This window comes from Candoia aspera, chromosome 3 (assembly GCF_035149785.1).
Source record: "Candoia aspera isolate rCanAsp1 chromosome 3, rCanAsp1.hap2, whole genome shotgun sequence".
NCBI classification, from domain to species: domain Eukaryota; kingdom Metazoa; phylum Chordata; class Lepidosauria; order Squamata; family Boidae; genus Candoia; species Candoia aspera.
This window is the reverse complement of record NC_086155.1, coordinates 13,999,312-14,071,400: the sequence shown is the minus strand read 5'-3', so window position 1 is coordinate 14,071,400 and position 72,089 is coordinate 13,999,312. Positions and strand designations below refer to the sequence as shown.

The following is a 72,089-nucleotide window of genomic DNA, read 5'->3' as shown; positions in this document are numbered from 1 at the left end:
ATTTTCAACTGCACTGTCTTCAGCAAAATGAGGTTCTTCTCTCCTTCTGAAGATGATGGGGGCTGATTATCAACTTCTTCCAGCACTTTCCTGAACAAGATGGAATGGACCTCTTGGACCTCTTCCAGATAGCTACAGCTCCCCACTTGCTCAAAGGATATGTTGTCCTTTTCTTTGACTTTGTTCCGGACACGTTCCTCAATTTTGATTTTAGTGAAATGCGCTTCAGGTTCTGTGTCCTCCCAGCTGTCCATTGTAGTGTTCAAAGTACTGAAAAAAGAGGACTGGAATAACCACAAAGCAAAGTCTTAGGCGGAGGTAATACTTTCCTAGAGGTACAGCACCACCCTTCCTGCCCGATAGTTTTAGTTTCTTTTTAAGAATGAAAATATGAAATAAATGGGAAGCTGATGTGGTACAAAGCAAGCTTCAGCCTCTAACATCCTCCTTATTTGCAAGAATGGCTTTGGATCCCATACACATCCAAAAGACATTCTTAGGAAACAAACGTAGGTGGCTCTAACTCAATGCTTTGTTCCCAAATCTACCCTGAGAAGAAGGGAAAAACAAACTAAAATAGTCAGCAGCACCGTAAGAGGTAGAGCAGTGTTTCTCCACCTTGGCGACTTTAAGATGTGTGGACTTTAACTCCCAGAATTCCCCAGCCAGCATTGTTGGCTGGGGAATTCTGGGAGTTGAAGTCCACACATCTTAAAGTCACCAAGGTGGAGAAACACTGGGTTAGAGAGTAGGGAACCATTTACTACCTAACCTTCAGGTAAATGAGCCGACAGCAATATTCATTATCATAGCCATGTTATTTATTTTTTATCTATCAAATTTGTCACTCCATCTCGTTCCACCAGGAGGACTCCAGGCGGTTTACAACAAAATAATCAATAAAACAATAGATATATAATTACAATATATAAAAATACACTATATATAATACAAGTAACTAATAAATATATTAAATAAATAAATGTTATGAACCAAGCCATCCCTACCACTACCATGATGTATCTACCAGATCTGAACTGCAAATCTCCAATCGTTAGATGGAAACAAAGAGTTATAATTTTCTTTATACCTTTGCTTCTGTCTAGTGATTCTCCACATCTGCCCCCAACATCTGGTAAACCTAATTTGGAGGGACTAGTAAGAGAGATTCTAGTAGCCAACAGGGCCCTGCCATTTTTCAGCTCTTCCTAGAACAATTCTTTGCTCTAATCCAATGGTTCCCAAGGACTTTTGATAAATCCGTCATCTAAGTTCTAACCCTGGGTCCTGGACCACATTTCTTTTTTCTTTTTAATCCTTTTGAGCTTTCAAAAGTAAACGCTAAATGATAAAATCATACCTTCCTGCTTTTTGTCCTGCTTTGGCAATACTCCAAACTAAATAAAGTTCTTGGCTGCAAATGTGCACTTTCTATTTTAACCTCAGGGGCAAAGACTTTAAAAGACGTAACTCATGTACAATAACATTAAAAATCTTCCGTATCCACAGAAGCAGTGATTGGGGAACGTAAGAGATAACCATCCTTTATTTTTCCCCTTCCTACAAAAACGTGAAAGCATAACATCACTTGTTCTTATGTGTGTACAAGACTCACACATCAAGGATAAATATTAAGATTTTGGTCATTTTCTAAGAGGCCCAATCCCTGATTTTTTTTCTGTCTAGCACTACTTATGTTTTAATTCTGTCTCATATTTTACAAATGTCAAATTAGATTCTCAATATCCAATTAATATTGAGAATCTTACATGCTGGCAACATATATCCCATATTTCAACTCTGGATTATTCCTAAAACAATGCAAGTACTTGTGATCCTTTCTCTTTCTAATCCGCAACCTTTTATTTCTTTTTTCAATTGTGCTCTTTTAATTGCTTTGGCAATTCACCAAAAGGTGAACAGAGCAGATTCTGTGCATATAAAATTGTGTGTGTGTGAGAGAGAGATATTAAGATTTTACAATTCCATAAATGACTAACATAACCTGCTTGGGTATTTATGTACTTAATGTTTTATAGCACCACAAACTCCCATCTCATTAGATTATGCTAATTCCTTTACTAATCTGATTTCTTAAAAAAGAGAGCTCCCTTTAGTAAGACCACAACCATTTTACTTTTGTAAAATACTTTCACATACTTTAATTTCTCTGTTTTATTTACACCCAGTTTCCCAGTTATTTTGAATGCTCAATCTTCCAAATCCCAGCCCCATCACTAATTTTTCTCGGTAAACGCCTTAACACTTTTCTTCAGAAGCAATGCTTTCCACCTTGCAGCCTATTTTTTTTAAAAAAACCTTTTTGCACTGTCCCATGTTATAATTGCATGCCCGTGCTTGTGTTTCACTCCCCATATTATTTCTACATCCTGCTTTCCGATTAATTCCTAATCCGTGACAAAAAAAAAAAGTGTACCCTTTGAATCCAGGCTGAAGCAAAAGGTTTCGCCGGGTCTTAAAAATGCCTTCAAGGTTCCTTAAAATTCACTTCTAATGAAATCGGCCGAACTTTCGGAACAAATGGCCCGCACGTTTATACAGCCGTGGGAAATTCCTATTTAACTCGGTTCCTGTATTACCACGCGTGGCGTTCAGAGGTTCTGCGCACGCAATCCCAGTTCACGCTCTTCTCCTAGGCATATTTACTCGGAAGAAAAACCCATCGGTTGCGCCTCTTAATCCTCCTGCATGCTTACTTTGGAAAAATACTGAGATTTACTTCCAAGTACTCTAAGCAGGCACAGGAAAGCTCACCCCCGGGGAGCCCTTCTGCCTGAATCCTTTTTTCCCGTTTTCCCCTAAAATTTCCAATTTCCCTCTCTCCCTCCAAGGCCACAAATTGTCTTCACATAGCCCTGGTCCACTTCCCCCATTCTTGTTCTGATCACCTCCCACCCCCAGTCTGAAGACCCTCTTTGGATGCCCGCAGGCCCCCCTCCGTCCTCACCCACGAAAGAGACCCTGAATTCCTGGCCGCCTTTCAGCAGGGCGAGCGGTCTCACTGGAGAGACCGGAAACTTCTCCCGACCCTCCTAACGTTGCAATGGTTGCAACGAGACTCGAGGCTGTCGGGACGCAGTCCTGTCTCCTGCACGCTTCCTGGAGAGTAGGCCCCTCGAATCCCGGGCGGGCTTTTCTCGAAGTAAAATAATAGCCCAAGCGCTGCTGAAAGATAAAGAGATTTAGGTGCGTGCATCCACGTCGCTTTAAACGTGAAGGAACTTGCTGCAGTGTAAATGGGAATCCGGCTTCAATCTTGTGCACGCCTGCTTGGAAGTTTCATTCATCTCTGCAGGATAAAAATTCACAGGCTGGAACTGTAAATGTTCAGCTTACCCGCAAGTAAGCAGTTACCATTGTCCAGCTAAAATCCTAAACAAATATCAATCATGGGTTCATTCAGAATTTTATTACAAAGCACCGTCTAAACTAGTGGGATAATGTCCAGAAAAAGCATACAGCCTATACATTTTGAGCCTACAGGGGAGGTAAAGGATTTTGATACAAAGGGCTGGTGAGGATCTCCAAGTTGTGTCTTTATTCATCATTGGGACTTCATTCAAAGGTGCACAGAATTGCCTCTTGCAGCAGCGTGCTATTCGGGAGGGATTCAGGGATGATTTTTCTCTGCATAGACAGCTCAGTGCAGACCCAGCAGCCTGGATCACTCTGTGCTGATTTTCAGGGCAAGTCACCACACAGGCCTGAACCTTGTGGCAATACTTTGGACCTGGATGCCTCAAAAGATAGATTGAAAATTGCACATCTTTACTGTCATTAGCTAGTGGGTGCTACCTTGGCAATAGCCAGATCTTTTTATAATGCCCTTCATGCTTCGTAAAGACGGCTGCTTAAACCTTGCCCTCAATGGTGACAGCAGGTAGGCAGAATAATATCTCCATCCAGGATCATCTCAATGTGTGCTCAGGGACAGAAGTCAAGGCTGTGGCACACCCTGGATTCTGTGAGAATTTGAGGCAGTTGCTGTGAAAGACTAAGGAAGGGGGGGGGGAAATCACTAGAGCAGAGCCAGTTTTCAGTAACAATAACTTTGCCCCTTGAATCAGCGGTTCTGGGAATTTTTTTAACTAACAGGTCCTGCAGTTGGAAAAAGTTTGAACACCTCTGCTCTGGGGCACATCTGACATCTCGATCTTACTTAGACACTTGTCAGAAAGCTGTCCTACCTGCTTCAACCAGCGGTTATAGATCCTTTACTGTGAGACCAATTTACTGAAATATCCAGGAATACTGCAAAATTCTTAGCCATAGGAGGAGCTGTCGGGCATGTCCTACAAAAGTGAGCGCAGTTTTCACCACGACTAAGCAATCTAATACCTTGTACTATTCCGCCTCTGGATTGCATCCAGTAGCATCTGCTTGCCAGTGCAATGGATTTCTTCTCTCCCAGCATTGCCATTTGTTCCTCACTGCCCCTGTTCTGGCCTGGAAGATCCAAGGGATCTTCTGGAGAACGTTTGGGCCAGGTATGTAGAAGGCTTCTGGGAGAAGGAGGTCAAGCTGCAACAGAAGCAGAAGACTGATCACCCCACATTGCATGTTGCTTTATCTGATGTGCTGAGACTGCAAATCCTAGTATCTGAGGTGTAGTGCAACACTTTGCAAGGAGGCACCAGGTTGGGGAAGTCTGATTCATTGGACTGGTACTAGCTCTCCAGCTTTCAAAAGGGCATTTGGGAGCTGTACTCTCAAGATAATTGGAGAGTTCTGCAGGGAGCCTGGTGTAGGTTTGTTACAGCCTGATGAATTTTGGCTTTTGTAATGAATGAAATGGGACAAATGTAATTCTGAATTGCTGTTAAAATTTTGTTAGAGCCCTTTAACCCAGCATTACTGTTTCCAGGCAAGCCTGATCCAGACTCTAGGCTGCAAGTTGACTAATCTTAAAGAATATTTGCTGGTACAGTCCTGCTCCACTGCATTAACTATATCCTATTAGGGCAATGTTTTTCAAACTTGGCAACTTTAAGACGTGTGGACTTCAACTCCCAGAATTCCCCAGGCTGGGGAATTCTGGGAGTTGAAGTCCACACGTCTTAAAGTTGCCAAGTTTGAAAAACATTGTATTAACGTACTGTATTACTTGATATTCTAGGGGTGACGGACTCGTCCCTGGGGGAGCTGGGGGTGTTGATGACCGACAGGAAGTTCTGGCGTGGGCTGGTCCATGAAGTCACGAAGAGTTGGAAGCGACTAAACGAATAAACAACAACTGTATTACTATACCCACTGAACAATTGTGGTTAAGCCCATTCTCGTTCTGTTTTACTTCTGCAGCATTCTTAGCTTCTGAGCTTATCTGTTATTTGTGAAAGCACATACAGTAGTTATTTTCCGTTAGTCCGTGTTCTGAAGACAGCAATTACAAATCTGCCGCCATTTTTTTAAACCTTTGCCTTTATTTCTAAGTAGTTTCACTCTGAAGTTGCTTCTGTCCTACTTGTTGAAGCTCCCATTGTCATTTTAAATCTTTCCCGTAAAGCCTTCTTTTTCCTTCTGTTCTTTGATGCTGATGGGCACAACCTGCTAAACTAATCGGAGAACAACTTAACAATATTGGAAGTCTTGTTATTAAAAAAATTTTTTTTTTTGAAAAATCCCCTTTATAAACCCAAGAACGTTTATAGTACCTGAAAATGCTAAAAATAAAATAATAAATAATAATAAATAATAACCGCCCAGAGTTCCTCCAATGGGAGGAGATGGGCCAGGATAAATTTAATAAATAAATAGATATAAATATAAATAAATAAATAAATAGATAGATAAAAATGCTAGATATCTGCCATAGAAATGGGCAGGGTGGGCAAACTGCATTGCCCTTAGTCTTTTTAACAGACCAGGCCACCTAGCAATTGTGTTCAGAAAATTGACCAAAATAAATTATTTAATTTCTTGATCTTTTCAGGTAGATCCCAACCAGAAACTGTTCTTTCTCGCTTTGCATTTTTCCTTGGATACAGTCATATAAGATAACCCTCACCAATCTATACTTCACGGACCATATCGTCTGCGTGACACTTCGTCTTACGTTCTTCTCCTTGAATTTTAATCCTGGTTATTTGTTTATCTTTTCAGCTCTTGTTTGCTAGGAGTCCCAAAGCAATTATAAATGGTAAAGGAGAAAGTGGGCAGACACCCTTGCCTCGTATCTTTACAGATTGAAAAACATGCAGAGAGTGTTCCATTCACTGTAATCTTTGTTGTTTACTGTTGATATATAGTCTCTGTCCAGGTTTTAAATTCTTCTCCAGGATTCATTTTATTTGGAACCTCTAAAAAAAAAAGCATTCCAAGTTGTCAAAAGTTTTTTTCTGCATCTAAAAATATTACTGCTGCCTTCCTTTTCTTAGTGTTGATCTATTCTGGTTCATTTATTATAAATCTATTGTCTAGCAACGTCCTTTTTGGGATATAGCATGTCTGATCTGTGTTGATCAATTTGGGGATGCACTTCCTTATACATTCAGTCAATATAGTAATAAATATCTTGTAATCAACATTCAGTAGAGAAATTGGTCTGTATGACTGAGCTTTATTTGGGTCATTCCCTACTTTGTATATTAAGGTGATATATTTATTTTATTTATTTATTATATCACATTTCATATATGCTTCTTCCCATGTCTCAGGCATTGTTTTTGTTGCTTGAATTTCATTCACCATCTTTACTAGCAGTTCCACCAATTTGTCCTTTAACTTTTTGTAATATTGGGCCATCAGCCTATCTGGGCCTGTCGTCTTCCTAATTTTATTTTTTAATGGCTTCTTTGGTCTCTTGAATCATATTCCAGATGCCTCCAGGTTTTGTTCAGGAGGAAATGGGTGGTAGAAGGGGGTTTGGTCCTCTTGTTTCACTGTTCCGGTATTTCATCCTTGCACTAAACAGGCAACATAGTATTAAAGCACTTGGTACTGCTGTCTGAGCCGTCCAGTGCTGTTGTGTACTCCTGGTAGACAACTGGCATAGTGCTACTGTCTCCAGCTCTTCAGGGAAACAACAGAAGAATAATGGCAGATGAGGCTGACCAGAAGCTAGAGAGGTGGGGTATGCCTGCATCAGCCTGAAAGAACCAATAAGTGTTGCTTTAATTTCCCCATTACCGGTCACTTGACTATTGGTCAACTCCAATAGGAGAGCCAGTTTGGTCTAGTGGTTAAGGTTCTGGGCTAGAAACCAGAAGTCTGTGAGTTCTAGTCCCGCCTTAGGCCTGAAAGCCGGCTGGGTGACCTTGGGCCAGTCACTTTCTCTCAGCCCAAGAGCCAATCAGGTGTGGTATGAGAGTTCCAGTCCCGCCTTAGGCCTGAAAGCCGGCTGGGGCCAGTCTCTATCTCTCAGCTCAGCTTGGTGCAATGTAGGCTAGCCTTCTCGTGGTGCACTCCAGGCAACGTGACTTGTCACGGCTAAATAGTCTACACATCTGGCTGCTGGACCTCACAAGGATTTCCCAGCAAGAAAAAGCAGCATTAACTGCTATGCCATATGATTTTAAAAAAAAAACCTCCAGTAGTAACAGGTGATGAAGTGTAACCAATTTTGTACACCTTGTGGCTACTGTGAAATGCTGTTGGTTTAAGAGGGAAGACATTAATACTGTACAGGCAAAATCATCAGGACATGGCAGAAAAAATATTGTTACCAGAGACATGTTTGTACCATGGTTCAATGCAAATGGTGAAGCCACCCCACCCCCCACCCTTTGTCTTTGTCTTCCTTCCCCCCCTCCCCCTTTAACTTACCATTTCTTGGAACAATGAGGCCACAAATAATAACAGAAGCCAATCTGCTAGTACTAAGACATTACCAATATCCCCCACTTCCAGGTGTCATAAAGAGGTCTTCAGCAAGTTTATTTTCTGCTCCAGGGATTCTTTTCCTCCTCCCTGCCAGGATGAAAGTTCACCTGCCTTTCTTTCCTTCCACTATTGAGTTGCAGCAAATCAGCTGCTCAACTGAAGCACTCAAAACCTCTACTTTGAAAAGCCTGAGTGGTGCCCATCAAAGCAGGAACCCTGAAAACCTTCTTTTTCAGGTGCTTACTTAAATGTTCATATTTGGAAAAAGGATTCATGCTCATTTAAATGATTTGTTGTGTCCAAGAAACTGCGTCATCCAGGAAGTCATGTCAGTTCCTTAATAGTGCTGAAGATGTTGCATTTAGTAAATTGGCTCCACTGTTCCTTGGGGGATTACTGTGTAATGTGGCTTATGTATAAGTAAGGTTCTGTTGGGATATCAGCCTACTATACCCTCAGATTTGGGTAACTTAGAGAGATGTTTTTTCTTTGAGTTGTGCTGACGTGCCAGAAAGCACACTTGGTAATTATTGCTTATCAAGACAATAGAACTTCAGAAATATCCAATATTCACATTTGTAGTCACAGCAGAACTGCAAGCCTGGAATGTAGTTGAAGGATTGCAGTGCTTCACCCCTGCTCTAAACAATCTCCACTGTAACCACAACCTCACCACTTCAAGTGTCTTCTCCAATAATCGAATTGTCCTTCTTGGACAATCAGAAGGCAGCAAAAGGTTTGGAGATACCATGAACAGAGCGAAGGCACACAAATGAGACAGATGACTATTAGAAAAATTGCATACACACATGCACACACACTACTGCACACACACTACCAAGGAAGTAAGTCAAGTGTACAAATACTCTTCTGAATTCAGAGGTTGATAGCTATCGAATGTCAGAAGGTATTGTATTTTTCCATGTGAAAAGCAAAGACTTTCTCAATCCATTAGGAAATTCACTGTGGTGATCAATTCAGTTGTAAACCAGAAGAAACATTTCAGCAACTAGAAGATTATTTCCCTTGCCCTCTAGCTGTCACAAGCCCATCTTTAGTTGTTAAAAATTTAAGGTTTCTCCAAACCTTTTGCTGCCTTCTAACCTTCATCAGATTTTCTCAAGCATAGACGTGGTAACTCTACTCAAACATGATTTAACATAAGGCAAACATTAAAAAAATATAGATATATACTGTGAGATCACAGTTTGTTCTAACTATCCAGGAAAGAGAGCTTTGAGTAAAGCTGGAAAATGCAGTGATATCAGTTTACTCTGGTGAGTCAGTGAATGAGAAAAAAAAATCCCATAAAAATAAAATGGCTCATTCCATGATGCCTTTACTTTTGATGATGCCTGAAGGCAGATGAGACCACTGAACTTCTTTTCAGGCCGACCTAAAGCAACCTCACTTTTTTTTTCAACAGACATAAATATATGTAGCTTGATTTGAAGTGAAACTACTTTTTTTTTTCATCCCACTTTGACCACAGCTTTGGATAAACCTGTGGTAGGTACAGATATTTTGGGGGTGGTGGGCATATTTGAAATGTTGCAAGAATGTTGTGGGAACTCTTCAAAACTGGCTGTCATGGGGAAGCTTCCTGTTTCATAAAACTGCTGTCGTTGTAGGTATAACAGATCAGTCATGTACCAACAAGCAATTCTATGACATTGCTTCCTGCCACTCTCTCAAGCCTTTCAAGGATGCTGCCTTCCACACCAGCTCACCATTGCTTTTTCTGGACAGTTCAACACACTTCCAAAGAAAGTGCAATGTTGCAGTTACCCACCACGTTTACTTTCTAAATTGCTTATATTCTCTTAAAATGATGCCGGCGACTGGTGCTTTGCTTGGCAGTCTGCCAGCTTCCCATTTTGTAAAATTAAAATTAAATTTAAATTAAGTCAGGGGACAGAATTGCCTCCACTGTGCAGTAATCATCAGCAAAGCTTCTGGACTTCCCGTAGAAGTCAGCATATAGTTAGTAACAGGCTGGTATAAGGATTCATCGTACTTCATGTTTAGTATCCTCACTCTAGCCTAGACAGTGTAATGGTCCAGAACCAGTGTGGTTTAGATATTGCTTCGGAAAATCAAGAATCCCCTGCTTCTACAAGGCCACTAGAATCTATGAAGGTTAGGGAAATCTCCAGCAAAGAAAGATTGTGGAATTCTTTATTTCTTTAAGATAGGATCTGTTTATAGAAATGCTTGCTTTAGAAATGGAGAATTGCAAGCTTTCTTGAGATTTTTCTCCCTCTCAAGTAGAGTTTTGTAGAACCAACCTTCCTTCCTTCCTTCCTTCCTTCCTTCCTTCCTTCCTTCCTTCCTTCCTTTTTGGTGTGTGTGTATGTGTATGTGTGTGTGTGTGTGTGTGTGTGTGTGTATGTGTATGTATGTATGTATGTGTGTGTGTGTGTGTGTGTGTGTGTGTGTGTGTGTATATATATATATATATATATATATATATATATATATATATATATCTTTTCCTCCACTCAGAACGTTAACACACTTACAGTATCTGTAAGTGTAAAGCAGTGTTTCTCAACCTTGGCAACTTTTAAGTTGTGTGGACTTCAACTGGCTGGGGAATTCTGGGAGTTGAAGTCCAGACATCTTAAATTTGCCAAGGTTGAGAAACACTGGCCTAAAGGAAGGGAAAAGAGCTCTCTGAAATGTTTTAAGTACTCCAGCACGTAATACAAACATGCCTTTTATTTTGCATTCTGTGCTTGTGTTTATTATATATGTAAGTCCAAAGTGTGAGAAACTGGTGCTCTAGTTAAGTTTTCTTTGTTTTGACCTCTTTTCAGTGCAAATAACCCTGTTAGAGCAACCTGCAATTTCTTTTATCCTTCCCTGCTTTATAGGGCTTACATTTTATCAAATATGTTTGGCCTTGGTGTCATCAAAGACAGGCAACATTGCTTCACTGTTTTCATCCTTAACTTTTGAAAATATAATAAAAGTCTCTAGAAGGAAGACAAGAACACACTTTTGAGATATGTAAATCATTGATTTTTGGTTAAAAACTGTCTAAGAGTTTTAAACTGCCCAGTGATATGCATGAGGCCATAACTGTTTGTATTCTTTTTTATTTTCAACTATCTAATGGATTTATCCAACCTAGTAATATAGCAATTTAAATTCCAGGAAAAGAAGGCTTTGTATGTAGGCCAATGCTACAGTGCATGCTTTGCATGCAGAGAGGCCAACATCAGCAAATAGGGCTGAAAAAGATCCAGCAAACTCCAGAAAGATCCTGCTAATTGTTGCCAAAAGCAATGAGCCAGGTGGACCAATGGACTAACTCAAAGAAGACAGTGTCTTAAGCTTCTGAGAAACAAATCTATTTTTCGTACAAACTGGGGTAGGTCAACCCTAGTTTCAGTTCCTCCAGCAAGCGTTATTAATCAAACATTTAATGATTTAACTCTTTCATAATCTTGCCAGAGTAGTTCTATTGATTTTAATTGACATCACCCAAAACATTATTTAGAGTGAATGTTAGCATACTGTACCACACAGCCATCTTATCTTTATTTGCTATATTACTAAAATATTTTGCAGAAAATTGAGCTGATTCCACAGTAAGAAAGGCTGGATTTTGCAACCTCTTTTAATTATGAAAAGCAATGATTTCATGCTTTATAGTAAATCAGGCCATTGATTTCTTTAATTCATTTTTGGCTACTTAATTACTTAATTAATCAATCAATCCAATTTATCACCGCCCATCTCCCAAAACTGCTACTTTGGCTGGTAGCAGTTCTCCACAATCTCAGGCTTGATGTAACAGCCATCCAACCATTTTGGGGCCAAAAAGCAGTAATGAGGACAGGTTTCTTTATCCTTCAGTGATGGCTGAGTGATGCTTTGAAGGTGCTATAAGTCACTTGGGGAAATGGCCACCATCTTTTCAGCACCAATGAAATGATAGCAATGTCTCCTGATTTCTGAAATATTCTCCCAACTTAAACTACCATTGTATAGGACATAATACCTTTTGTTTGCTATGTGGGTCATTGAAGACCTATTTAGAACATCACTGCATTTCAACCAGTAACCAGCCAAATGCCTTTGGAGACCATGAATGTGGTTTGCCCTTATTGTCTGCCCCTGCCATTGAGTACTCATATGGAATTGACTATATGGGGATTCTTGGTTATTGACAGAATTAGTTGCTCAATTATTTAGTTACTGAGTTATTGACAGAGCATAAAAGAGCCTGGGGAGATCAGATTAAAGCTGCTTTAGTCCAGTCTCTGTCATTCTCCAGCAACTGATGTACTCAGAGCTATGTTGCCTCTGATCCTAGAGGTCATCATTTCTAGCAGTTTCTGATAACCAGTTTTCATGAATTAATCCTGTATCTTCTAAAGCCATCTTAGTGGCAATCACTGCATTTCTTTTTGGAAGTTCTTTTGTTTAGCTTTGCACCATATTGGTCAAATTCTGTAGTTAACTTTAGACTTTGAATTGTCCACAAGTTCAAATTCCTTGGACGAATTCTAATATATAAGAAGAAAAGAGGAAAAATGTATGAGCATTATGCATAATTAGATCCATTTCTGTCACTTCTCTCTTCACTTGCTCTCTACTTTAAATAGCCTCAAACACAGTCATCTTTCCATACAGGTAAGCTAATCCAGTCCCCTCATCATTTAGATTAATTTTTTCTTGCTCCACAATTGCATTTAATTCTTTTTAAGAATAATCAAAATCCAGCTTCTACCACCAAGGCTTGAGACACTCAGTTATGCAATTCCACTGAGGCAGTGACTCAGTTACCTTTCCATTCATTCTGCACTTGCTGAACTTCTATACTTTGGCCCACCTTTGGGGAAAATTGCAGCAGTAAAACATTTTCAACAGAGTTAAGATGGAATGACATTTGTACATTTATCATTGGCTTTGCTAACATAATGAAATCTATGTTTGGTACAAATTTCAGTACAATTTGTACTGTATTACATTTTCTTCCCCTGTAAAAGAGGTTTCTCTTGGGTATCATATTGCTTTTTCAATCCTAACCCCTCATGTATGGAGCTTCTCTTTTTTCCCTTTATTCTCAAGATGCTTTGATCAGGGGCATTGGGGAGGGACAATTTAAAAAACCAGAATGTGCATTACATAAAAGGAAAGACAGGGCTTTGATCACACAGCCATGGCCACCATCTTGCAGATTTTGACCCCTTACTGTGGATGCCATGCTGCCACACACAAAATATGGGACACATGACATATCTGGTTGGTGAGTAATGAGAAAAATGTTGCCCAGATTATGTGCTTCAGTTGAGCACATCTGATTGCTTCCTGAGTTCCTTTCATCCACCCACACCCTTTTTTGACACCAACCTTTCTCCAGGCTTCCATCAAGGTAGAGGGAAGGACGCCGAGTTTCACTCTGTCATTTGGGAAAGACACAGGTTTGTTTATGCTTATTTGCCAGTTTTCCAAGAGCGGCGATTGCCCACTTTCAGTTCCCCTGTTCCACAGGATCTAGGTAGTTACACAGTCCTCTTCTCTGAGGTTGTTTTTTCTTCTCCTGGTGTCTTTCTGTAGGTAGGGGTGTTCCCAGGGAATGATCAAAACTCCACCCATGCCATACATATAAAAAACAGATGAAGCTTCAGTTACACCATGGTGGCTGCCATCTTGACTTTTTGACCACACCCCATGGGTTTCTATTTGATGTGCTTTTAAACTTAGGATATTAAGGCATCCCTGACAGAGGGATCTCCAGTCCCTGCTTGAATAACCCCAACAAAGGGAAGTTAGCTCCCCACCTTTCAGGTCATTGGTCCCACTGTCAAACTGCTAGGAGATTTTTCCTGTCGTTTGACTGGAATCTGCCTTGCTGTAACTTAGAACCATATTCCTGATCCTCTATTCTAGGACAGTAGAGAATAGGTCTTGATCTTCTTCCCTGTGATCTCCTTCCCTATTCCTCCTTTCCATCTTGTCTCAGAGACCACCTGGTATATTTCCTTCAGGGTAATGTCTATCACCCATGCTGAAGAAGGATGCAGCTAAGAGTCCACTTGACTTTTGCATGCGGAATGGGAGAGGGTAGCAGCTTGATCTATGCCTCAGGTAGAAAAATATTTGGGGCCAGTTTTGCAGAAAATGAACAGTTATACCTATTCTTTGAAGAAAAAGGAAAGAAGGAAATACTCGACTCTACTGAGATCTGGACTGGAAGATGAGAGAGCAACTTGGTTCTCTGAAGGCCAAGCAAGACTGGAAGAAATATCCAAAGCAATGCACCTCTAACCCTCCCTCCAAGCCAAATTAAAATGTTCCCATCCGTACAGAATATGGGAACCATGAGATGTGAACAGAATGCAAACGTTGCCTTGGCTGCTCTTGAATTGCTATTAAGTCCGGCTCCTTTCTTCCACGCTGAGGGAGAATCCAAAGGCTAGAAAACACACCCAGGACAAGCCTCCAATTCACAGCCAACAGGCAGTTACTATGACAACAAAACCTGCTTGTCTAAAGATTACACACAAGTGCCCTCAGTCTCAGCAGCTGCAACCATCTGCCGTGTGTGCTCAGCCTTTCACTTCTACTGAGAAATGACGACAGGTCCCCCCCCCCACCCGAATCAAGACTAGAACTGGGCCAAAGGTTGGTCAAGCCAAGGCATTTTGTAAACTGGACTGGAAAAAAAAAAACCAACACTGGAAAGGCGAGAGGTCTGAAGAGCATCTACTTCAAGCACTCATTAATGGTGCCAGTTAAATAATAAACCTTTTGTGACTACTGTTTGTTAGGTGTTTCAGGGGATATCCATCCTTGGCAAGATATCAGAAGACATGTTTTTCCTGGGGTGATTTAAGAGACAACCCTCCTTTACCTTGACTGGTGGGACGGGCTGTCAGAAACGCAGAGTATTTAAGGAAGGAAAACCAGAAGTCCTGGGAAGAATTTTGCATTCTGAATAAGCAGCACCAGCCTCCCTGAAAGGACCAACTAAATCTTCTCCAAAGCTAAAAATAAAAACTGCTCTGGTAAAGTAAGTATTTACATGTATAACACTTGCATGCATTTTATTTTGATAAAAAATTGATTCAGTTCTTTGTGAGACTTATATTGCTTAGTCTGAAAAAAATTGCTTCTTTTTGAGAAAAGTTGTAACTCAGTGGTAGAACACATTCATGCCATGCGAAAAGTCCTGATGTGTCTCTTCTTGGCTTCTCTTCCTGGTGTTTTCAGTTTGGGATACTGCTAGTAGAGGTAAGGATCACTAACATGGTTTTCTCCAGATTTGTTGGATTCCAGTACCCATCAGTTCTAACTTGGCCAATGGCCAAGGACTGGAGAAGATCTCTTCCAAACATCTGGAGGGTAACAAGTTGTCCACCTCTTGGTGTAGATAGTACATCCAATTGTTTGACTCAATTCAGTTGAAGGCAATGCAACAGGTCCCCGGTTTAAGAACGAGTTCTGTTTCTAAGTCTGTCCTTAAGTCAAATTTGCATGTAAGTCGGAACAGTTATTCAGCATCAGTCAGATGTTTGTCTTAATTCATAGTATATATTTTACCTTTCTATGCATATAAAACACTTAAGAAACACTTCCAAATATACTAAAACATCTTAAACTTAATAATACACAAAATAGTATTGTGCATTTACCCCAAAACATTGTACTTAACTTGAATTTTTAATATAATAGTCTTTATGGCAGTCTGTTCTTAACTAGGATTCATCGGTAAACCAGGATGTTCTTAAACTGGGGGCCTGCTGTGTACATTCTTATCACTGTAAATGTTTTTTTGCTAACAATTGTACATTTTAATGTAATAGAGACAGCACACTACCTTTTCTCCCTCTCCAAAATGCAATTCATATCACAGGCTACATATTCTCCTCTTCATCACTTGCAAAGAGCAGGCAATGCCACCCCAAGTGCAAACACGAATGAATGCCACTCCAAAAGTGGTCCAAGGGGATCTGAAGAGCCTGGCACCTGATGTGAGAAACTTCATTGAAAGCAGTGCCAAGCTGTGCCAGCCAAAGGCCATCCACATCTGTGACGGCTCAGAGGATGAGAACAAAAAGATCTTGGAGCTCATGGTGGAACAAGGCATGATCAAGAAGCTTAAAAAATACGAAAATTGGTAAGGGACAAGTATTGTATGCCACTGCAAAGCCAAATACATGATCCACTGAACAATGGCTCTTCCCTTAGGGCTTTCCCCAACTTGTACTTAGCCATGGTACAAACATGGGCTGGAAATATCATTTCTCTCCTGTGCGTTTCCCCCTTTATTCCAACATTGTCCAAGAGCATTCTGAAAGTTGGAGGGACCTGTTGGAGGGACATCTAGAGACTTTAGTGACCAGGAACAGAGGCCATAGAGGTAAGGTAAGGATCAGCTGTGGGGCGGCAAATTTCATGCCAGAATAGGTCAAGGAGGGGTGGAGACGAGTTCAGCTCAGCAATAGGGAGCGATCCATAAGTAGCTGGTTTGTTAATGCCATCGATTTAATGTTCCTCCTGGATAGTTCAATGTAGGGAAGAATAAAAGCTGAGGTTCCCTTTCTTTCTTCTATGTTATTCCAATATGGAACTGCCACTCTTTAATGGATGTGCCATATTTTTAGTGGCTCTATAGCTATCAGAATATCAATAGATAAAGATTTTCCCATTATTGAATGTCTTTGCTGGGGAAAACATCAGATAGCAATATCTTTCAAATCATGATTTTTCTTCTAAAAGCACCACCTTTCTCTGCCGCTTTGCAGCCATTCCAATTTTTAATGTTTGAGACCTATCCTCTTTGTGTGGGAAAGATGAAATAAAATCAAACAATACATTAAACCTTTGTACACAGAGCAAATGTGTACAAACATTAACATTATTTAAACCACGGCGGTTTGGAAGCGTATTTCTGTTCTGGTGAAACAGCCATATGTTCTTTAAGGAAAACAAACCTCTAGAAATTGGTATGTAGAGGTGCTGACTGGTTCTCCCCTTCTCCAAAGCTCTAGGGAGAAATTTTGTAAGTTTATTATTTTTTCAACTGCTTAAAAAGAATAATTACACAAGCAACACATTAGGAACACAAAATAAAATCGACATCTTAGTGAAGCCATTAGTGGCCTGCTAGAAGCACCTAATGGAGCAGAGTTTAACACAGCAGAGGAGCTGTGCCCAGAAAAAGAATATTATCTTAAATAGCTTCAATGAGCATGTCAGAGAAACACAGGTTATTGATCTTACACATTCAGCCCTCCCAAGCATAAAGAATCAAACACTTAGACAAAGTAGGTTTAAGATAAAAGGATTCTTACTGACTTTATTCTTGGTTCTGTTACATCCATCTCTGGTGGAAAAATGATGTTCCTTGTTTCTTCTGTTCTTTACCTATACTTAGTGATCTCTTAGCCCTATAGCTGCTAAGAGCTGCATGGAAGAAAGGGCTAGGCACATGGCTTTAGTCCCAAGATGGAGACAGAGGAGAGCATCATGCTTGCTGCCTCTTCAGTCGGTGGAAGACGGAGGGAGAGAGAGAGAGAGAGGAAGTGGGTGTGGCAACAGTTTCCTCTAAGAAGCCTGAAGAGTTGCATCTTGGGAACAAACTCAATTTTCATGCTAATTGAGGCATGCTGATTTGCTAACACTTCCAACAAAACCTCTAGAAATCGGTATATAGAGTGCTGACTGGCTCTCCCCTACTCCAAAGCTCTAGGGAGAAATTTTATAAGTTTATTATTTTTTCAACTGCTTAAAAGAATAATTACACAAGCAACACATTAAGAACACAAAATACAACTGACAACTTAGCTGGAACATACAGGAATAAACAAGCAAGACAGTTATCTCATATTCAGTTTCCTGGTTCACTGAAACTGATTTTCCAGTAGTTGATGCCACAGACCTCTCATGCCACAGATCAAATTCCATTGCAATTTATGCTATTTGGATAATTATGTCAATGTGCGATTAGCACAAATTATGCAATCACACATAATGTAAATTGACACAAGTGGCATAGTTTGCCTCTTCGGCTATACTGCAATGATGGACTTTTTGATTTACCAGACTTTGGGAATAATGGACCCTTCTTCCCTACAATTAGATGTTTAAATGAGGTTTCATTGTCTGTCTCATTTATACAGGATGTCCCAAAAGTCTTAGTGCAGATCTAAAAAAAATCTACTGAAGCTTGGCCACACTGTTCTTAGAGTATATGCAATCCTAAAATGCTTCTTAAAGTGTTGTTTTATTTATTTAGGAGTCAAGGTTGAGAGTGTAATATAAGAGGGAGACATGTTAATGTTTTCCTTCCTATCATAAGCAAGTAGCAGGTCCTGAAAATCAGGACAAATGTGGAAAGGAAAAAAAAATATCTCCACTCTCAGGGAAATGCAGCCCCAGTTCTCATTACTTCTCTTTATTGGCTATAAGAGGAGGCAGCAGCTTCAAGTGACTTATGGGTAGCATCTTGCATAGAGTGGCTACCTATGTACCATTGGAGATTCTAGACCCCTTGTTCTTTGAAGTTTAGTAAGCTAAAATGCAGTTTGGTCTAGTGCTTAAGGCACCGGGCTAGAAACCAGGAGACTGAGAGTTCTAGTCCCGCCTTAGGCAAGAAAGTCGGCTGGGTGACCTTGGGCCAGTCCCTCTCTCTCAGCCCAAGAGCCAATCAGGTGTGGTATGAGAGTTCTAGTCCTGCCTCAGGCCTGAAAGCTGATTGGGTGACCTTGGGCTAGTCCCTCTCTCAGCCCAAGAGCCAATCAGGTGTGGTATGAGAGTTCTAGTCCCGCCTCAGGCCTGAAAGTTGGTTGGGTGACCTTGGGCCAGTCCCTCTCTCAGCCCAACTCGCCTCACAGGGTTGCTGTTGTGGGGGAAATAGGAGGAGGAAGGAGTAATAGGTATGTTCACCGCCTTGAGTTATTTATAAAAATAATAAAGGTGGGATAGAAAAGGAATGGATGGATGGATGGATGGATGAATGAATGAACAAATGTCCTAAGGATGTTGCTGAAAAATAAGTGACTTAGGTCTGTTCTTAGGATGAAGAGAACCTCACAGGGACATGGCAGAGAAAAAATATTGGGGAAAGGCTAAGAAACAGACAGAGACCGTGGGTATGGACAGTCTTAGTCAGTGCTCCGCATGAGCTGAGTATATATGGTGAAAACTTGATTTTTCTCCTTTCATTAGAATCTTCTGTAATGTGTTAAGGCTAATTTGGAAAGGGTTCTGGAGCAACATCTGGAGCTCTTCTCTCTCGTGTTGCACTGCTGAAAAATGATGCAAAGGTTTATCTTTTGACAACTGTCCACAAGGCATGCAATATCTTCCATATTTACATGTATTGGAATTTTCTGATCAGTTAAATTTCTTGTAGGAAGATAACAGGTTTTTGCCAAGAAGATTTGGTAGATATTTCCTAAATGACCATGACTATTTAGGAAATATCTGGATATGGTTTTGAGTGTTTGGCATAGAAGAATATGGAGAGGTGGTAATCCAAAGCTCTCCATTGTAGACTTTTTGGTACATCTGAAGTTGTGTATGTGTATGTATGCACATGTGTAAAGAAAAACAGCTTTGGGATAGTTCTGGAAAAGAAAGAGAGAGAGGGAGAAAGAGAATACTGAAGCACAGATGACTAGGGGGGGTGAGGGGTTTAAAACAAGTCAAGATGGCAATCACAACTGCACAATTCAAGCCTCAACCCTTTTTTAAATACTTGCACGTACAGCGTGCATAAAAACCAGATGGGACTTCATGCAGTCATGTTTGCCATCTTGCCTTTTTTGACCCTCTGTAGGTTCTCCTGGACTGAAGGTATCATGGGATCTCTTCTCTAATATTCCAGTGAGGGAGTCTGAAAATTCCATTCCAGAAGCTCTGTTTTTAATGTTTGGAAATAAATATAAAGAAGCATTTCCAGTATTTTCCATTCCAGTTAGAAATGGGGAATGTACAGCAGTATTTTAGATCATGAGGTGGATATTGCATATTTTATCTCCTTCCCCCCTTCCCCGCCCCCACCCCCGGATAGTTTTTAAAAGTTAGCTGAGAACTTAGCAGGAGCTGGGCTCCATTTCTTAAATGTCTCTGTCAAGAATAAACTCATTTTCATCAGCAAAACATCATCAGGAGTAAATGGTTTGACTGCACTGAAATAAATAATATTCCTTTCACGATCCAACATCGTATTTTGCTAGACTGTCTTGAGATAAGGAGAAATCGAATTGGATTTCTGTCATTTTTATTGCTCACATGACAGGTGTGAATGTTCTGCTTCTCATCTCCACAGCTGGTTAGCTTGCACAGATCCAAGGGACGTGGCAAGAATTGAAAGCAAAACTGTAATTGTGACTCCAGAGCAGCGAGACACCATCCCGATCCCCCAGAGCGGAGTGAGCCGGCTGGGACGCTGGATGTCAGAGGGAGACTTCGAGAAAGCCTTCAGTGTCAGATTCCCTGGGAGCATGGAAGGTAGAGACCCAAGAAAGAATTTCACAGTTAGAATTAAAATACAGCTGTTTCCTCCCCATGGTGTGATAGGAGAACATTCATTCAAGGAAGTTCACATTTATTTCATTTGTTCCATGGCTAAGCTGTCCTGTACGTTTTTGACACACAACAAGAAAGAGTGAATTCTATTAATAATGGAGTGAGTGTGAACACCACAGCCAGTGATGCCTTTATTATAATTATTTTTACCTCTGAGGGGAAAAAAAGCTGTAGAGTGATGGTTTATCTCCAGCTGTGTTTAGGTGGGCCTATAATGCACCCGTTGTTTAATGCCAGCTCTCTTCAGGTTTCCTAGACTACCCAGAAGTCACATCTGGATTTGGGCTGACAGCAGTATGTAACCCATGAACCATTCTTTTGGATTACAGTGACCTATTTCTTAAAATGTATTTCATGAAGGGTTAGGATGGCCCTGATCTGCCACAAAAAAGTTGCACTGTGGAGTGCTGTTGTTCATCTACCCTATTTCCCTCCCTGATAGCCGCCCCCCCCATTTTTTTCAAACATCCCCCTTCAGGGATGTTCCAAAACTTCTGCAAAACTTGAAGTTTCCCCAATATTATTGATACATCCTCTCTGATGATCAAGTTGTCTTATCTACACTTTGAACCTCCTCAGTGAGGCTATGATCTCCATAAAGCTAGAATGGGCTTGCAGACTAACTTGTCTCCTAAACTTAAACCTAAGGGTATACAGCTGGAATTTGACATAAATTCACAGTAAAACATGAGCTCAAAGAGGAATAATCAATAAATCCAACTCACATTAAGTGGCAGAATGTTTGCTTAATTCTTCTGAATTTGGAATCAGGCCCTTAGATGCTGATTTTGCCAGCTGTACTTGGTATTAAAATGATTTGTACCCAAGTTCTGTGAACAAAACAAAACCTTCACCCACCCAATAAAATACAATAATGTTTTGGGGGAGGGAGAAACAGTATAGAATGGGGGAGTAGTCTTCTTCAACCTGGTGCCCCCAGATGTGTTGCACCTGAACTCCCATGCTGGCTCAGAATGATGAGAATTGAGTCCATCTGCAGGCTGTCTGGATGGGGAGGGCTGGTACAGAGATTCACAATGTTGTTTTTAAATCCCTCCTCTGACTGTCTTTTGCAGGGCGCACCATGTATGTCATCCCGTTCAGCATGGGACCCATTGGTTCTCCTTTATCCAAGTTTGGGATTGAGCTGACTGATTCTCCTTATGTGGTGGCCAGCATGAGAATTATGACCCGTATGGGAACATCTGTTCTAGAGGCTGTGGGCAATGGGGAATTTGTAAAATGCCTGCATTCAGTTGGGTGCCCTTTACCATTAAAAAGTAAGCCTCTCTTTCCCAAAAGATATTGTCTTTGTTAATTTATTTACCAAGCAGAATATTCAGAGCACTGTAGTTTATGGAGTTGCCAAGTATCTCTTTGAAGAAGAGATGCTAAGTTGGGACTGGCTTGTCATTAAAGGCAACAAACCAGAAAGTATTCATTAAAGAAAGAACCAACAAAGCAATCCTGGGTATTAGGGGTCCTTCCAAATGGCTTAGTTCTAGGTTGGGTGAGAAAATTAAGTGCAGTCTGGTCCGCTGTTTCCCATCACATCCCTTTCTCAAAGCACACATGAAGACTTAGCTTTTTTCAAAGGACGTGGTCTACTAACACCCACTATAGTACTGCTAGCTAAGCACATAGCTTTGTGCTGTATTACAACTCAGCTTTAATTTACCAGACAGAAGAGAAAGAGATATATCCGTGCTGTCTAGTTTAGAAAGGGTGCATGGTAAAAATAAAAAGAACAATGTATGTATGTATGTGTGTATGTATGTATTTATGTAACTTTTACCTAGGTGATCAGTCCAAAGTAACAAGCTCTATTTTGCATTTTGTAGAGCCTCTAGTAAATAACTGGCCATGCAACCCAGATTTTACTTTGATCGCTCACATCCCTGATCACAGAGAGATCATTTCTTTTGGAAGTGGCTATGGAGGAAACTCCCTTCTAGGAAAGAAGTGCTTTGCTCTCAGAATTGCCAGCAGGATCGCCAAGGAAGAGGGCTGGCTTGCAGAACATATGCTGGTGAGAAAAGTTTAATGACTAGATTGTTTTCAATCCCAGTCAAGTCACTAAGATATAAGTCCAGTGCCAGAGTGACTATAGTCCCATGAATGGAAGTTCCTGACTGTTTAGTTTCTCCTAAAACTCATCTCTGGGCATGTGTATGAGTATAAAAGAAATGGAGAGGGATTTTCACTGAATTCTGTAAGGATGTTTTGATAGATAGACATCCACTGGGAACAAAACATCTCAGGAGTTTGGATCAGCAAGTCTTTCTGACTTCAGTAGCGGAATACAGAAAGTTGTCATGGAGGATGGGGGTCCAACTAGAATGTTGATAACCAAGGGCTACAAGCTCAGTTCAGTTCTGCTACTCAGAATAAATAGCCGCTCTCAGAATGTTACATTCCCTGAGTGTGTTCTACATCCTTAGCTCAGGATGTCCAGTTTTAGAATTCTAATAAAAAAACCATGTAAAGCCTACAAGTCTGAAAATTATGCAGAGATGCTGTGCTCACAGTAAAACCATCCTGATGACCTATAGTATCTTCCAGAGTCATCCAACTCTCATGCCAAAATAATGCGGATAGGCTTTGTTGCAATGGCTGAGTGATGCTTTGAAGAAGCTGTAAGTTACTAGCTGGGAAATGATCCAAATCAAGACATGGGTTGTATGAGGAGCAAACTACTTAAATGTGGAAAATTCATGTATAGCAACTAGAAGAATGGATTAGGTGCTGTGAGATAAAATCTCGTCATTCTGTGTCCCTCATATTCTACATGAGATAGCTGTTATGAAGATAAAGCAGTAGTCTCTGAATGCTTTGGGTGGGATTAAAAATTCATTTTTAAAAAGATGTATTTATTTGTGAGCCACCCAGAGTCATTGAGAGTCGGGTGGCATACAAGCTTGTTCGTTTGTTTATAACATTTATGTACTGCTTCCCATCCCAAGGTGGGGTTTTCTCAAATAGAGAAGGAGATAGGCACTCTGCAGAAAATGTATGTATCTCTATACAATTTTAGTACAGTGTAAACTATAATCTTACATTGCCTGAACTATATTTTATGTGCAACAAGCATAATTAAAGTCACATACAAGTTCAGAGTAATGGCAGGTTTGGAAGTTGCCGTTATTAACACTTCATAGATCTTAATGTTTTCGCTTGGTGCTGCATGGTGAGTTTTAAGAGGGTGGAAAAAAATGCTGCTGGTGTTTTAAACAGATTTTAGGTATCACAAATCCAAGAGGTGAAAAGAAATACTTTGCGGCAGCTTTCCCCAGTGCATGTGGAAAAACCAACCTGGCCATGATGAATCCAACTCTGCCGGGGTGGAAAATTGAATGTGTTGGAGATGATATTGCTTGGATGAAATTCGATGACAGAGGTAACTTACTTAGAATTCAACTGGGAGTTTAGCCTTGGAAGCTGATGATCCATGATGATGGTGTCTAGATTTAATGGTGGCAGTTTCAAATCAGCAGTTCAGCCATTCCAAAAGTGATTGTTTCCTTGTTCCTCTTCTTCTTTCCTGGGTCTCTTAATGTTTCTTAATGTTGAAGTCAGTATGAGTTTGCATTCTTGTTATTCTTAAACAGGTTTCAATACCACGTATTAGCAAACAGGCTTTTAGAGCCGAATTGAACAAATATAATTACATATTTAGCTCATCATGGGAGGAAATCAGCTGAGGAGGACAGCAGTAGCTTAAAAATAAGTTGAAACTTGTTGTAGGTGGCATGCAAAAGTAGTTCTTTGGGGTAAATAATAAAATAAAGTAAAATAAAATAAAAATGTAGCATGTTTTTGGATTTGGCTTAGGAGAAGGTATTACCTCTGTGGCAAATACTGCTTCAGCCTCATTAAGTTCTCACTTTTTACTTTACAGTTATAGCATAAAATCTTTATCAACAGAGTTACTCCAATTTCTGTGTCCTTCTAAATATAATGTAATTCTAAATATAATGTAAACATGTACCTTACAAATACAATTCTAAATATAATTCTATTGAATGTAAATGTGTATTTGTCCCTCTCTGTAAAAGGAGGCTTGTTTCTATCTTTGTGGGACCCAGATATTTCGACAGCATGTTTAGTGGAAGTTGCTTACAATATGAAAGGCCAAGAACTATTAGTCTAGGGAATCCTTTGTTCTGAAGATACTCAAGACCCACGTAATAGAAGAACAAAACTGTACTCAATCCCAAGTTCTGGAAATAACAACCCTTTGTTTCTAATATTTATATTTATATATATAATCTGTTCAATTGTGTCTGATTCTCGAAGATGCCTGGACAAGTCCCTGAAGTTTTCCTGGCAAGGTTTTTCAGAAGTGGTTTGCCATTGCCTCCTTCCTAGGGCTAGAGAAAGTGACTGGCCCAGGGTCACCCAGCTGGCTTCATGCCCAAGGGAGGACTAGAACTCATGGTCTATCTGTTTCTAGCTGGATGCCTTAACCACCACACCAAACTGGCTCTATTTAAAATGTATTTAAAATATGTTAGTATCATGTTTGGAAATAAACTGATGACCATGCAAACAAATGGTTTTTCAACTGGAAGGGGAAAATGGCAGCCAAGAATGATTGCAAATAAATACATTTTAATCATCTTGCATTTTTAAGATACCCATATGGGGTAGAAACAGATGATCTATCTCACATGTATTGTTATCCTTCCAAACTCTGTATTCTCCAAAGAATCAGATCTATATGGAAATGACATGAGTTGTTTCATATCTGAAAATTCCTCAGAAAGGACTGCTTACATATAGGAACTTTAACATTTTCAGAATAATATCTTAGTGATCAGTGTTTGGGGAAAAACCCTCTCTGTTTCAGTTAGGTGGGAAAGTTTACTCATCTATATGTTTTCCCTCCTATCAGTTGTGCTGTTGTTCCAAGAAGGGAAAAGGTAATGACTAATTTGTACACATTCAAGAAAGGCATCTGGGTGCACTATTTATTTACTGCATTTATATTCTGTTGCAATCAAAAACAACTTTGCAGTTTGCATGATATAAGACAACCCTAAAACATCCATGGCATAAATTAAAAACTTCTAAAACAAAATTATTTCATAAGACACACCCACTTACTAGTAAAAGTAAATTGATGGCAAGATCTAAGCTAGAATGTTTTACAAAATAATTCTGTTTCCAGTGTCTTCCTTGAAGCCATCAGGGAGGGGGCCAGTTCAATTTCAACTGGGAGATTATTCCAGGGGGCTGGCATTGCTACTGACCTCAATTTCCTTTGCTTCTCAGAAGTGGGGACAACAAGCATTTTTTTCCTGCAATGACCTTACAGGTAGTCCTCACTTAACAACCACAATTGGGACCAGAATTTTGGTTGCTAAGAGAAACAGTCATTAAGTGAATCTGACCCAATTTTATGACCTGTTTTGTGATGGTTGTTAAGCAAATCACACAGTTCCCCATGGATTTTGCTTGCTAGAAGCTGGCCAGGAAGGTCAAAAATGGTGATCACATGACCACGGGATGCTGTGATGGTTGTAAATGTGCACCAGTTGCCGAGCACCCAAATCATGATTGCATGACACTGCTAAGTGTGAGGACCAGTCATAAGTCAGTTTTTTTCAGTACCGTCTGAACCATCATTAAACAAATAGTTGTTAAGCGAGGACTACCTGTATAAATCAAGCCAGTTTTAGTTGGAGTAAATGGTTCTTCTGATACCCAGATTCCAAGCCATGGACACTAGAACAATTGTACTTCAAGGGTTTTCTGTAGTGTTCTGGATTTCTTTATAGAATTAGAGGTGATGAAGGATGTGGCAAGACCTATATGAGACTGAGTTGCTTACAAAATGGGAAAATATTCCAGCATTCCCAGGGAAAAATATAGTGGTAATTAGAGGGGTGGGGTGGGGAATAGCATGTTTTGTGAATGCAGGTGCTAGCATTAAGTGAAGGAAGGGAAGAATCCTAAGTGATAATTTAAGATGCACATGATATTTCAGGTCATTTCAAAGTTAGGGTAGCCTTCCCCCATGCTGACACTATCCTTCCATGTGGGCTTGGAAGGATAGTAGCTGTAATCCCAGTCCTACCAGAGAGTGCCAGATGGAGTTAGGGAATGCAAAAATAATCATTATAGATGAAAGAATGGAAAAATTACAGTAGAGTTGGGTAAAGACTGGGTTGATGAATGTTCAGAGGGAAGAGAATGTGCAAAGTGATGAATGGGCAGAAGGAGGAGGAGATAATGATAATAGAGAAGATCTCCACTGTCTCCCTGGCATCTTAGCCACCTTATGAATGATTACGTCCTACCTAATATCTCCTAGGTAACTTAAGAGCCATCAATCCAGAGAATGGCTTTTTTGGAGTTGCTCCTGGGACATCTGTGAAAACAAATCCCAATGCTATGAAGACAATAGAAAAGAATACCATCTTCACCAATGTCGGAGAAACTAGTGACGGAGGTGTATATTGGGAAGGTATTGATCAAGAGCTTCCACCAGGAGTCACACTCTTGTCTTGGAAAAAGAAAAAATGGACTGCCAAGAGTGGTATGAAGAAGACCTACCCTTCCATTCCTCTATTATTTGGGTTGCATTTTTGATCACTGTAATGATGGAAGTGTGACATATATTTTTCTGAATATATTTGTACAGGGGAACCTTGTGCTCATCCCAATTCCCGATTTTGCACTCCTGCTAGCCAATGTCCTATTATTGATCCTGCCTGGGAAAATCCAGAAGGAGTGCCAATTGAGGGCATCATATTTGGGGGACGGAGACCTGAAGGTAAGAACTGCAAACTATGATAATGGCTTCTTCAGCTTAAAAAAGTATGGAAAACAATTCAGTGTCTTTTATGTAAATTGGTTTGTCTGAAAAACTAGCTTTGATAAATACTGGGGACAAATTACATTAAGGAACAGAGAAGAAGAGAAGAAATAACAGAAGTGCCTCATAGGAGAAGACTATCACCTCTTCTCTGTGCCTCAGAGAACTGGATACAGAGTAATTGTCTTAAATTACAGGAAGTCAGATTCCAGTTCTCCTGGTAGTGATGTATGGCTGTGAGAATTGGACCATAAGGAAGGCTGAGCACAGAAGAATTGATGCTTTCGAACTGTGGTGCTGGAGAAGACTCTTGAGAGTCCCTTGGACTGCAAGGAGGTCAAATCAGTCAATCCTACAGGAAATCAACCATGACTGTTCATTGGAAGGACAGATACTGAAGCTGAAGCTCAAATACTTTGACCACCTAATGCGAAGAGAGGATTCACTGGAGAAGACCCTGATGCTGGGAAAGACTGAAGGCAGAAGGAGAAGGGGACGGCAGAGGATGAGATGGTTAGATAGCATCACTGATGCAATGAACATGAATCTGAGCTCCGGGAGACAGTGGAGGACAGGAAGGCCTGGCGTGCTATGGTCCGTGGGGTCACGAAGAGTCGGACATGACTTAATGACTGGACAACAACAGATTCCAGTTAAATATTACAAAACACACTAACAATAAGAGTGGCTTGATAGTAGGCTAATGACAGTCCATTTCCTCATTAGTGACTTATGGCATCTTCATAGCATCACCCAACCACCACTGAAGTGATATGAAGCCCGTCCTTATTACTGTTATTTTAGCTCAATGACAGTTGGATGACTCTAGAAGATCTACGGCAAAATGACCTGAGAGAGGGGGGGTGTTCCCCTTTCCTGGATACCTTCATGCAGAACTGGATATCCATCTCTCAGAGATGCCTTAATTTGAATTCCTTCTTTGAACAGAGAGGTTGGATTCAGTAGCCTCAATGGTTTCTCCTGAGCCCATGATTCTAGGCAACCTGCAGTTTTTTAAAGTCAACTAGACTGCTGCAGAAGAGAAGGCTATTTCTTAACAGAATGCCTGATATGGTGGGAGTTGCAGTCCCACACATCTACAGGGCACCAGATTGTGGCAGCTGACTTATAATGTCTAGCTGTAGTTTATTTGCAAGCCACAATAGATTTCATGATACATACAGAGTAGTTCTTAGACAGCCTTTGATCAGAGAAAGTGGTGTTTTCCTGCCATTCACAACCACCCCGATCATTACTCAGCAGTACCTTTGCAGAGGCAAAGGCCATAGCTAACATAAATCTCCTTCCCTGACTCTTTGTACCTTAAGATAGATAGAACTGTTTACATTCCGAATAGATTAGATAAGCCACAGGGAGGATGGCTCTGCAGTGATCCCAGATTTACAAATGCTGGTGAACATTTGCCAGCTGCTGCAGTGATCTAAAGCAGCAAACTCAATTAGGTGCAGCACCACTAACCTTTAAATATTCCCACCATCCTGTTTTCTCCAGGTGTGCCTCTAGTTTATGAGGCTCTTAACTGGCAGCATGGAGTGTTCATTGGTGCAACAATGAGATCGGAAGCAACAGCCGCTGCTGAATATAAAGGTAAGTCAATGTGAAATAACGCCCTGGCATTTAAACTGCATGGCTCATTATTTTCACCTGGAAATTCTGAGAGTTCCAAAGATCTTCTTCCCTCCCTCCCTCTTTATTGTAGCATAGCTATACACCATAAGTACCAATAATTTTGGTACTTAAACAATTGCCACCCCATATGGGGCATGCAGTTGGGTTATGTTAAGAAAGAGGTAGAAATATTTAGATTTTGTTCTGAGCAGGAGGCTCCATTCTACCCTAGTCACTGGATAATTGCAGATAATTATTATCTACTGTCCACGTTCAGAAGCAAGACATGGTTTTGGGGAGCAGCCTCTGAAAGGCCTTGATGGAGCTCATGTCTGCTTCCCAGCAGCATTTGTTGGTAGCTCCATCAGCCATATAGGACCCAGTTGCCTGACTGATGGACCTGGCAGGGTTTCAGAGGGAGCTGGGGGTTATTCTCGAGGATCTACTGCACGGTCCAGCAGAGCTCCTGGCCGCAGCCTGGAATAGGGAAGTGGCCAGGGCCTTGGACAGGATTGCGCCTGTGCAGCCTCTCTTGCCCCATTCTCCCTGACACTCCCCATGGTTTACGGAGGAGCTGATGGTTTTGAAGAGGGTTAAGAGATGCCTAGAGTGCCACTGGAGAAAGACAAAGACCGAATCTGACCAAACACAAGCTAGAGCCGCTATTAGGGCCTACCTTGTGGCAATAAGAATGGCAAAATGTCAATATTTCTCCACTCTTATTGCGTCCGCAGAATGCCACCCGACAGCCCTGTTCAAAATTACTCAATCTCTTTTAGGTAAGGTGGACTCAGTGTGCCACCTACACAGCCGTGTGGAGGAGTTTTCTGAGTATCTGCAGGATAAAATTGCTCAGATCCATTCCAACTTGGACTTGGGGTCTGGGGAGATGTCGAGGGAACGTACTTACCCTGTTATCTGGGAACAGTTTGATCCTGTTGGACCTGAGGAAGTGGACAGGATCCTCCGGATTGTAAAGATTGTAAAGATGACACCACATGTCATCTAGAACCATGCCCCTCCTGGCTGGTGAAGGCAGCCTGGGGGGTGACTTGTGGCTGGGTCCAGGCAATGGTTAATACATCCTTGAGAGAGGGGTGGTGGTTCCGGCTGCCTTCAAGGAGGTGCTGGTGCACCCCCTCCTCAAGAAACCATCGCTGGACCCTACTCTGTGAGACAATTTTCAACCTGTCTCCCATGTTCCCTTCTTGGGGAAGGTGGTTGAGAAAGTGGTGGCATTACAACTCCAGAGGATTCTGGATGAAATGGATTATCTGGACCCCTTTCAGTTAGGTTTCAGGCCAGGATATGGGACAGAGACTGCTTATGGATGATCTCTGGTGGGAGCAGGATGGAGGGAGTGCATCCATCCTGGCTCTCCATGACCTCTCAGCGGCATTCGATACCATCAACCATGGTATCCTTTTGGGGCAGCTCAGGGAATTGGGGGTGGGTGGCGTGGTTCTGCGCCGGTTCACCTCCTTCGTCCAGGGCTGGTCCCAATCAGTGGTGATAGGAGATGAGAGGTCCAACCCTCGACCCCTCTTGTGTGGGGTGCCTCAGGGTTCGGTTCTCTCCCCTCTCCTATTTAACATCTACTGTACGTGAAACTCCTGGGTGAGATCAACTGTCACCACAGGATGAGGTATCATCAATATGCTGATGATACTCAGTTACATATCTCCATCCCAGGTGAGGTAAGTGATGCAGTGACTGCCCTCTCTCAGTGTCTGGGGGCTGTGAGGGCCTGGATGGGGAACAACAGGCTTCAGCTGAACCCTGGTAAGATGCAGTGGCTGTGGGTTGATGCGTCCTTAGTATCCGGGAAGTTGTCATCTTTATTTCTGGGTGGGGTTGCACTGCCCCAGACATACCCAATGTGTAACATGGGGGTCCTCCTGGACTCACAACTCCTGCTCGAAGAGTAGGTGGCAGTCATGGCCAGGAGCCTCTTTGCGCAACTTAGTGTTGTGCACCAGTTATGCCCTTTCCTGGATCGAGATGACCTCTGAACAGTCACTCATGCCCTGGTCATCTCCCATATAGACTGTTGCAATGTGGTCTACATGGGGCTATCCTTGAGGAGTATCCTGAAGCTTCAGCTGGTCCAGAATGCGTCTGCGTGGGCAGTTATGGGTGCCCCAAGACCGGCACATGTGATACCACTGCTGCACGAGCTGCACTGGGTGCCAGTCTGCTTCTGGGTCCAATTCAAGGTGTTGGTTATGACCTTTAAAGCCCTACATGGCATCTCATCCCCATAACATTGACCCATCCCTCCCAGTCATGCAGAGAGGGCACACTACGGACCCCATCAGTGGGGGAATTCCACTTGGCCGGGTCCAGGAAGCAAGACTTCTCTGCAGTGGCGCCCTCCCTTTGGAACATTCTGCCCCCAAAGGTGAGGTTGCCCCCTTTGCTTCCAGCCTTCTGGAAGGATTTGAAGACCTGGTTCTGCTGCCTTGCCTGGGATAGGAAGGGCAATAGCTCTTCCTGGGGGTGGCTGGTGTCATAGAGTCCCCCCTACCAAATGTAATCTCTGCCACTTGGATTTTATATTTATATTTATTATTTTATTATGTTGGTTGTCTGTCTTGTAAATTATGAGTTGATGGTTTTAAATGATTAATTTTATTGTAAACTGCTCAGAGTCCCCCTGTTTGGGGGAGATGGGCGGTGATAGAAATTTGAAAAATGAATGAATGAATGAATGAATGAGTGAATGAATGAATGAATGAATGAGGACAGATATGGGGAAAACCCACACTGCTTTTTAGGGAAATTTGTTTGCCATTGGCAGCCTTGTCTGTTGAGGGGGAAGAAAATGTGGGATTAGATGCACTTTTGATCTAACCAACTGGAAATGGTTAACATGGTTCTTTTCTGCTTGTTCCCCTTCCCTTACAGAGATTTGATTCAATAGACAATATTTCAGTTCCAGAGATTGGTATGCATAGTTAGGCAAGTCTCCCTGTACTTGTGTGTGTGTGTGTGTGTGTAATTTGCAAGCTTGGATCCAACAGATTTACCTTCTGCACCTCCCTGTTGTAATCCACACAACAGTCCCCTGAAGCTAAAGAGATGTGATTTTTATCACATTGTCTGCACTGATATAATAAGAAAGTGGGGGAGATAGATCATGGGGAGGAATAATTGGTGGGGCAGGAGGGGCAAACTGGATCTCAGAGATGACATGGGAGAATGGGGCTTTAATCTAAAACTGAGGCAGTTTTGATTGTGATGCTACTCCCACTCAACAGTATCTTTACCCACGGTGGGAGCTTCCTCTCATTGCAAACATCAGGAATTGGACAATTCCAATCAAGACTATGGTCCTGACCCTGCTCAGAGGGCAGCACCAGCTATGGTTTATTGAAAAATTAATTATAATCACCCTTGTACCCTGCAAATCCCAACCTAAGAAGCCTAGATTAAGAGTTGCTTGAACGACTGTTATAGCATTAAAGCCAGATGTTAAGGCTGCATGATTTCAAGTGGGTAAATTTGGATCAAGTGATCTTAAAAATAATGGAGGACTAATTATGGATGAGGCCTCCCTGCTATGTCCATGCTTTTTCCCCAGGAAAGATCATCATGAATGACCCTTTTGCCATGAGACCTTTCTTTGGGTACAACTTTGGTCAGTATCTTTCCCACTGGCTCAGCATGGCTCATCGGCCTATGGCAAAACTCCCAAAGATCTTCCATGTCAACTGGTTCCGGAAAGATGAGCAAGGAAGATTCCTTTGGCCTGGCTATGGTGAGAACTCCCGGGTGCTGGAATGGATGTTTAACCGCATCCAGGGAGAGGACTGTGCACAGCTCACAGCCATTGGCTATGTCCCCAACGACACAGGATTGAACTTGAAAGGCTTGGAAAGGGTCAGCCTCCAGAAACTGTGTGACATTTCCAAAGAGTTTTGGGAAAAGGAAGTGGAAGAAATCAAGAAATATTTTGCAGAGCAAGTGAATGCTGACCTCCCCTATGAGATGGAAAGAGAAGTTATTGCTTTAGAACGGAGAATTAAACAACTGTAACATTGACTTGACACTGTAGACAATACCTTGGAAAGATCAATGAAAGAAATGTCCAGCTTTTCTAGACACTAGGTCTGGAAGTGCAATAAAATAACGGCAGTCACAGAGTTATGGCGAGAACTGTCACTTGTGCAGTTTGATTGAAGAAGGGGTTTTCAAGCTGCTCAGATATCACTTGACAAGCATTTGAAGCAGTGGTTATAGACCTGATCAGCATTATTGCTTCATAAGCTGGGTTAAATAATCAGAGCTATTGCTTGATAAGCTAGTCTGCTTCCATTGATAAGCACTGCATTCACAGGTCAAGAAAGTTATTCCATGATAGCTGTGGGTCTCATATAACGTCACTAATGATCTTCCATGTGTGAGTTCCTCTCATCCTCTATCACTGTTTACTGTAGGATGTAGAGTTTATGCACTTCATTTGGCAGAAGGTGAAAGACTAAAACCCACTCAGCCCAGCAGCTGTCCATTTTAATTTGCAACCACATTAAGGTGATGATAATGATATAATACATAATATAATGATGATGATATCTTCACTGACTTATTTGTCTTCTGATACCATACAAAAATGACCTTGAAGAGAGTCAACTGTTCCTTGTCAGGATGACATTCTTTTTGTATATGTAGTTAGCAATACTGAATAAAGACTTGTAGACTTCTGCATACTTGCAGCAACAGATGAGGGACCATCAGAAGAAGTAATTAGCAACTAGTGTATTTCTTAAAAATAAAGACATTCAGGAGATGACTACTCCATTGTGTCACACAGAAAACCTATCTGTATGCAAAATAATATTGTCTATGTGCCTTATGTTTTGATTGTGACTCTTCCATGTACAGGGGATCCTGTTATGACTTCAGAATAATAAAATAAGCTTTTGTGTTTGGGGTTCTTGGTAAGTACTCTGAATATTGCTTACAGGCAATCCAGTCTTATGCATATTTATCCGGAAATCCCACTATGGACATTTCTGCATTGTTGTGCGCTCTCTCTCTCCCCTGTGTGTCAACACAAAAAATGGTGTCACGACATTGGCAGTTCCATTGCTGTTGCATATTCTGCCTCTGTAAAGTTTGTTGTGCCTGTAGGACAAATTGCTTTGACCATATTTTCCAATGCATCACTTCTTTCAGATATGGTGATTGTTTCTCATCTCTGAGTTTCCTATCGCTCCATGTTGCATCTCTATAAGGTATGAAAAATCCAGTTTAGTTCAGTGCATATTCTGACACCATTATGTAAATATACCCTGTTTTTTGACAAACAGAATAGAATAGTGACCCAGGATCTGAAGGCTCTCCACCCAACACGGTTGGAAGGCAGATTGTTTAAACTAAAATTGCTTACAAAGAGAGAATAGGAAGACAATGAAGGCATCATGAAGTTCTCTGAGCTACTGCTGATGTTATTTTCTGTTAGATATTTTCCCATCTCTCTACAATATCCTTGGCTAGCCATAACTAGAAACTAGAGAGGCTGGGAAATCAGAGAGTCTGTAAACTAGTAAAGACATGATTGTACAGTGGAAGGGCCATTGTACATTCTTGGCTCTCATGCAACACCATCTCACCCTAAAAAAGTGTAAAAACGTTGTATTCCACATCTGACTGTTTTTCCCCTCCCCTCCCCTTCAAAAACAAATTCCCCTTTATTAACTTGAATGACAATGGCAGGAAAGCATGCAATTTTGTTTTTGTTTTGCAGTGCATTAATGGGGAAATGTTTTGGCATTGAAATGGTACTGGATTTTTACCCCAGCAATGTTGTTATGAGGAATACATTCAGATTCCATATGCTTAGGCTATAATCCCATGGAAGCTGGGAAGAGGCAGTATTGCCAGTTTCATGTAGTGGTTAAGGCACCAGGCTAGAAACCAGGAGTCTGTGAGTTCTAGTCCCGCCTTAGGCATGAAAGCTGGCTGGGTGACCTTGGGCCAGTCACTCTTACTCAGCCAAAGTCACCCACAGGGTTGTTGTGGGGAAAATAGGTGGAGGAAGGAGTATTTAGGTTTGCTCCCCACCTTGAGTTATTTATAAAAATAATAAAGGCGGGATCAAAATTCTAAAAAAAATAATAGATTAAGGGCTATAAGATATTATGGATCTCTCACTCCAAGGGCCTGGAGTGCTTTATAAACCTACTTCTGAAGTTTGGTGTTGGAAAAATGGACAAGGTGGTGTAGAATGAGAGGCATTTTCTAAGACATGATGGCAAAGATTTGCATAGTGAATGGAGCTGGTGCAATCTTGCCTGAATTGCTTTTCTCTCATCTGCTTTCTTCTGCTGACTGCGGCTTCCTCTTCTTCTCCATTTTGCATGACGTTGCTACTCTGAAAAGAGGTGTGATGGATGTGGTGGGTACATATCCAAGTATGTAGCAATGAAATAAGTAGCAATGCAGGACTGAGAATGGACTTCCCCTTCACATGTGCTTTAAGGAGGACTTAAATTTTCTATGTTTGCCATTGTCTCTGGACTAATTTTACAGTCATGAAAATATAGTGTTCAGGAGCACATTTTTCTCATAATAACTGGTTTTCCCATAAGAAAAGTGCTCCCAACAAACCTCCAGTATAGGTTTTTTATGCCAACTCTGACAGCTTCTTCATTCTTTTTTTTAAAAAAAGGGGGTGCAAATACTTGTTCAGCAAAAAGAGAATTACTTCAGGTACTTTATAAAAAACTTTACCACCTCTTCTTCTTCCCCTAGACTGATAGATGTGGGTGTCTGTCTTTGAATCTTCTTGGTGAAACTACAGAGGCTAAACAGTAACAGGTTTTAAGTGATGGGAGGATTGGTCCCAGAATTATCAGAGATTGAAGATGAAACAGTGCCCAGAGTAGAGTCCTATTCCTCCACTTATTTCACCAAGCTGAATTCTTCTTTTTTTCTTTTGTGATTGCTGCCAGTCTTCCTAAGTGTGGTGAGCCTGAAGCTCATGGAAGAGTGATTGTAAGGTAAGGAAGGAATCTCTCACATGAATTGAATTCTTTGCTGTCATATATACATTATGGGTGACCCGAGAGCTTAACCAGAACCAAGTCCACTGCATGTCCAGACTGAATCCTAAATCCTTTGCAATTAATTGAGTGTAGTTGGGTTTGTTGGCTCAGTAGCTAGGCCATTTAGTCAAGTTTGATGAGAGAGTAAGAGAGAATCCACAGTTTTATCATTTAAACTCACTTAAACCGTAACACTGTCATAACAGCATGAATGAAATGGAGTTGATTTCAGTTGGCCTGATAAAAACACATTTAGTTGGGAATAAGCATTCATTTTTGTTGTGTGTATATACCCCCATATACATGGTGTATGTGTGTGTTTATTTATTTACCATATTTCTACCCATCTGCAATCCAGAGACTCAGCAGTGTTATAAATACATAGATGCACACACACAATACATATATTGTGCCTTTGAGTCAGAGCTGACTCCTAGTGACTGCCTGAATTAGTCCCTTGAGTTTTCTTGGCAAGATTTTCAGAAGTGGCTTGCCATTGCCTTCTTCTTAGAGCTAAGAGAGAGGTCCCAAGGTCACCCAAATAGCTTCATGCCTTAGGCAGGACTACAACTCACAGTCTCCCGGTTTCTAGACTGATACCTTATCTACTACACCAAACTGGTTCTTTTGTACTATATTATTATAAACATTGATATAATAAATATAATACAGGATAAATATTTATTTTATTTATGTCTATGATGACCAGTCTTTTTAAATGTAATGACATATAAGTCACACTATATAAAACTGAGCACATGTAGAGCACAGCCACATGGCCATGTTAATGTGTTTTCCTCCCATCTGTGACCTAGCAGAAAAATATGCCAGTGTAATCTGCACTGCCCTCATTGGCAATCCCTGTTCTGCTTCCTTAACAAGGCTGGTGAGTGGTGCTGTCTTTAGTATTTCAATGCAGGACAACTTAAAAAGAAAAGCAGTTGGTGGATTGATGGAACATCACTCGCTGGTGGAGAAAAAGCAACTTCTAGTGGCTCTCCTTAAAGGGGAGGGGTAGGGCTGGTTGAGTGTAGGCAAGTGCTTGGAACAGTTTAGATACCTGTCAGGTTGCTCAGAGACTGGCCCAAAGTCAGCCCATGATTTTCCATGTCTGAGAGTAAAGCTGGGTCTTCCCAGCCCTAGTCCAACATCTTCACCACTACTTTGCTATGAGTCTCATTTAGCTGGCCATGTGAGGGGGGGTTATGGGGCTGATTGGACACACCTCAGCTTCATCCAGCAATGCAGTCTTCTGTGCCCAGTTCAAAGCTGTAGAAGGCTTACAACTGAAATACTTGGAGGATTGCTTCTTCTCATTCCAGATTGCTTGTGATTATCTTCTTGAAACAAGATTGTTCTCTTTGTTAGGGAAGGTGCTTTATTGAGCATCCAAATCCAAATTCAGTTCAAACAAACCATAAACAACCACAGTGAAGAAGAAATTCCCAGGTGACACCCCCTTCACCCTGAATTTAAAATGTCCTTTCAAGGAAGGCATGACTGGTGCAGACATAGCATGGTTTGCCCCCTTAGGAAAAGAAATGCTTATTTCTTTAAACATTTTATTGATTTCTCTAGGCTTCATTGGTTGAACAGTTTTCTTGTGATCATCTCTCAGTTTTATTGCTTATAATGTTTGATGCATACCTCAGTTTTACTGTGATATGGATTGATGCTTTGTGTAGACTGCCCACCCTGCTCATCTTTCAGGATGAAGGCATGGAATTAGAAATTCTAAAACAAATCAATATTGAGTTGAAATTATGGTTCTCTGATGCTCTGACAGCTCATTCAAATGTTTGGTGGCACGTGGGGGGGATTTTATCCAGAAGAATCCAAAAATATTAAATATTACTTCCCTCGTTCCCTCTCTTTTTGTGATGTGCTTCGTTTTGTATTTCTTCTTCCACTCAAAATGAAATAATGAGAATTAAGGAAGGCACTGGATATCACTGTTAGTATTAAAAAGTTATGATCAGACAGAGTACTATATATTTCATCCATTTATTTTATTTCTAATCTGAGATCTTGGAAACTAACACCAGTAAAAAGGAAGATAAAGAACAACAGACCAATACGACACCATTAAAACTTATGGGGTGGATGGGAACCATGCAACATATGGAAATAAAAAGAAAACATTAAAAAAATGATGTTGTAGTAAAGTGCCCCGCTAATTTACCATCACTAGTGATGCACAGGAACTACAGCATGAACTTCCATCTCTAATTAATTTTTATGGGCAGCTTTTTATGGAAAATCCATCCATCTTATTTTTATATCTACAGTACATCGGTTTTACTCCCAGTTTTCTCCTGCACTGCATATCTTGTTGTCTTGGGATTAAAACTGGACACAATCCAGCTAAATTAAAACACTTTTAAAGCTGTGCTATTCTAATGGAAAAGAATTTAAGTAGCAATCTGACTATTAGCATCTAGTAAATGAAAACAATTCCATAGAGAAAGAATGTGACCTTTGCACGTGCCTTTGTGAAGATACTTTGCTGACTGAGATTAAATACATTATGGCAATTTACCATTCCATCTATAGAATTTGACTAGAATGGAAATATTGACACAAACCCTCTCTGCATAGGATGGATCCACTTCTCTGCCATGTTCTTTCAATATATGAAGAATTGCATTCCACACACAGACCCATACATCTGCACAAATACTCTAGGAAGGCAACATCAGTCCTGATTTTGCACATTCATCTGCAGTCTTCCTGAGTAAACAGAATATTGGCTCATCTAGTCCAATACTGTATTCCAATTAATAGCAATATGCCAATTAATAGCAGCTGTCCACAATCTGCAACAGAGATCCAAGTCTTCCAACCAAGACCCATTCGATGGAGAATCTGGAGACTGAATATGGGAGCTTATACATGCAATGCAATGCATGCATTTGTCACTGATTTGGGCTGCTGAGCAAACTAGTTTGCAAACTATCTCTTTAGTAATCATCCAGATCCTTGAGAACAAATTTGGAAATTTTTCCATCCCCCTCACCATTGTTTCCCTTCTGAGTACTCTGCTTGTGTGCAGTAAAGAATGAATGAGAACAGCAGGGCTTTAATTAAGAAGGAATGAATTTCCCCCTTATTATGGTAAATAAAAAATTGGAATTACTGCCTCTGCTCTGTCAACAAAATTCTGCAAGCATGGCTGCATGCATAAACAAGTATGTAACTGTTACTGTTAAATATTTATAACAGAGAAATGCCCAGAGGATCAAATCAAGGTTGTGGAGTTCTCTACAAAATACAAATTCAGAGAATGGGGGATAGTTCAGTCATTTATATAAACATATACAAAGGGAAGGATACCATTGATTAATTAAATGGGCTTTAATAGAATACTGGAGGGCAAAGGCCTTTAAGAAAAAGGAAATCTCAGCTGGAGATGACCCCCCCCCCCAGAGCACAACTATCATTAGAGTTTTTTAAATATGTGCTTGGGTGTAACTTACGAAGTGGAGGGGGGAATCTTTGCTAGGAATATGATTGGACGAAGAATGAAACTGACTTTGAATTATCCCCCACTCTTTAAAGATGAACTAGTAGCACATTTAAGAAAAATGTTCAGGTCCAAGTTGACCCACAGTCAGCCAGTTTGAGAATATTTTTTTTTTAAAAAAGGATGCAGCCTGGGATTGTTCAAAGCAGGGAAGGGGAAAGTGTGCAGATATTGTTGAATGACAGCTTCCAACCTCCCTCATCCTTGACCAGGCTGCTGGGTCTCCTGGGAGCTGTAGTTCATGAAGATTGGGTCCTCACTCCCCATGTGAGGGACACTTTCCAGATGTGACTGTGTCTTTGCCATTAAAATGCAAATAGCCTGTTTTTTTTAAAAAAAAGCGCATCAGCTTTGGTGGCATATATTGTTGGTTCCCGAAGAAAAACTCTCCTGTGATGCTGCCATTTGTACTGGAAAGAAAACTTTCATTGGTGCCATGATAGGAATTTAATGTTTATGCAACACTTCAAATAAGAACATTCTGCCTATTCAGTGTTTAGCATGAACCTCTGGGGGGTGAGGAGAGGGGTAAAAAAATTCAAGATATGATCAAAGTTCTGCCCATTTTGATGTATATCACATGCTTCAACATGTGGTCACACGTGTCATCTTGAATTTTTACCCTTCCTTGTGGATGCCTCTGAGTGAAAGGAATTTATTTGTTTCCGAACCTGTTTGGCAGGGGTATCTGGAGGGGTGTGTGTCAAAAAAGGCAAGTTGGCAACCACAACAATGCAATCAAAGCCTTATCCCTATTTTACATGTGTTGTGATGCACGTAAAAAGGATGGGACTTCAATTGCCTGGTTGTGGATGCCAACTTGACTTTTTTGAACCCCGCTCTGCAGATACCCCTATGTATGGTGAAAAGCTCTTCAGCAAAGGATCGTTACCTTGTCGTGGTGCTAGAGCTTGAGCACCTCAATGATGCCATGAGCTAAACCGTGAAGGGCCACCCAAGACGGGAAGGTTGTGACAGAGAGGTCAGACTAAATGCGATCCCTGGGGAAGGTAATGGCAACCCACCCCAGTATTCTTGCCGTGAAAACTAAATGGATCAGTATAACCAGAGATATGTCGGTATACCATCAGAAGATGAGACCCCCAGGTTGGAAGATGGTCAAAATGCTACTGGGGAGGAACAGAGAATGAGTTCAACTAGCCCCAGACGTGATGACGCAGCGAGCTCAAAGCCAAAAGGACGGCTAGCGGCCGACGGTGCTGGTGGTGTATGGCGAATCCGATGTTCTAAGGATCGACACACCATTGGAACCTGGAATGTAAGATCTATGAGCCAGGGCAAATTGGATGTGGTTATTGGTGAGATGTCAAGATTAAAGATAGACATTTTGGGCGTCAGTGAACTGAAATGGACTGGAATGGGCCACTTCACATCAAATGACCACCAGATCTACTACTGTGGACAAGAGGACCACAGAAGAAATGGAGTAGCCTTCATAATTAATAGTAAAGTGGATAAAGCTGTGCTTGGATACAATCCAAAAAATGATAGAATGATCTCAATTCGAATTCAGGGCAAGCCATCTAACATCACAGTGATCCAAATATCCGCCCCAACCACAGATGCTGAAGAAGCTGAAGTAGAGCAGTTCTATGAGGATCTGCAGCACCTACTGGACAACACGCCTAAAAGAGATGTTATTTTCATCACGGGAGACTGGAATGCTAAGGTGGGCAGTCAAATGACACCTGGAATTACAGGTAAGCATGGCCTGGGAGAACAAAATGAAGCAGGACATAGGCTGATAGAATTTTGCCAAGACAACTCACTCTGCATAACAAACACTCTCTTCCAACAACCTAAGAGACGGCTTTATACATGGACTTCCCCAGATGGACAACACCGAAATCAGATTGACTACATCCTTTGCAGCCAAAGGTGGCGGACATCTATACATTTGGTAAAAACAAGACCTGGAGCTGACTGTAGTTCAGATCACGAACTTCTTCTTGCACAATTTAGGATCAGACTAAAGAGATTAGGGAAGACCCACAGATCAGCTAGATATGAGCTCACTAATATTCCTAAGGAATATGCAGTGGAGGTGAAGAATGGATTTAAGGGACTGGACTTAGTAGATAGGGTCCCGGAAGAACTCTGGACAGAAGTTCGCAACATTGTTCAGGAGGTGGCAACAAAATACATCCCAAAGAAAGAGAAAACCAAGAAGGCAAAATGGCTGTCTGCTGAGACACTAGAAGTAGCCCAAGAAAGAAGGAAAGCAAAAGGCAACAGTGATAGGGGGAGATATGCCCAATTAAGTGCAAAATTCCAGAGGTTAGCCAGAAGAGATAAGGAATTATTTTTAAACAAGCAATGTGCGGAAGTGGAAGCAGACAATAGAATAGGAAGGACAAGAGACCTCTTCCAGAAAATTAGAAACATCGGAGGTAAATTCCAGGCAAAAATGGGTATGATCAAAAAGAAAGATGGCAAGGACCTAACAGAAGAAGAAGAGATCAAGAAAAGGTGGCAAGAATATACAGAAGACCTGTATAGGAAGGATAACAATATCGAGGATAGCTTTGACGGTGTGGTCAGTGAGCTAGAGCCAGACATCCTGAAGAGTGAGGTGGAACGGGCCTTAAGAAGCATTGCTAATAACAAGGCAGCAGGAGACGACGGCATCCCAGCTGAACTGTTCAAAATCTTGCAAGATGATGCTGTCAAGGTAATGCATGCTATATGCCAGCAAATTTGGAAAACACAAGAATGGCCATCAGATTGGAAAAAATCAACTTATATCCCCATACCAAAAAAGGGAAACACTAAAGAACGTTCAAAGTATCGAACAGTGGCACTCATTTCACTTGCCAGTAAGGTAATGCTCAAGATCCTGCAAGGTAGACTTCAGCAATTCATGGAGCAAGAATTGCCAGATGTACAAGCTGAGTTTAGAAAAGGCAGAGGAACTCGGGACCAAATTGCCAATATCCACTGGAGAATGGAAAAACCCAGGGAGTTTCAGAAAAAGATTCTGTTTTATTGACTATTCTAAAGCCTTTGACTGTGTGGACCAGAACAAATTGTGGCAAGTTCTTAGTGGTATGGGGATACCAAGTCATCTTGTCTGCCTCCTGAAGAATCTGTATAACAACCAAGTAGCAACAGTAAGAACAGGCCATGGAACAACGGACTGGTTTAAGATTGGGAAAGGAGTACGGCAGGGCTGTATACTCTCACCCTACCTATTCAACTTGTATGCAGAACACATCATGCGACATGCTGGGCTTGAGGAATCCAAGGCTGGAGTTAAAATCGCTGGAAGAAACATTAACAATCTCAGATATGCAGATGATACCACTTTGATGGCTGAAAGCGAAGAGGAACTGAGGAGCCTTATGATGAAGGTGAAAGAAGAAAGTGCAAAAGCTGGCTTGCAGCTAAACCTCAAAAAAACCAAGATGATGGCAACCAGCTTGATTGATAACTGGCAAATAGAGGGAGAAAATGTAGAAGCAGTGAAAGACTTTGTATTTCTAGGTGCGAAGATTACTGCAGATGCTGACTGCAGTCAGGAAATCAGAAGACACTTAATCCTTGGGAGAAGAGCAATGACAAATCTCGATAAAATAGTTAAGAGCAGAGACATCACACTGACAACAAAGGTCCGCATAGTTAAAGCAATGGTGTTCCCCGTAGTTGCATATGGCTGCGAGAGCTGGACCATAAGGAAGGCTGAGAGAAGGAAGATCGATGCTTCTGAACTGTGGTGTTGGAGGAAAATTCTGAGAGTGCCTTGGACTGCAAGACGATCAAACCAGTCCATCCTCCAGGAAATCAAGCCAGACTGCTCACTTGAGGGAATGATATTAAAGGCAAAACTGAAATACTTTGGCCACCTAATGAGAAGACAGGACACCCTGGAGAAGATGCTGATGCTAGGGAGAGTGGAGGGCAAAAGGAAGAGGGGCCGACCAAGGGTAAGGTGGATGGATGATATTCTAGAGGTGACGGACTCGTCCCTGGGGGAGCTGGGGGTGTTGATGACCGACAGGAAGCTCTGGTGTGGGCTGGTCCATGAAATCACGAAGAGTCGGAAGCGACTAAATGAATAAACAACAAATGTCTGTATCCCTGTTTTCTCCACACCCAACCCATTCATACAAATAACATGCAATCAAGAGTTAACCCAACCAGAATCCCAACACAACTGTGAAGATCACTTAGGATAATTCAGTCTGTGCCAGGAGTGGGGGCTGGGAGTATAATCCTCCTTCCTGTGTATTGATTCTATTCAAATGTTATGCTAATAGAGCTTTTTAGGTAGTTCAACCTATACAAATGAGAGCTAATAGATTCCTGCAAATTATTCCAGTTTAAAATTAATGTGCTGGATTTGAATTTACCCCTATAAATCCATGAAGACTGTAGGACTGCTAAATTTCAGGTTTCTGCTTATTCAGTGTGTTACTCTGCATTTTGTGAAAGCATTTTATTCATGTTTTCTTAGACTTCCTTCTAGTTATAAATACTTCCTCTTTGCTTTATTGGGACAAAGGTGAAATACATCGTATATCACCCCAGGAAGTTTTCATTCTGATCAAGGCAGCAGTTATTCTAAAAGTCATGTACAACACTGCATTGCTTATTAAACTTTACCCTAATGGGAACACTATATCACTAGTTGCAAAGTTTAGATTTGAATTTGATTGCAAAGTTTAATCAAGGTTTGTGATCTATGGCTGGAGGTAGCCAGCTCTGTGAATTTTTTTCAGTATACAAGAACCTGGGGACACATAACATCACGAATGAAAAACGAAAACATTGCCAATAACTATTTGAAGTGAATGCTGAGCTAATCAAATTGACGAATTAATTTCCGTTAGCAAATTACTTAGAGCTAAATAGCATATCACATTATCTAGGTTTTCAGGGCACAACAATTTGATACATGGATCATGTGAAATGGATGGCAAGTTTCAGAAGCTGAACTCAGCTCATAAGATCATGTTAAGTTTCATCTGTTTATTACCCTTTGGGGCAGTGGGGGGGGGGTGGTTGGTGGAGAGAATCTACATCCTGTGACACCTTCCCCAAGCTGGTGCCCTCCTCCAATGTGCTAGGCTTTCAGCTCCTGAGCTGGAGGTTGAACTCCAACTCATCTGAAAGGCATAGCATTGCTTTTAGACAGAGGAAGCTTCATTGTTATGGGAGGACCAAATTTCTGAGCACGTTCCTTTGCACATGGAAATGTCATTCCACTGAGTGGGGTAAATGGAAGCCCATTAGAGCTACATCTCAGTAGGACATTGGCCCCATGCTTCCTGCAAGGAAACGCTAACAAGACACATTTTCCTAAACTATGGTTGATTTTAACCAGCTTTGTTGACTAAGCAATAGTCAGCTGGCTTCACACATTAGCCTAAACCACAAATCATGGTTTATACATTGCAATCCTTGTTTCCACAAATGCCCAAATCAAACAGGCTATATTATGGCTTAATGCAATGTCTCTGTTCAGCCACTGGCTTTCATTAGCAATCTACCATGTAATGGAGAATAAGCAAAAATTATACTTAGAAACTTTTCTTCTGTCCCAAGTGAACAGGTTTATTTTCTGACTACTTGCACTACAATAAGTCATTTGACTTTTGTATCTTGCTGACCCAACCACAGGTGTCTGTGGGTGAGAGCAAGTCAGGGGAGATGGCATCACATGCATCATGTCATCACTGTGCATATGAAACAATTTATATGATGACATGATGATGATCTGATGTCATTGTGGCTTTTTATGGATGCCTATGGAGCCAGTCAACCACTAGAGTCCCTAGCAAAGCAAAGCCTAGAGAAGAAGGAAATATGGCCTAGAGCAGAAGTTTACGACAACCCAACTCATGATTACCATTAACTATATTTAATTTTAATTACTTTTAAATCTCAATGAGATCAAATTGAACCCCTCCACTATTTTGTGGAGGATGAACCTAGTTAGCCATTAAAAAGCCAAGGGTAGCCCTTGGTCCAAAAAGTGTGACACAAGCTTTGATCACACCATTGTGGCCACCGTCTTGACATCTTTGACGATGTGCTGTGGACCCCCTTGCCCAGAAACCTGAGTAGAAATCCAATCCTATTCACATTACAGTATCTGCACACTTACTTCGGCGTACTCAGTGGGATACATATAAGAATTTACCATAATTATAGTGGGGTGGGGGTCCGGATGCCTTTTATAAGAGACTGACATGTTTTATATATTACTCTTACCAGTCTAATTTGTTCATGGAATTGTGAGAATAATATACAGTATTGAATTTCACAGAGCTTCTCTTCAGGCAAAAATGCTCATACTTTTTTTTTTAGAAAAGGTGCGCACCATGTCAAGTTAAACTGCTTAATTGGCACATCAAAGACTTTGTTATATTTGACTCTACACAAACATGCATGTTTACACACACACCTCCGTTTTCCCCAGTGAAGAACAGCTGCGGCCCAGCTGTTTGGTCTGGCAAAAGGGACCTTTTGAATTTTGCAATATCATTGACGGGAGTTCAAGGTTTGTTTGTTTCTTAATTGATGGTAGCTATTGATTTGAATTTGCATCAGCGGATGCCAGGTCAGCATGTTTTCAGTGCTGAAGGTGGAAGAAGGTTATCAGAAAACTTTAAAAGCTTGCAATACATTTAAGGAAACACAGCAATACTACAGGGGTGGGAAAGGGAGCCAGATAAAGAATTTTGCTGTGGTAGCTTCTATAGATAGGTTCAGCAGTTCGAAAGCTGCAGCTTTAACATTCATTGCAGCAGAACACAAAATAGGAGTGCTTTTCATAAAAGCAAAAACTATGAAGATTTATTTTTTTAAAAGTCAGCATGTTGGAAAACAGAATTCATAATGAAAGTAAAACAGAGCAGAATTTTAGTAACCTCAAAATTATTGTGATTCACAATGAAAATCGGGTGGTGTTCACTACTTCCGAATTTCACTTGGCTTCCTCTGCAAAAAGCACTTCACTAGACTGACTTTGGGGTCAAAGAGATCCTAATTAATTTCTAACTTCTAATGAAGGGCAATTGACATTGACCTGAAATGAATACTTTAAAAAGATGAAACTACGATAAAGATAATTAGACTGGATCTGTACTTAGCTTGGAGAGGGCTGTTGTAAATCAGAAAGACATTTTAGTCATCATCAACATGACCAAGTTGACATTGAACCTGTTTTATAGTTTGGTTGTGTAGCTGTGTAGGAATGTGTTGAAATATGTAATGCTCCTAATGTTAGTTCCTACTTCATACAGTTTTCACCCCAAAACACATCATAGCTTTTCACCATTTGTTGTTTATTCGTTTAGTCGCTTCTGACTCTTCATGACTTCATGGACCAGCCCATGCCAGAGCTTCCTGTCGGTCGTCAACACCCCCAGCTCCCCCAGGGATGAATCCGTCACCTCTAGAATATCATCCATCCACCTTGCCCTTGGTCGGCCCCTCTTCCTTTTGCCCTCCACTCTCCCTAGCATCAGCATCTTCTCCAGGGTGTCCTGTCTTCTCATTAGGTGGCCAAAGTATTTCAGTTTTGCCTTTAATATCATTCCCTTAAGTGAGCAGTCTGGCTTGATTTCCTGGAGGATGGACTGGTTTGATCGTCTTGCAGTCCAAGGCACTCTCAGAATTTTCCTCCAACACCACAGTTCAGAAGCATCGATCTTCCTTCTCTCAGCCTTCCTTATGGTCCAGCTCTTGCAGCAATATGTTACTACGGGGAACACCATTGCTTTAACTATGCGGACCTTTGTTGTCAGTGTGATGTCTCTGCTCTTAACTATTTTATCGAGATTTGTCATTGCTCTTCTCTCAAGGATAAAGTGTCTTCTGATTTCCTGACTGCAGTCAGCATCGGCAGTAATCTTCGCACCTAGAAATACAATGTCTTTCACTGCTTCTACATTTTCTCCCTCTATTTGCCAGTTATCAATCAAGCTGGTTGCCATAATCTTGGTTTTTTTGAGGTTTAGCTGCAAGCCAGCTTTTGCACTTTCTTCTTTCACTTTCATCATAAGGCTCCTCAGTTCCTCTTCACTTTCAGCCATCAAAGTGGTATCATCTGCATATCTGAGATTGTTAATGTTTCTTCCAGCGATTTTAACTCCAGCCTTGGATTCCTCAAGCCCAGCATGTCGCACGATGTGTTCTGCATACAAGTTGAATAGGTAGGGTGAGAGTATACAGCCCTGCTGTACTCCTTTCCCAATCTTAAACCAGTCCGTTGTTCCCTGGTCTGTTCTTACTGTTGCTACTTGGTTGTTATACAGATTCTTCAGGAGGCAGACAAGATGACTTGGTATCCCCATACCACTAAGAACTTGCCACAATTTGTTCTGGTCCACACAGTCAAAGGCTTTATAATAGTCAATAAAACAGAATCTTTTTCTGAAACTCCCTGGCTTTTTCCATTCTCCAGCGGATATTGGCAATTTGGTCCCGAGTTCCTCTGCCTTTTCTAAACTCAGCTTGTACATCTGGCAATTCTTGCTCCATGAATTGCTGAAGTCTACCTTGCAGGATCTTGAGCATTACCTTACTGGCAAGTGAAATGAGTGCCACTGTTCGATACTTTGAACGTTCTTTAGTGTTTCCCTTTTTTGGTATGGGGATATAAGTTGATTTTTTCCAATCTGATGGCCATTCTTGTGTTTTCCAAATTTGCTGGCATATAGCATGCATTACCTTGACAGCATCATCTTGCAAGATTTTGAACAGTTCAGCTGGGATGCCGTCATCTCCTGCTGCCTTGTTATTAGCAATGCTTCTTAAGGCCCGTTCCACCTCACTCTTCAGGATGTCTGGCCTAGCTCACTGACCACACCGTCAAAGCTATCCCCGATATTGTTATCCTTCCTATACAGGTCTTCTGTATATTCTTGCCACCTTTTCTTGATCTCTTCTTCTTCTGTTAGGTCCTTGCCATCTTTGTTTTTGATCATACCCATTTTGGCCTGGAATTTACCTCCGATGTTTCTAATTTTCTGGAAGAGGTCTCTTGTTCTTCCTATTCTATTGTCTGCTTCCACTTCCGCACATTGCTTGTTTAAAAATAATTCCTTATCTCTTCTGGCTAACCTCTGGAATTTTGCATTTAATTGGGCATATCTCCCCCTATCACTGTTGCCTTTTGCTTTCCTTCTTTCTTGGGCTACTTCTAGTGTCTCAGCAGACAGCCATTTTGCCTTCTTGGTTTTCTCTTTCTTTGGGATGTATTTTGTTGCCACCTCCTGAACAATGTTGCGAACTTCTGTCCAGAGTTCTTCCGGGACCCTATCTACTAAGTCCAGTCCCTTAAATCCATTCTTCACCTCCACTGCATATTCCTTAGGAATGTTAGTGAGCTCATATCTAGCTGATCTGTGGGTCTTCCCTAATCTCTTTAGTCTGATCCTAAATTGTGCAAGAAGAAGTTCGTGATCTGAACTACAGTCAGCTCCAGGTCTTGTTTTTACCAAATGTATAGATGTCCGCCACCTTTGGCTGCAAAGGATGTAGTCAATCTGATTTCGGTGTTGTCCATCTGGGGAAGTCCATGTATAAAGCCGTCTCTTAGGTTGTTGGAAGAGAGTGTTTGTTATGCAGAGTGAGTTGTCTTGGCAAAATTCTATCAGCCTATGTCCTGCTTGGTTTTGTTCTCCCAGGCCATGCTTACCTGTAATTCCAGGTGTCATTTGACTGCCCACCTTAGCATTCCAGTCTCCTGTGATTAAAATAACATCTCTTTTAGGCGTGTTGTCCAGTAGGTGCTGCAGATCCTCATAGAACTGCTCTACTTCAGCTTCTTCAGCATCTGTGGTTGGGGCAGATATTTGGATCACTGTGATGTTAGATGGCTTGCCCTGAATTCGAATTGAGATCATACTATCATTTTTTGGATTGTATCCAAGCACAGCTTTATCCACTTTACTATTAATTATGAAGGCTACTCCATTTCTTCTGTGGTCCTCTTGTCCACAGTAGTAGATCTGGTGGTCATTTGATGTGAAGTGGCCCATTCCAGTCCATTTCAGTTCACTGACGCCCAGAATGTCTATCTTTAATCTTGACATCTCACTAATAACCACATCCAATTTGCCCTGGCTCATAGATCTTACATTCCAGGTTCCAGTGGTGTGTTGATCCTTAGAACATCGGATTCGCCGTTCACCACCAGCACCGTCGGCTGCTAGCTGTCCTTTCAGCTTTGAGCTAGCTGCGTCATCACGTCTGGGGCTAGTTGAGCTCATCCTCTGTTCCTCCGCAGTAGCATTTTGACCATCTTCCGACCTGGGGGGTCTCATCTTCCGATGGTATGCCGACATATCTCTGGTTGTACTGATCCATTGAGTTTTCACGGCAAGAATACTGGGGTGGGTTGCCATTACCTTCCCCAGGGATCGCATTTAGTCTGACCTCTCTGTCATGACCTTCCCGTCTTGGGTGGCCCTTCACGGTTTATCTCATGGCATCATTGAGGTGCTCAAGCTCCAGCACCACGACAAGGTAACGATCCTTTGCTGAAGGGATACACACATGGACCCCAGTAAATCTACGGGATAGACCTCCTTCCTTGTGAACTTGCCTTATCATTGATGCTTTGCTCTGTTTCTCACAGCTGACTGCAGAAGATGAAAGGTATACATGGCATTTATAGTCATGGCATCCCATTTGTGAATTTTCCTTCCCTGGAGAGTTTTGCCTAGAAATCTCTTTAGTCTGCTTGGACCTTAGAATTCTGTCTTCCAGGAGATAATCTTCTGAAGGTAATTACTGCCTCCTAGGTCCTCTGTCTCTAAGATGGTGCACACTGATCTTGGGGAGCACAAGACACATGCCTCACCAGAAGTTTCTTTATTTATTGCATTTTTTTTGTATTTAAAACATTAAAGAAGAAGCACAAGGGATTCCATGAGTCAGGCTCAACTCATGGTGACCTTCATGGACACTTGGAGCAATACAGAACTGGTGTGCCATTGCTTTCTTCTAGGGCATTTTTTAAAATTCCCAAACTAGCTTACAGTCCTGTGATTTCTGAGAGCTCTCCCACCCTAGCTCTAGACAAGCCCAACCCTGCTCTTCATCAGCCAAAGTTGACTAGAACCTGCTACTCACTGGGCAAGCTGGGAAGCTTGGATGTCACAGGGCAAAACTTCTGGGCCCTGCAAATGTCCCAGAGACATTCATAGGAAATAAATTATGGGTCAGCTGCAGCTCAGTAGTCTATTTGGAAGTGTGTCTACCCGCCCAGAAAAAAAGGCAGAGGTTAGTTGAGATGGTGGAAAGCATGCTGGAAAGGTAGGGTATGTGGTAGGGAACAACTTCACTATTTTGCCTTCTGGTAAATCAACCAATTGTGGCAACCATTTTTTGAGATTATACATAGCATGCTTAAATGTTGAAAGATGTTTAAAGATGAGGAATCAAAAGAAAAAATGTGATGGTTTTAGATTAATATCCATTGACAGATATTGTCTTCTCCATTAGGGAGAGATGTATTGTATTTCTATGTAATTGAAGGTACTTACCAAATTTGCATTGGTCCATATTAATTAGTATGAACAAATATTTCATAAATTTCTGCCACCTTTTGTTCTCTTATACATTTTTCTTAAATTTTATTTATTTACTTAATGCAACTTTTTAATGCATTCTATTTTATTTATCTTATTTTTAATGAAGCATTCATCTCCAGCTGATTGGAACTAGATGAAATTTACTTGGACTTGCCCAAGGCCTTCAAGTAAAATAAATTCATTATGCTGGATTTTAAAGACTTTTTAGATCTTGACAGTAATATTTCTCATTATTGCTTGTTTTTGTTATTTTACTGATTGCAATAGGTGTGATTGCTTGTATAGACTCTATGCAAGCCATTTAAGGGAATAACTGAAGACTGGGATAAAATATTATAAACAAAATAAGAAAGAGAGCAGAGTAGAGTTAGAGGAGGCTTTGGAGGGTATATGGTTCAATTGTCACCTTAACACAGGAAATCCAAATCCAAGCTTGAGCTCAGTCCACAAATGGCCATCCAGCCTTTGCTTGTAAATATTTAACAAGGAAGACGCAGCTAATTCTCTAGAGAATCATTTCCATTACACAACTGCTTTTACCATCAAGAATTTTCCGTTCATCTCCAACACAAATCTTTATTTTGGTCACTGACCAGCAATTTATACAAGTTTTGTAAAAGGGTTCCAGGGCTCAAATTTAGATTACATAGATATTTTCTAAATGATTAATAGAAATGAAATGGTTTCAATTACAAAACACAAAAATAAGTACAAGTAGTAGAATACTACAAAATCTACTTAAAACTAATTGGCTAAATTATGCAATAACAATATGAATAAAACGTTAACATATTAATATATTAAGTTATTAAACTATTACATGTGTTTGTCTACACACACGCACATCACTTTATTGGGTAGCCATTAAAGACATAAAAATATAAAGCAAAAGAAAACATAAGAACATGTAGTGTATTTATGAGTTCCTAAAATTCTATTGTAATTTGAACCCATTAGATTGAATACATATGAGGCAGCTAAGAACACAATTGAGTTCAACTTTATTTTGTTTGATCATAGTTTATAGAATAGACTACAATTGTTTGGGTTTGTGCAACACAGTAAATCAGACTACAGTTTATATACCACAAGGGCTGGGTTCATATAATACCTAAACAAATCATGTTTTAGTAAGTTATATGAGGCTGTCCAAATTTTCCCCTTCCGTGTGAGTCTTCCATGAAACTGAGTAAGATGTTTCTCCTCTTGCTTTTATTATTTATTTATTGCTTCTCATAGACCAGAACAAAAAGGGGAAAAAACAACCCCAAAGCATAACTATATATAAAATGCAACATCATCAGCTTGTTACAGCCATAAAGGAAAATCCTGTCTCAAACTTAAAATGTTCCAAGTTTAAATTTTAGCTTCAGTGTTATATTGTCCTCCTTTAACTTTTCAGGTCCTGTACCACATAGAATTTAGCTCTTTTTATTCATAGGTTAATTAAGTGGTCCTTAAGAGCACATGGTCTATATCTGTAGAACCACAAGGCCACACTCTTTCACCCAAGGGAACTTTTCTATATTTTCTATATACCATGGCAAAGGGTAAGGTACTGCATCTTGCTAATGAGTATGCTTCCTGTGTGCAGGAGTTGTTAAATTGCAAAGATATTTGGCTGGTTTATGCAAACATTTTATTCTATCCAGGTTCTTATGGCCTGGAACCAAAGAGACATCTATTTGGTGTTCCATATCATTAACTCTTGCTTTAATGCTCACTTTAACATGATCAAGCCCTGAAGCCAAGAGTGATGCCCATGGAAACCTATAGGAGCAGAGTTTAACCTCTGAATGGCAACACCATGGAGACTGGTAGGAATCAGTCAATACTAAAGGACCAAGTCTGGAAAAGACTAGATTTAATCAAAAATTAAACTAGCAGCCCAAATTCTCACCTCAGGCATCAGTAGGATAGCCTCAATACTTAAATATGTATTAAGGCTGCAGGAATATACTAGGCAGTGGTGTCTTTCTAGGGACGTGGGTCAAGGCTGGGCCTGCAGAGCTTTGATTGTGTGGTTATAGCCATTATCTTGGGGGGTTTTGCGCCCTTGCACCTCCTGCAGACACCTCTGATGTAACAATAAATGTCCCTGATAGAAGAAAGATGTCCAGTCTTTTGGCAATGGTTGACTGGCATTTTAGGTCACATACCTGGTGTGTTCTCTGAGGGCTCCAGAATTAAAAACAACCCTCCACTATTTGAAGCTTCATTTTTTGGACCTCACCATTTATAGAGCAGAGATGGCTTTTAGGCTCCCCCCCCACAAGTAGTAATTTTGATTTGTAATCTCTCTCTCTTTTCTTTTCCATGCTAACCTCATAAAATGAAATAAAGGAAGTTATACATTGATAGTTTAATCCTCCAGGCCTCAACTTGGTGTAGTCAGAGCCAAACCACTAAAGTATTTTTTGTTTTAAAAACCCATGTCCTCTTACGGATGAAGACTTGCCTTCATCATAACAACGGTGGAGATCCAATTCTTGGTGGTGTGAGGATACTTCCCAGATTTCTGCTGAAGGTTTACTGTATCATGTCTGTGGCTGTACTTTGGTCTCGAATAATTTCATTTAGAGCCATTAACTTATCTGCTATCAACTAAAGTAAATATTTTATGACCAGCAAGGAACACACACAAAGTTGTTAAACAAGCAAATAGAAAGCTTTTACTTTATTTGCATTTTAGGCAGATCTACCCAGTTCAGGAGAATTATCATTGTCGACCCTGTCATTCAATGGCACAGACAAAACACTCGGTGTTCAGCACATACTTTACACAAAAAGAAAAATACACCCTGAGTTTTAAAAAGGAAATAAACGTGCAACCAAATGATTCCTGTTCTTAAATAGATAAATATGTAATAATCTTAATACTACTGTCCATTTTATAAAGCCCTTTTAAAGTCACAAATTTCAGTCCTTTTCAGATATAAGAATGATCTTTAATGTCCCCAAACTGTTTTTTAAACAAATTTATCAATTTCACATCTAAGCTTTGCAGCCACTGATATTGTATTCATATCCTCATTATGGTAAAATTTAATATGCAGTGTAATATTGCCTAATTGATTAAACTGTCAACTTTCTGAGCCAATATACTGTAAGTTTCCCCTGTCTCCCAACAGACCAAAAATGGAAGTGTCTGCAAGGGGAAAAACAAAACAAAAGAAAAGAAAACATCAGTGCAACTAAACTCCAGTTCCAATAATTCGGTGCAATTGGCTACACTGACCAGGGCTGGAAAGTTTAATAATATCTGGAAGCATCAGATTCCATGTCTCGCTGCACCTTTAGATGTTAATAGAAGTGGGTTGAAAATAACAGAATAAAATCTAATAAAGCCAAGGTTCTTCACTTAGGAAAAGAAGTCAAACATACAGATCCAAATTAGAATATTTGTCTTGATAATAGTAATTGTGAAAAGGATCTTGGAATTGTAGTTTATCACCAACTGAATATTATCATTCTTTGCTATCCCCTTGACTTCTTTTAACTCACAGAGGCAGAAATTTATAACCACAGAAATTCAGCTTTTGGTTTTAGAGACAGAATAGGCGGTGGTCAGACTGCGCCTCAAGTACTGTGTCCAGTTCTTGACATACCTTCAAAGAGATTCAAAGAAGTGGGAACAGGAGTGCAGAAGAGTGACAAGAATCATCAAAGGGCTGGAAACTAAGTTCAGTGATTCTCTATACACATATGCACAAGGTACAACAAAACCATTTATATACTTTTTATTGTATAAACTATGGATAATAATGGGAGTCTCGATGAGTATCATAGTTGAGGAGCAAAGGGCTAAAGATGTTCATTTATTTATCCATCCATCAACCCATCCATCCATCTCTCCCACTTTAAGGGCCACCCATTCACTATGCAACTCTGGGTAGTTAACATCCAGTTAAAAGAACCAAAAAGTCACTAACAAAAATTAAAACACATCATGTCTTGAGGCAGTTCATGTCTGCATAAATCTCTCCTCTAGAAGCTCATCTAATTTCTTGGCCCAATGCCTAAGGGCAAAACTTCCCAACTATATCCCTGCCTTGTTCTGGCTAGTTCTGCACTGAATTTCTTTTTCTTTTTTTTTAAGAGCATGGCACACCCCCTTTCACAACAAGTGATTTGCTTTCAGTTCCTATCATCCACTATCAGCATGGCCCATGGGAAAGAACTGTGAGAATTGGAATCCAAATATTTTGAGGGTACCAGATTACCTATTTCTTTTCCTGATTGGATAAAGAATAGTGAAATCGATAAATAAGGAGGTACTGTAGTGGCACATCAACAATTGTTATATGATGGATGTGGAAAACTCAGATGCCTTTCCTTTTGATTCTGTGAACCCAGTAGGCCTGCTGCATCATGGATGGTCAACCTATGGTCCTCCAGATCTTGCTCATGCTTAGCTTCCATCAGCCCCAGTTAGGATGTCCAAAATGAGGAATGCTGGCAGCCATAATTCAGCAACATCTGAAGAGATCAGGTCCCATCTCTGATTTGGAGCACTTGATCAAATGTTCTGTCTTCCCTTCTTTTGGTCCCATTGCTTATTAATTTGTATGTACAGTATAGGTCTTTTGAATTTTGAAAAATCCATAGATGTTTCCAACCTGAAAACAAATAGGTTACTTAGATCGCCATCTTGTGGTTATAGATTAAATAGTTGCTCTCCCTTTGCACTTTGATTTGAGAGAATGGCCAGCTTTTTTTATCATTGTGGATTTTAAACCAGAGGGGAACAGACTTTAATCTTGTGTGGGTGTCTCAAAGACTTTTGGGCCCATTGGCATTTCTGAAATTTTGGAAAGCTGTCCTATGTATCATAATTAATTGCCATGAGGAATTTCTTTTTCTGGACATAATTTGCAGCCACTATTTCCTGTCCCCCCTCCCCAAATGTCTCTGGATCCACATGGGCCTAGGAGACACAGGAAAATAAAGAAGTTGGCAATTATACAGCAGAATTTTGCTCTGAAGTTCCAACTTCTAGGTGGGGAAGAAAGAGAGAGAGAGAGAGAGAGAGAGAGAGAGAGAGGCAGATATGGGCTAGGTTGAATATTCTAAAATTCTGGGAGTTGTATTTTCAACCTGCCTAGAGGACACCAGATTGGGGAAATCTGTAATAGAACTTGGAACTCAGTAGTTAGTCTAGTGCAGTATTTCTCAATCTTTGCAACTTTGCTAATGCTGGCTGGGGAATTCTGGGAGTTGAAGTCCACATATCTTAAAGTTGCAAAGGTTGAGAAACACTGCACTAGTGACTCCTTAATAATGCTATATCAGAACAAGAGCCCTGCTGGATCATTGGACGACCTGATTCCTCATCAGAACGTAGTTCATTTGTCCCCAGCCTAATTAATCCAGGTTTGCAAACTATTTCCCAATAATGCATTTCTTGCATTATTTTTTTGAATAGATGAATTTTTGTACAAACATTTACCTTATATACATTTGGTGAAAACTGGCAAGCAGTATTGCAAAATTTGGAAAAGTGGACATTTTAAATGATAGCTAAATTTCCATTTGTGTATTTTATTTATTTATTTATCAAACTTTATCACTGCCCATCTGCCTCCCAAGAAGGGGCTCTGGGCGGTTTACGATGAAAACAAAATTAAAATCAAAACAGTTTAAATACAATAAATACAATAAAGATAAAAATGTGATGGAATCTAGATGGCTGAGAGTTCTTTATCAATCCGTGAGTGTAATAGGTCCATCGAAAGTCACTCTAGGGCGCTAGCCATCCCCAGGTATGGCTATTCCCACTCCCGTTCCAAACCTGCTGGCAAAACCAGGTCTTTAGTCTTCTTTGAAAGTCCAGGAGCGAGGGGGCCTGTCTCACCTCTGGGGGAAGGATGTTCCAAAGGGCAGGAGCTACTGCAGAGAAGGCACACTTCCGAGACCCCACCAGATGGAATTCTCTTGCAGACGGGGTCCGTAACATGCCCTCCCTGTGTGACTGGGTGGGGCAGGTTGATGTGATAAGGACAAGATGGTCCCTCAGATATCCTGGTCCCATGCCATGTAGGGCTTTAAAGGTGATAACCAACCTTGAATTGGATCCGGAAGGAGACTGGAACCCAGTGCAGCTCACGCAACAAAGGTGTTACATGTGCAAACCTTGGAGCACCCAAGATTGCCCGCGCGGCTGCATTCCGGACCAGCTATAGCTTCCGGATATTCTTCAAGGGTAGCCCCATGTAAAGCGCATTACAGTAGTCTATATGGGAGATGACCAGGGCATGAGTGACTGTTCGAAGGGCCTCTTGGTCCAGGAAAGGGAGTAACTGGTGCACAACACGAAGTCACACAAAGGCCCTCCTGGCTACGACTGCCACCTGCTCCTCGAGCAGGAGTCGTGAGTCCAAGAGGACCCCCAAGTTACGTATCGGATTTGTCTGGGGCAGTGCAACCTCATCCAGCAGTAAAGATGACAATTTCCCAGAACCTGAGGTGCCATTAATCCACAGCCACTCTGTCTTACTAGGGTTCAGCTGAAACCTGTTCCCCATCCAGGCCCCACAGCCCCCAGGCACCTGGAGAGGGTGGCCACAGCATCACTTACTTTACCCAGGATGGAGATATATAATTGAGTATCATCAGCATATTGATGATACCTCATCCCATGGTGACGGATGATCTCACCCAGAGGTCTCATGTAGATGTTAAAAAGGAGAGGCGAGAGTACTGAGCCCTGCGGCACCCAACAAAAGTGGGGTCAAGCGTTGGATCTCTCATCTCCTATCACCACTGATTGGGACCAGCCCTGGAGGAAGGAGGTGAACCAGCGTAAGACTACACCGCCCACCCTCAACTCTCTGAGCCGACCCAAAAGGATACCATGGTCGATGGTATTGAATGCTGCTGAGAGGTCAAGAAGCACTAGGATGGATGCACTGCCCCGATCCTTCTCTCAGAGGTCAGAGGTCATCCATAAGTGTGACCAATGCCGTTTCCGTCCCATAACTGGGCCTGAAACCTGACTGAAAGGGTAATCCATTTCATCCAGGATCTTCTGGAGCTGCAACGCCACCACTTTCTCAACCACCTTCCCCAAAAAGGGAAGGTGGGAGACTGGATGAAAGTTGTCCAGTACACTAGGGTCCAGCGATTGTTTCTTGAAGAGGGGGCGCACCAGCACCTCCTTAAGAGCTGCCAGAAATACCCCATCTCTCAAGGATGCATTTACCATCTCCTGCACCCAACCACACGTCCCTCCTGAGCTGCCTTCACCAGCCAGGATGGGCGTGGATCTAATTGGCAAGTGGTGGCATTTACAGTCTGGAGGATCCTGTCCACTTCCTAGGGCTCAACAGGATCAAACCGTTCCCAGATAACCAGGTAAGAATGTTCCCTGGGCATCTCCACAGACACTGCCGCAGGCTCAGAGTCCAACTTGGAACGGATCTGAGCGATTTTATGCTCCATATGCACAGAAAACTCCTCAGCTTGGCCCTGTAGATGGATCTCTGAATCCCTTTTCCCCAAAAGGGATCGGGTAATCTTGAACAGGGCCACCAGGTGGCATTCTGCAGATGTAATAAGAGTGGAGAAATGCTGACATTTTGCCGCTCTTACCACTACAAGGTAGGCCTTAGTGGTGGCTGTAGCTTGTGTTTGGTCAGATTCGGTCTTTGTCTTTCTCCAGCGGCACTCTAGGCATCTCTTAATCCTCTCCAGGACCCTCAGCTCCTCCGTAAACCACAGGGAGTGTCGGGTTCGATGGGATAAGAGAGGCCGCATAGGCATGATCCTGCCCAAGGCCCTGGCTGCCTCCTTGTTCCAGGCAGCCGCCAGGGCCTCCGCTGGACCGTGCAGCAGATCCTTAGGAATAACCCCCAGCTCCTTCTGAAGTCCTGCTGGGTCCATTAGTTACTGGGGGTGGACCAGTTGAATGGGTCCTGCCTCCCTGCAGAGGGGAGCAGCACAGGAGAATCTTGGGCTCACCAGGGCTTGGTCTGACCATGACAAAGGGGAACGATGTACTTCTCCCCTCAGATCACGTTGCCACTGCCCCGACAAGAAAACTAAATCCGGGGTGAGGCCACTCTCCCGAGCTGGGTCCCGAATAACCTGAATCAGGTCCATGGCCACCATGGTGGTCATGAACTCCCAAGCTGCCTCCGAGGCACGCCCCAGGGACAGCAGATTGAAGTCCCCCAGACCCATAAGTCTGGGGATCTCCACCACCAACCCCGAGACGGCCTCGAGCAGCTCAGGCAGGGAGGTTGCTATGCAGCAGGGAGGCTGGTACAGTAGCAACACCCCCAGCTGTTCCCGGGAACCCAACTTGGAAAACAGGGTCTCACACCTGGTCACTCGTGGAGCATGGCCCCTGAAGGCCACTAGAGATTCTCTGATGACAACCGCCACCCCTCCCCCCCTGCCCTGAGATCTTGGCTGGTGCCATACTCGAAACCCAGCTCAAAAGAGTGATATAAGCTAAGTCTTCATTTTCATGTGACTGAAGCAAATTTCTCCCCATCTCTGTCTAATTCCCACCTCATCAAACACTGTTTGTTTCTACTTTGGGGCTGAAGATTGCAAAAGTAACAGTTCTTTACCCTTCCCTGCCTCCTGCTCCCCCTTCCCTTGTCTAGCCAGCCTAAGTCATTATTATCAAAGACATCTGAATCTGCAAATCAAATGCTGACAGTACAGGAGCAGATGCTACAGGCTGATAAATTGCTGCGCATTCTGCAAATCCAGCTGTACCGTGTAAAAATGGTGCTTTCATACCACGTTCTGGGTTTTCTGCATCTGTACGCTGCTGCCAATCCATCTCATACAGTTTGCTGAGGACTGTCATCACAATAATGAAGAAATGGCAGCCTGCATTAATTGCCATTCCTCAAGCTATTGCAGGATGCAGATGGAGTGACGATTAATGCCACAAACTGGAGGGTTTGGAAACGCAACCAAAGTTTGAGTTTCCGCAGGAGGACTAAGCTGATAAGTCTTCTGATAGCCTCTGTTTTAAGAAGATCATAGTTTTGCAAAGCTATAAAAATGCCCTTCTTCTTCCTCCTCCCCCCTCCCCCTCCCCCTCCCCCTCTTCCTCTTCCTCTTCCTCTTCCTCAGAAAGGTTCTAGCTGTCATGGAGAAAAACACAAAAACTTAACATTTTTAAGTCTGTGTTCTGAAATGCCGAATGAACATTTAGCTCACAAAACTTTTGTTGGCCTGCCTTCTGACACAAGGATCTGCAGTTTAAAACACTTACAAACAACATTTGTCATTCTGTGGCAGTTGGAACTACCAAGGAGAAAACTACACCCCCACCAACACTGGCAGGGCAAGATAGTGTATACAAACAGGGAGCACACCCCACACTCACTCACACTGATGATGTTACCTAGTTGGGTAATGAAAGGTCTGCAAACAGCCAAGCTCAGAGAGCCCCAAGGACTCCTCAGTTCAACCCTGAGCTACAGATGTTCTCTTCCATTGGAATTTGTCGTTCTTTTTTGACATAGGCATACCAGCTTCTTTTGCATCTTGTTATCCATTTTTTGTCAATGCTTTGTTCACTCATTAAATTGCATTCAGATGACCCTGGGCTTTAATTATAGCCATCCAAGGTTTTAATTGTTCTCTTGATCAGTGGTGAAATGTGCTAATGGCAGAATTAGCTTGTTCACTGTAGTCAAGCATTATGAGAAACGCTTTCCCAGGCCCCCGTGTCTGGTGTGCAGATTTAATTCCACTTCCAGCTAATTGTCTGGAAGCAAAAAGAAGTATTAAAAAGGGGGAGCAAAATCAGATTCATCAGCAGAGCAGACCTGCAACAAGATAGCGACATGCGAAAAGAAAGGCAGATTGGCTGGGTTCATACCTCATAGTAAATCAGAATGTAATCGGTTTGGTTTGCCCTGTTGTATGAGCCTAGCTGCTGTGGCTTCCCCAAAGCAGCTCAGAATAAGGCTCTTTGTGAATAGATAAGATAATAAGAATCTGTGTGAATCTGAACAATTGTGGCTTATTTAACAGCCAACATTAAGTAGGACTGCAATTTCTGACCATTCAGAGGCCCAGCTGGGCTTTGCATAACATGTCAAAACCATATTCACAAAGCGCAGTTTCCATCAGCCTGATTGTAGAAAGTTGGGAGGTTTTTAGGGGTACAATGAGTGGTTTCAGTGCTTGCAATAAATAAAGCACTCATTCATCCCTAAAAATGATCCCCAAACTCCCCCCAAATAGTCCAGGTTTTGCCACACCTATACTCGGGGCTCTGGGGATCACAAAAGGGGGGGCTGATGTGCTGTACTTTGTGAACACCTGGCTGAGAGAAACATTGCCCAATTTGTAGTCTGGGGACCACTGGTGATCCATGAAGGTAGTGTAGATGATCCCTAATGCAGGCACTAAAACGAAAATATTTTAAAAATGGCCACTCAAAACCTCTTAACATTTTCAGATGGAGCTCCAGCATCTCATGGGATTTGGCAACCACAAACTGCAATAGTGAAATGCAGGGATCTGCACTGGGCCCTGTGCTGGCTTCCAGTACATTTCCAGGTGCAATTCAAAGTGCTGGTTTTAACCAATAAATATGGCTTGGCTTGCAGGTCTCCTCTAGGACCACACCTTCCTCACAGGAAAAACTACTGGCCATTCCCTACTTTTGAAAAGTGAGGAAGCAGAGGCCTGGAAGCAGTATTTTTCAGTGATGGCCTCTGCCCTATAGAACAGCCTTCTCCCTGAGGTCAGATTGACATCAGTCCTGGTGGTTTTCCAAGACCTGGTAAAGATAGCATTGTCCCAGGGAGTTACAAAACTGATAAATATAAAAATAAATATTGCAAAAGTTTGCTTTTTAATTTTTCTTAAATAAATAACTTCCTATTAATCTTGTGGTCCCTGCAGTTCCACCATGGAGACCTGTAGACACCAGGTTGCCAACATCGGGCTGACGCTGTGGCCCTCAAAAGCTTGTAATGGTGAATGCAGCTTCTCTAAATTTAGGAACCACTGTCTGTATCATGAATGCTTAATGTTCTCAGTGCTGTGCGTGTACAAACTGCACTGCAGGCACTCATGTTTTACACACACAGACCCACACCACCATCACTACCAAATCCCTCAGCATCCTGCAGCACCACTGGGACAACTTCCCACTCCCTCCCAGCATAGGATCTCAGATGCTGGGCTGGTCCCTGGGGAAGAGGGGCACTTCACAAATCTTCCCCTCTCTCTAGCCAGGCTGCTGTAATCCCTTTATGACCTACAGACACCTCCAGTGTCACTTGTTATGCTTATATGTCCGAAGATTCAGGATGTGTAGAGACAAATGTAGGTTTGCAACGTTCTTTGTTCACTGTCTGAACTAGAATCTTCAACCACCATATACAGTCACCAATATGCACCTCTCAAGCTCAGAGCCTTGCTGAACAGGCTAGGCTTGAGTTCTAAAAACCTGAGAGATAAAACTGATTGTGTATGGGACCTTGCTCCGTGTGATGGCTCCAAAGTCTACAGTTTCTTTTCAGTTTTATAACTTCCAACAAGGTGTGGCCAAGAGAGTGCCAGCCCCTTACCTTATTCGGTTCACCTGAGAACCGTCTCTTGTTTTTGGAGTCATCTTCTGTGGTATTTTAGCGATGTTCATGCTGTCATTTTTGCACACACTCAATAAAGCTGACACTTACCTAGCAAACTCTTCTGCTTTTATGGCCTATTTGAAGGGTCTCACATAGTTTGTTCTTCTTGTATCCTGGTGCCTGGCACCATGCAGTGCGTGTGCATGTCATATAAGCAACAAATAACATCTCACAAATATACTGTGTTCTATAGCGTGTTGTATAAAGAATAAAGTGTCAGCCATGTTTGAAGTACCATCCTGACTGGAAAGTGTCCTGATTGAAGCAGCATCTCCAGCTATCAAAACACTCTGCTAACAGGTTATGGGCCCAGATACTGCCCCAGTTACAGTCTGCCGGCTTCCGCTGCAGTGACAGTCACAGCTTAGCTATACAGCAGAAACTGTAAGCAAGAAGAAAGGTCAGAAAGCAGAGGTAATGGCTACTAACAGTGCTTCAGTTCTCAGTAGCTAATCTGACTAACCAGAATTACCAGTCCTGGAAGTTCAAAATTAAGATGCTGCTAATAAGAGAAGGTACATGGAAGTGTATACAAGAGTCCAGGCCAAACCCACCCACAGGGGCTAGAGAAAGGTCAAAGGTGCAAAGCACCATCTCCCTTAGCATAGATTATGATCAAACTCTGCATATATGCAATGGTGAAACTGCAAAAGAAATGTGGGAGGTGCTACAGAAAGTGTATGAGGGAGAATCTCTCCCCAAGAAACTGTATCTAATCAGAAAGCTGTGCCAGACAAAGCTGTTGAAAAGCCTATATGCAGGCCTATGTTAGATGTACCTTAGAAATGGTGGAAGGAGAAAAAATGAAAGGCTTTCACGTAGCAGTGCTGTTGCTCAGCGGTCTCCCTGACAGTCACGAAACACTTGTCATAGCACTTGATGCTCACCCAGATGATGAGCTTACATTAAAGTACATTAAAGGCAAGCTTGTGGATGAATACAAGCACAAAACAAAGGTGCTCCAGAAACAGATGTTGGCAGATTGCTGGGAAAGCCTTTAGCCCAGGAGAGATCAGAAAAGTCACACACACCAGGCATATCTATAAAAATAATTTATTTACAGAAAGCAAAACAAAAGCAAAACATATTTAAAGGACTTAGCTCTCATTGAGAGCTACCTGGCTTGCTACATGCCTGCACAAAAAGAAAAGAGGAACTGAAACAAGTCCGGGCAGGTTCCTCCCCCCAGGTGCAATAATTAACAAGCGCGTGAAAGGAGACAATTAAAGTCAACCTCTTCACCCGGCCAAAATGATTAGAGACAATAGCACCTTAATCTGTTAGTAGGAAAACCATTAACATTCCCCCTTTTATACTATAGATTAAGATGCAAACCAATTTGCTTTGTCAACTCTTTGTGTCTTGGTACAAGAAGAGGTTTGGTTAAAATATCAGCAATCATGTCTTTTGATTCACAATATTTTAACATTATTTCTCCTTTGCTTATCATATCTTTGATATATTGATATCTAATATCAATATGTTTTGTTCTATTTCTGCAGGCTTCAGATTTTGCCATAGCAATGCAAGCTTGATTATCCTCATAAACAGTTATAGGCTGGTTCACTTCCATGCCTATGTCTTTTAACAAATGTTTAAACCATGTAACCTCATTACAGGTTTGTGTTAGAGAATAAAACTCTGCTTCTGCAGTGGAAAGAGCAACAAGTGTTTGTTTTCTAGAATGCCAGCCTAAGCTAGATCTAGCAAATTGAATTAAAATCCCAGAAGTGGATTTTCTGTCACTGACATCTGCTCCCCAGTCAGAATCGGCAAAAGCCTGCAATTTCTTGGTTCCAGAGGCATTTAGCTTCAGGCAATAATTCTTTGTTCCTTGCAAATACCTCATTAACCTCTTCAATGCTGCTTTTCCAGTAGATGTAGGCTTCTCTACCTGTCTACTTAAAATGGCCACAGAATTTGAGATATCTGGGCGAGAATGATTTGCAATGTACAGTAAACTTCCAATTGCAGATCTATATTTCTCTGCCTCAGTTGAGTTTCTCCTATATCTTTCTGAAAATCTATTATCATCAGAGTAGAGACTGGTTTACAGTCTTGCATATTAAAATCCTCTAGGAGCTTTTGAATTTTACTACGTTGGTTTAACAGAAAGCTACCATCCTTCTCCCTGTGTACTTCCAAACCTAGGTAATTTGTCACAACTCCAAGGCTTTTTAATAGGAAATGGCTTTTCATGCAGGCTTCAAAATCAAGCCTTTGTTTTTCTGTTGATGTGAACAGCAGCAAATCATCAACATAAATGCAGAGATACATACAGCCTTGTTTGTCCTTCTTCATATATACACAGGGATCTGCTTTTCCTTTTTCAAAACCAAAACTCTGCAGTTTTTCATCTACTTTTTGGTTCCAGGATCTAGCAGCTTGTTTTAACCCATAGATTGACTTCTGCAGTTCACAGACTAGATTCTCCCCTTTTTCATAGCCAGGGGGTTGCTGCATGTATAATTTGTGGTCTAAATCACCATAGATAAATGCAGTTTGAATGTCATAGTGGTGAACTGACATTCCTTTCAGTGCAGCAACTTTTAACAGTAATCTAATTGATTCGCCTTTAGTAACTGGTGCAAAAGTCTTGTCAAAGTCTAAATCTTTCCTTTGAGTGAACCCTTTTGCAACTAACCTTGCTTTATATTTTTGGATTTTGCCATCAGCATCCCTTTTTAGTTTGAAAACCCACCTACAACCCAGACAGCGTTCATTGGGAGGTAGATTTACCAGTTTCCATGTTTTATTTTCTTTCAGGGATGCTAATTCCTGTTGCATGGCAGAATGTCAATTTTGTGCAATCTCAGGTGGTAAAGCATTCACTTGTTCTAAAGACTCAGGTTCTGTGAATATGTGAAAAGCCTTTACTGTTTCAGCCTGAAAATGTGATGGAGGAACGCCTTTATTACTTCTCTGAGATCTGCGAGGTAATACAGGGCTTAAATTTTGACTCCTATCACTTTCTTGAGAAGCATCTGTCTCATCAGACAGATCTTCAGTTTGCTTTTCTGGTTTAATGTCCTCATCAGGCAAAAAATCACCATCAGCAAGTCCTTGCTGTTCTCTTGTGGTGGTCAGATCAACTGGAGAGCTAGAATTTAATCTCCCCCAGTTTTGTTCAGCAAAAGAAGCGCTTTTGCTAATTATTAATTTCTCTCCCATTATGAACCTGTAGCTCCTCTGGCTTTGTTCATAGCCAACAAAGATGGCTTTCTTTGTTGTGGGGCCTCCTTTCCTTCTCTGTTGTTTTGGAATATGAACCCATGCAGTGCTACCAAACACTCTAAGATGGTTTACCTTTGGTTTCACACCATAAAACAAATGGAATGGAGTGTCCTGAATCACAGAGTTATACAATCTGTTTTGTACATAAGTGGCAGTTGATATGGCCTCTCCCCAGTACTTAAAAGATAATTGTGAATCTTTAATCATGCATTCCATCGCATTTTGCAAGGTTCTGCCCTTTCTTTCAGCAACACCATTTTGCTGAGAGGTGTAAGGGTTAGAAATAATTTGTTCTATCCCCTTTTCTGCTAGGAACCTTTTGAATTTGTGAGAAAGGTATTCTCCTCCTCTATCACATTGGAGTGCAGATACAGGCCTAGGGAATTTTCCATTTGCCCATGTCACAAAACTTTTAAATTTCTCAAATGCCTCATCTTTATGTTTTAAGATGTAGATAAATGTGTATCTTGAGAAATCATCAATGATGGTCATTGCATACCTTGCTTGTCCAAGACTTGGAGCAAAAGGACCAATAATGTCAGAGCGTACAATTTCCAAAGGTCTAGTTGTAACTCTGTCACTGTGCTTACTCACAGGAGCTTTTAGTGTTTTGCATTCTTTGCAAACTACACAATCTAAGTATTTGTCATAGGGTTTTATCTTTAGGTCAGCACACAGCTGTGGCATTTGTGCTATATACTTGAAATTAGCATGACCAAATCTCCCGTGCATCAGGTGTACACATTGGTCATGATATGGCGTGTTGCCAACTGCAGCCTTGCAGCTTGGCTTCCTTGCATTTTGCACAATGTACAAGGAGTCTTTTAACATACCAGTAGCACACAATTTCCCATTTTTTCGTATCTCACAACCATTTTTCTTAAATGTTATGATATACCCTGTTGCAGCCAATTGTGCCACAGATAAAAGGTTTGATTGTAAATTTGGCACATAGAACACACCTTTTACAGTTTCTCCCAAGCAGGATAAATACAAGTCACCTTGTCCCATAATTTTGGTCACAGACCCATCAGCCAAAGATACACTTTGTCTTTCAGTTTTAGACAGTGACACAAAAGAGCTTTTACAATTACATAAATGACAATTGGCCCCAGAATCTAACACCCATACATCAGAATTACCCTTCTCAGCAACCTGTGCAATTTGGGTTGTCTGAAGAGCTTTCTTCTGTGTTGCCCTTGTGTTCTTCTTCTCTGTCTTTCTACTCTTGGGTCTCAAGGCACAGTCTTTTTGCTAATGTCCAGCTGAACCACAGGTGAAGCATCGCTGGCTGGCTAGCGCTGTGGCCTCAGGTTCCTTTCCCTTCTTTTCCCTCATTTTCTGGTATTGCAGCTTTCCAGAAGAGATGGGGGGGGGGATCTTTCCTCTCTCTTCTCCCATTCAGCGAGTAAGCGCTGTGTAACATACGATGGGGTGAGGTCTGCTTCAGGCATAGCCTCCAGGGTACAAATCAGCGTGTCCCACATTTCATTCAGTGAGGACAGGAGGATATATGATTTTGTGAGAGGTGTAAATTCCATTCCTCTCTCCTGCAACTCAACAAACAGCTGCTGAATATAATGCAGGTGCTCAGGAAGGCTGTCTCCTTCTGCAAGGTAGGCTCTGTACAGCTTTTTCGTCAGAGTAACTTTACTCCCTGCTGTTGCCTTTACATACAAGTCTCTCAAAGCGTCCCAAAGTTGCTTTGCAGACTGCATGCCTCGCACGTGGACTAGCTGATTGTCCTCAACTCCCAAGATAATGGTGGCTCTAGCCCGCTCATCCTGTCTCAGCCATTCAGCACTGGGATTTTGTGGGTTTTGCTCACCAATTGGCAGCCAAAGATTCTCTCTGCGAAGATACATCTCCATCTTCAGGGCCCAATTCAAATAGTTGGTCTCTGATAGGCGCTCCAGAGGCATCGCTGAGGGCTGGGAGGTAGCCATGGCTTCTTCCTTCTTTTGCAAGTCACCTCAGCTAGCTTCTTTGTCCTGTAGACTGGCAGTTGCTGGAAAATCTCCAGGCGGCTCCAAAGAAAATCTTCACAGGTCTTTGCTACCTGCCTTTAAATTGTGCATGAGGTGTGGAGCTGATCTCTCTTTTCTCTCTGGGTTTTACTGGGCTTACTGGGCTGCTCACTGGGCCCATAACCTGTTGGCAGATTGCTGGGAAAGCCTTTAGCCCAGGAGAGATCAGAAAAGTCACACACACCAGGCATATCTATAAAAATAATTTATTTACAGAAAGCAAAACAAAAGCAAAACATATTTAAAGGACTTAGCTCTCATTAAGAGCTTGCTACATGCCTGCACAAAAAGAAAAGAGGAACTGAAACAAGTCCGGGCAGGTTCCTCCCCCCAGGTGCAATAATTAACAAGCGCGTGAAAGGAGACAATTAAAGTCAACCTCTTCACCCAGCCAAAATGATTAGAGACAATAGCACCTTAATCTGTTAGTAGGAAAACCATTAACAACAGAAACCACTTTAAAAACTAGAAATTAGACTACAAACTGTAATGCACAACGTGAAGCCTGTACATGTTTTGTATGCAAAAGGCCAGGTCATTTAAGGCCAACTGCAGAGTCTGGAAAGCTAGAATGCATCAGCTAAGGAGACAAGTGAACTGTCCAAAGGCCAGAAGTGTTAACTTAGAAGACACTTCAGATACTGAGTATGCCTTTTACTCCAAGGAGGGTGCCTCCTCATTTCATACCTGGTATATTGACTCAGGAGCTATAAATCCCATGACCATTAATTTTTTCACTCATCTTGAGCAAAGCAAAACAGACAGGATTGCCACAGCTAATGGGCAGTTGATGGTCTCAGAAGGAGTTGGGCAAGATTACCTGTCTCTCAAACAGTCACCGGAAAGATACCTGTCAAAAATGTGCTATATGGACCAGCTCTTGAAAGGAACTTGTTATCTGTGAAGAAGCTAACTAAACAAGGGGATGTAATTACATTCAAAGATGACAGCTACATCATCACCAAAGAGAGTCACTTACTCCAAAACCAAAAATCATGGATGAACAGTATCAGCTGGACTGCAATGAAATGGTTATGGCTGCCAAAGAGGAAAGATATATAAACTGTATTCACATGTGGCACTGTTGGCTTGGGCACAGAAATCCTGAAGCAATAAAAAGGCTAGTGCAAGATCAGCATGCTAGTGGCATAAAAATTGACCCATGAATTCTGGGAATTGAAGTCCACACATCTTCAAGCTGCCAAGGTTGAGAAACATTGCTCTAAGCTTTGCCACATTGCTTCCATTAGACTGGCGAGAGAGGAAAGGAGAAGGGAAATCCTAAAAGATCTCTACAAGTTAACTGGCCTTGGCTTATCTCCCATACCGCAGACCCAGTTCAAATAATGAGCACCGAATAGTGCTTTATTCTATGGTTATTGCAATATTGTCTGCTTGGGGAGCAAACGGCTTGTCTGATGCTCTTGCCAATGGCATCCAGATGAAGGCAAATGGGAGATATGCCAAGGAATTGGCCCAGAAATTTCAGCTGGGCTCTGTGGTTCAGAGACTGCACCAGCTCCCTTGTGCTGCTGTTTGAATTTATATTGCATGCAAATTAATGAAGTCCTCTGTTTCACCTTCATGAGAGGCACAGAGAGAAGCAGGGGAGATGCCGATAGCTGATTCCTGCTTTCTCGTTCAACTGCAGCTCATTGGCTTGTCACATCCAATGGGGGGGGGAAAGGTAGAAGAATCAATGCTACCTGATCAGCAAGTTAATTTTGCTATTTGCCGCTGATAAAAGAATGTGTCATTAGGCAGCATGCTTATGATGGTGAAGCATTTGGACAGAAGCTTCCTTCTCAAGCGATGCTATGATTGGGGCAACTTCCCAGCATACAATTCCCAGAAAAGATGCACTTTCAGCAAAACTTGCAAAGCTAGGCTGGGGAATTGTCCTGCTCGCTAAATAAATGTACACAGTATTCTTTCTGTTTGCATAGGCTTAGCATCTCTGGGTTGTGTAGGACAGTATCGTTTAAGGAATTTCGGAAGCATCTCTTTATGAGTTTGCTCAGTGTGCAGTGGAAGAGAGCATTACTGCTGGGTCTTAATTCTGTATTTCTTTCCCAGCAGGATTGCTGGTCCAAATTACAGCAACTTAGTAGGAACCTGATGAGCTAGCAAGGGCTTCTGCAGGGGGAAGGGGTGTCAAGAGTCGAAATGGCAGTTGTGACTGCACAATTGAAGGCTCACCCCTTTTTAGTTCAATCACTTGGTTGCAGCCACCATCTTGCCTTTCTTGACCCCCTGCAGATGTACCTGCCAGCTGGGTATCAGCACTTAGCCAATCTGGGCTGGTCTCCAAAAGCTAAGCAGGGCAGACCTGGTTGGTCCTTGGATGGGAGATTGTCAGGTACTCCCAGTTCCGGATTGAGATGTCAAGAAAACAGCCGAGAAGACAATGGTAAACCACTTCTTTGTTATAGCCCACAAAAACTACAAAGATGTGTTTGTAAAATCATTAGGAGTCAAGCTTGTTCCAAGGAAACTTCATTGGATTCTAGCAGTTCTTCAGTTCTGTATAATGTGTGTGGCTCTCTCAGGTTGGTCCCATTGTTGAGTTATAGACCACATGCTATTCATGTAAAAGACCCTAATCCGAACTCTGGCATTGCTTCCCTGAGTTGCCAGTGGTGTGAAAGAGCGCTGGCTATAACCCTGGAGAGCTGTGGTCAACAAGGATAGGAACTGCCTACACAAGAGGAATGCCTCAGTTGCTACAGCGTCATGGAGGGGAGTTAGAAGACTCTGTACAGACAGTCAAAAAAGTTGCTTCACACATTATATAGAGCGTGCAGCCAAACTTCCTCTCAAACACAAAATACACACCTGTGAATGGTGACAGCATATAGCCAGCCTACCCATTACCTTTAACTTCCAGGAAGCAAACATCTCATCCAGATTGGGATTCTAAGTAAGGGAAGTGTGTGTTTGTGTGGAGGGGTGTATGTGATTGTGGAGGAGCACTTTAACTCTTTGACCTCTGTCATAGCACAGATAGGGACCCCCAGTTTGCTCCCATGGTTTATGACATCAGACTGACAACAAAGGTCCGCATAGTTAAAGCAATGGTGTTCCCTGTAGTAACATATGGCTGCGAGAGCTGGACCATAAGGAAGGCTGAGCGAAGGAAGATCGATGCTTTTGAACTGTGGTGTTGGAGGAAAATTCTGAGAGTGCCTTGGACTGCAAGAAGATCCAACCAGTCCATCCTCCAGGAAATAAAGCCAGACTGCTCACTTGAGGGAATGATATTAAAGGCAAAACTGAAATACTTTGGCCACATAATGAGAAGACAGGACAGCCTGGAGAAGATGCTGATGCTAGGGAGAGTGGAAGGCAAAAGGAAGAGGGGCCGACCAAGGGCAAGATGGATGGATGATATTCTAGAGGTGACGGACTCGTCCCTGGGGGAGCTGGGGGTGTTGACGACTGACAGGAAGCTCTGGCGTGGGCTGGTCCATGAAGTCACGAAGAGTCGGAAGCGACTAAACGAATAAACAACAACTCATTCAAGGCTAGCAGCAGAAAATTAAGGCTGCTTTTTCCAAATCGGCCACAATAGACAAGAGTTACTCTCCAGTCTCTAAGCCAAAATCCTGGTTTGGGTCTGATCCCTTCCTTATTTTGTGGGTAAGCAATGCATTAGCATAGCTGCTTGCTTTGTATACATAATGCTTGCAACCATGGGGGAGACATTTGTTGAGGAATGGGGATGAAGGTCTGTAGGAATGAGAGGACATGAACTTGCCTCCCTCCCATCAGCCTTTTTAGTGCTTACATCTAATTTGTAAGATGAATGGCAACAACTGAATACTCTGGAACAAAATCTAGATCCTTCTGATTAGGGTTGGCTGAAGACATTTTATTGCCCCAGGCGAAGAATAAAATGGCACCCTTTCTCCAAACCAAGTATGACATGGCAGTTGAAATGTAAGGCAGCAGGCTAATTTAGGAGGCCTGGATCCTGTCGTTTGACAGGAGGGAATATCTGTCTTCCCCAACCTGGTTGCCATCAGATGTCTTCACCAACTTGGTGTCTGCCAGCTGTGTTGTGACAAGGGCACTCCCAAATCCTAGCTATTGCAGCTTTTGGCCATTGTGGTTGGAATTTTAGGAGTTGCATCAAGTTGAAGAAGATGATTTTGGAAAGTTCATGAGGACTTCCACTGCTGTCCCCCAGAATCTGCCACCCAAACCCTTCATGTCATGCGCTGCCTGCCTCTGA

The 72,089-nt window shown here is 41.7% G+C and overlaps 2 protein-coding genes across 2 annotated transcripts in view; one reads left to right on the top strand and one right to left on the bottom strand.

The window, feature by feature from the left end:
* LOC134492871 (uncharacterized) overlaps nucleotides 1-279 on the bottom strand; it is a 3,941-nt gene extending 3,662 nt beyond the window's left edge. The window contains exon 1 of the mRNA XM_063297018.1: nucleotides 1-279. This exon is cut by the window's left edge and continues 274 nt beyond it. Within this exon, the coding sequence (XP_063153088.1) occupies nucleotides 1-254 (254 nt within the window). The 5' untranslated portion in view covers nucleotides 255-279.
* A 14,107-nt stretch (nucleotides 280-14,386) lies between these two features.
* PCK1 (phosphoenolpyruvate carboxykinase 1) lies at nucleotides 14,387-33,773 on the top strand. Its single transcript, XM_063297014.1, has 10 exons — nucleotides 14,387-14,866; nucleotides 15,710-15,973; nucleotides 20,132-20,313; nucleotides 21,468-21,671; nucleotides 22,233-22,420; nucleotides 23,626-23,788; nucleotides 26,708-26,932; nucleotides 27,038-27,169; nucleotides 28,724-28,819; nucleotides 32,424-33,773. Exons 2-10 carry the CDS (start codon nucleotides 15,750-15,752, stop codon nucleotides 32,876-32,878), a joined length of 1,869 nt encoding a protein of 622 aa, XP_063153084.1. The 5' UTR covers nucleotides 14,387-14,866; nucleotides 15,710-15,749; the 3' UTR covers nucleotides 32,879-33,773.
* The last annotated feature ends 38,316 nt before the right edge of the window (nucleotides 33,774-72,089 follow it).

Excerpts from the sequence above, each read along its gene's own strand:
- PCK1 (XM_063297014.1), top strand. The coding sequence starts at position 15,750 with ATGCCACCCCAAGTGCAAACACGAATGAATGCCACTCCAAAAGTGGTC. Across the intron at positions 20,314-21,467 it reads ATTCCCTGGGAGCATGGAAG|GGCGCACCATGTATGTCATC; the intron begins GTAGAGACCCAA and ends TGTCTTTTGCAG. Across the intron at positions 21,672-22,232 it reads GTGCCCTTTACCATTAAAAA|AGCCTCTAGTAAATAACTGG; the intron begins GTAAGCCTCTCT and ends TGCATTTTGTAG.